At 35.6% G+C, this 72089-nt stretch overlaps 1 pseudogene; it reads right to left on the reverse strand.

Annotated features, from left to right (window-relative positions):
- Positions 1-35893: 35893 nt before the first annotated feature.
- Positions 35894-35992, reverse strand: LOC132280548 (small nucleolar RNA R71; annotated as a pseudogene).
- Between the last annotated feature and the right edge of the window lie 36097 nt (positions 35993-72089).

Genomic DNA, 72089 nt, shown 5'->3' on the forward strand with positions numbered 1-72089 from the left:
GGGTAGAAAATGTGATTTTAGGGGAGGTTTCTTCTTCGTGTTTTTCCAGAAAATGTCGTCTTGGCACCAGAAATTTCTTACAAAGTTTAGTTTTCTGCTATGCATGTAGCAGCTTTTTAACCCTCTTAGCCTAAACTGATCTAGGGGCATTTTGGGAATTGTCTTTGAAAACTAAATTCCAGTCTTAACATGGTCACATAGAAAATGTGATTTTAGGGGGGGTTTCTTCCCAACATTTTTCCAGAAAATGTCGTGTCGGACCCGAAAATCCCGCGTCAAATCTGATTTCCTATGCGTACCTGCACTATTTGAAAAAGTCTGTTGTAATGGCATTTTGGCGATTTCACGTCAAAAATAAATTTTTATTTTAAAATGGTCAGCTTGGAAAAATTATTTTAAGGGGGGTTTCTTCTTCGAGTTTTTCCATAAAATATCGTTTAGTACCTCAAAACGGCACACAAACTTTAGCATTTTGCCTAGGTTACTATTCATTACTGTCAAAATACTATTCACGGCTTCGACAACTTCAAAACTTTGTTTTAACTTTTCTCTTCCATCTGGATTCCGAATCAAGTGATTCTTAAGTCTAACTTGATTAATTTTTCGCTGTCTTTCCAATGGTGTGCTCGGTAGCACCCAGATCTTGCTAAAAATTACTATTTTACCCTTGGGACTAAACTTGTCCAGTTTTCCTTTTTTTTTTTTTTTTAAATTGGTTCCGCTACACTTTCTTATGAGTTTCGTGACTTCCTATGAAGTCACGGATGTGTCTTGGAAATGATGTACATTTCCAAAGACGTTGCTTCCATGTAAAAGATTATTTTGCCCTTGGGGGCTAATTTGGTCTTTTTCTGATCTTTTCTTCTGCGTCGGTTCTCATAGAGTTCCATGGCCTTATGAAAGGTCACTTTGGTGTCCTAGGGGTGTTGTATATCCCTAAAGACTTATTTTCTATTTTCGCTTCCGCATTTCGGATCCGTTATCAGGTCAAACTACAGTTCATTACAGGACGCACTGGCTTGAAAAACTAGGGCCGTCACATAAGCTCTTTCTCACTAAAGAGGAATCAACATTTCAAATAGGCATTGAGAGAAAAGTACCTCAAGTATGCAATTTTTCAACCATTTCCAAGCAATCTCCCAAAATTTCAACATCAAGCAAGTAAGTATGGTCCTCCATACATCAAGACAATGATCATGCAAATTAAAACAATTCTAGAATCCTTTTTAAGTGAACCGACATCAAATATGTTGTTGTCTAAGCCAACTAAAGAAATTATCACATCTGGTCTCAAGTTAGCACACAAATCTAGTACCGATCATCAAGATAAAGAATAGACCTTTTGTTAAAGCTTTATTCAACTAGCTGCACTTATTCTTCACTTGATTTTTTATTTTTATTTTTATTTATTTTTATCTATATTTTTTTTTTAATCCTAAGGATCAAAGATGGAAGTATAGTGCAATGTGTTGATGTATTAAGCTTTCTAGCGATCCATAAGGTTGAGCGTTAGGTCAATGACTCCCAAACCGGACGACTTTAGGGCATTAGGTGTTTAAACACCCCTAAGGACTTATAAGCTCAAATTAACCAGGCTATAAATCAACATAACCTCCATCTAATCATTTCCCACTTCTCATTTTTTAGGAGAAGTTCGCACTTTTTTTTTTTTATTTTTTTTTATTTTTTATTTATTTGCTGTTGCAATATATATATATATATATATATATATATATATATATATATATATATATATAACCTAGAGTTTGGGCCCTCCACCTATCGGCGCGAGAAATTCAGTATTTGATGAGGCTAGAATCCTAGCTATTTAAGTGAAAAGGGATTATTATCCACCTTTATCAAGAATAAAAACTTTCAATGCACTACTAGCTCATCAAATCAATAGTCGACAAAGCATGTACCCCACAAATGAATGCTAGTGTACGCCTGTGCTAGTGTAGAATCATAGAGTGAATATCAAAACAATCACAAGATCATTGAAAAGGGATATAACTAAATCAATAGTTAACAAAGCATGTACCCCACAAATGAATGCTAGTGTACGCCTGTGCTAGTGTAGAATCCTAGAGTGAATATCAAAACAATCACAAGATCAAGATGATGTGGACCACAAATGCAAGCAGATATCAATTTTTGAAAAATTTACTCCTAAATGGCATCCACAAGGCATACAAGGAGTATTGGACTCTCAAGTCAAACAATTTTTAAATTATAAGTATCATGGTACTCAAAAGATCAAAATCATCGTTAACAAGGATTTCACATCTTAATCATCTAATTAAAGCTCCTACTTAAGTAGAATGTAACAAAGTCACCTTACCCCCAAACTTAAACCCAAATTGTTCTCAATGTGCAATGAGAATAATGGAAAAGATGGAAAAAATATACCGTGGTGGCAAAGAAATGAAGCCCGGTTGTGATCCATAGGGAAAGAGTGCACCCCCAAATTTGGAATCAATAACCTACTTGAATAACCACACTAGCAAACTCACATCAAATATCAAATGGGATAAAGATAACCAAATCAAGCATTCTAAGACAATATAGCACAAAATGAAAAATAGATATGAGATCCAACCCAATAGAAAATATGAAAGTAGCATGACTACATATAAGGGCACAATGGTAATTTTTTTTTATATATTTTTCATTTAATGAAAGAAAGAAAAGAAACACAAATGCAAGAAATATGCATAATGATTGCTAAGTTTAATGTCTCTAACAAGACGGAATGTCACTTTGGAAGATTGTTTTTTTTTTTTTTTTTTTGTTTTGTTTTTTTTAAAGACTTTGAACAATCGAAGAATGATCGATCCAACCCCGATCAATCCAACCTTTAAAACCTATAGACACATTCGAATGATAGACAGAGAGATAAAATTTTTAGAGGTTAAATTTTTTTTCTAAGTATGGGATTGAGATTGATCAGAAGGTCAACCAGATCGATTAAAGAGTACTTAGATCGATCGTACATAAAGTTTGAACGATAGACAGAGACCTAAAATATGCAGAGAATCTCAAACGATGGGACAAAGACTTATTTTTCTACCTATAGAGAGGTTTGATTAATTAAATATCTCTTGTGATCCATCGAACAAGCAAGAATAACCCTTCATTTTGAGATGAGAGCACAACTAATCCAAGCAAGTTTACAATGATGGAAACAAAAAGAATGAATGAGACTCTAGGAGAAATAGGTTAACATTCTTAGTTGATGCCAAGTGCATCACTAAATCTTTTCATAGATAGGATCCACCAAGAGGGCGGCTTCCATATGTCTTTAAAAAAATTTCCTTTCAGTGTGGGGCTTTAACCTTTGCCCATTCACTTTGAATGTATTGCCATCTTTAAATCTCTTTATCTCAACCACCCCATGGGGCGCAACAGAAATGATTTGTATCGACCTTCCCATTTAGTACACAATTTTTTGGGGAAGTGCTTAAGTCTAGAATTGAAGAGCTATGCTTTTTGTCCGGGTTTAAAGGATTTCTTCATAATATGTTTATCATGAAAAGTTTTGGTCCTTTCTTTGTAAAACTTAGCATTATGATAAGCATTGTGTCTTAATTCTTCCAACTCATTCAATTAAAGGAGACGATTCTCTTCGGCTTTATCAAGGTCAAGATTGAGCTTTTTAACCGCCCACATAGCTTTATGTTCTAGCTCAACCGGAAGGTGACAAGGCTTTTCATATATAAGTCTATAAAAATACATGCCAATGAGAGTCTTATATGCCATTCGGTAAGTCCACAAAGCATCATTCAATTTTCGTGACCAATCTTTCCTGGTTTTGTTCACCGCTTTTTCAAGAATTTGTTTAATTTCTCGGTTTAAAACTTCTACTTGCCCACTCGTTTGAGGATGATAAGGGGTGGCAACTTTGTGAGTAACAGAGTACTTAAGAAATAATTACTTCAAGAATTTATTGCAAAAATGTTTTCCTCCATTACTAATCATTGTTTTTGGCATACCAAAATGAGTGAAAATGTTCGATTTAATTAATTAAACAACCATGGAGTGGTCATTTGTTTTGGTAGCACAAGTCTCCACCTACTTAGAGACATAGTCAATGGCAAGTAAAACATATTGAAAGCTATAGGACATAGGAAAAGGACCCACGAAATCAATGCCCCATAAGTCAAAGATTTCCACAATAAGAATATTTGTCAAGGGCATCATATCTCTTCGTGACATCGATCCCATCTTTTGACATCGTTCACACTCCTTACAAAAATTATAGGTATCTCTATGGATGGTGGGCCAAAATATCCCACTTTGAAGAACCTTCAAGGCAGTCTTCTTTGCACTAAAATGTCCACCACATGCAAGGGTATGGCAAAACAGAAGGACACTTGGAATTTCACTCTCCGGAATGCATCTTCTCATAATTTGATTCGGGCAATGTTAAAAAAAAAAAATGGGATCTTCCCAATAATATTTCCTGGCAAAGAAACGGTTCTTTTTTTGCCTTAACCAATTAGTTGAAAGCTTGCCAATTACAAGAAAATTCACAATGTTGGCAAACGAAGGCATTTTTCCATTAGAAATTTGGAAAAGTTGTTCATTCGGAAAAAAATCATGAATTGGTGGGCTTGGGGAAGATTATACCATTAACCTTGAAAGATGATCGGCAACCACATTTTCTGTGCCTTTCTTATCCTTGATCTCGAAATTAAATTCTTGAAGAAGCAAAATCCATCTTATCAAATGAGGTTTTGTTTCGTTCTTGGTCAAAAGATGCCTCAGAGTGGCATGATCAGAATAGACAATGACTTTTGACCCTAAGAGGTAGGACCAAAATTTATCAAGAGCATACACTATAACAAGTAGTTCTTTCTTGGTAGTAGAGCAATTCAATTAGGCTTTCGAGAAAGTCTTGCTTGTATAATATATGGCACACGGAAGTTTACCTACCCTTTATCCCAAAACTGCTCCCATTGCATAGTCAGAAACATCATATATAATTTCAAATGGTAACAACCAATGGGGGGGTTGCATGATGGGAACAAATGACAAGAAACCACGAAGTGTATGAAAAGCATCTAAGTATGCTTGATCAAAGACAAAAGGGGTTTCCTAGGCGAGAAGATTGCATAAGGCTCTAGCAATTTTGCTAAAATTTCTGATGAAACGGCGATAAAAGTCAGCATGACCTAGAAAGGAGCGGATTTTTCTCACCGTAGAAGGTGGAAGCAATTCATAAATAAACTCAACTTTCACTTTATCAATCTTAATCCCTCTATTTGAGATGACATACGCCATAATGATCCCCTCTTTGACCATGAAATGGCTATTTTCCTAACTAAGAACGAGGTTTGTTTCACGATGTCTTTTAAGCACCAAAGACAAAATTTTAAGGCATGCATCAAAAGAAGACCCAAATACCGAAAAATCATCTATGAAAACTTCCAAATACTCTTCCACCATGTTCGAGAAAATTGACATCATACACCTTTGGAATGTGGCGGGGGCATTGCACAAACCAAATGGCATCCTTTTATAGGCAAATGTGCTAAAAGGACAAGTAAAAGTGGTTCTCTCTTGGTTTAAGGGGTCAAGGTTACTTGATTATAACCCGAATAGCCATTAAGAAAGCAGTAATATTGTTGACCGGCCAATCTCTCAAGAATTTGATTAATAGAACTTGTCAACTTTGATGAGTATGTCCTCAACCATGCCCTTAGGTGTTTTGATGGATCTATCGGCTAATTGAAGTAGCACCGAGGCTGGCTTCAAATCATTCAAACCTAGCTGGATATACACGAAGCAAGGAATCAAATTAACACTCACTCCTAAGTCAAGAAGAGCTCTACGAACTTTATGGTTTCCAATCACACATGAGATGGTCGGAGCACTGGGATCTTTGAACTTAGGTGGAGTGTTATGTTGAATAATGGAACTCACTTGCTCCATAAGGAACACTTTTTTAGGGCCGTGTTCTTTATTCTTTCCCTTTTTTGTGTAAAGATCTTTCAAAACTTTTACATAAGGTGGAATTTGCCTAATTGCATCCAAGAGAGGAAGATTTATGTTAACTTGTTTAAACACCTCCATTATGTCATGGATTTTTCCTTCTTGCCTCCCAAACGGTGAAGTCTCTCTCAAAGCATATGGAAATAGAGCTTTTGGCTCATAAGATTTTGCAACTTGAGGAGATGATGAAGAAGGTTGAGAATTCTTAATGGGAATATTTTCTTCCAAGGAAGTAGGAATAGGATTGGAAATGGGACAGGTGCTAACTTTGGGTTGCACCGGTTTACTATCTTTACTTGGTTTTTCAACTTTATTATCAATTTATCTACCACTTCTCAAAGTGGTAATTGCTTGCACTTGCTCTTGGGAAGGGCACCTCGATGTAGGGTTTGCTTCCACAAAGTATTTGGCTTTTGGGTTCCTTTCGGGTTGGTTAGGTAGTTTACCAAGTTCTCTTGCATTCAATAAATTAGCTATCATCCCAACTTGGGATTCAAACTTTGATATCGATTGAGAATAAGAATGCAACAATTTAGTGTTCATTTCCAAACTACCCAAAGCCACCAAAACCTTATCCTCAAATATAGAATTGCTAGAAAATGATTGTGGATGATAAAAATAATTTTGAGAATCATAAACTTAAGGATGAGAATAGTGGTTCAATCTTTGATGATAAAAAGAAGATGAAATAAATCCTTGAGAACCTTCATTTCTTTTATGAGGAGGAACATATTGACTTTGAAAAATTTTAGCTTGAAAAGGACTTGAATTTTCATTCCACACCGGAACATAAACATTTGAATGAGGGTGAGCAAATATAGTATTGACTTGTTTAAAGTGTTCATTAAACACATGTCCATAGGAACAATTGGAAGTATAATGTAAAACACTAGAACATGTTGTTGGCCTTAAGGATCCTATCTAAAAGACAATCTAATTGTTTTGATGATTATAAACCATTGATAATGTTTAAGTACTAATGTTTTAATTGAGTGATGAATAGATAATCAATATTCAAGGTCAAACCTCAATGATGAGATACAAAGTACATTCAAAGCATTACAAGCAAGGGATACAAAGTCTATTCAAAGCATTTCAAGCAATACATTCACAGATGCCTTATTCAAGGAAGTCTTAAAGCTGTAAAAGATTAAAGGCATATTCATTTCAAATAAAGGAATTAAGTTTTCATCAAGATTATCAGATCATGGTCAAAGAATGAAAAAAAGGGGTAGATAGTTTGATGAGTGTTTAGGATTCAATGTCAAAGTCTTTATGAATACATTTAAAGCTCATCATGCACATCATTACGTTATTCATAAGTTCCTATAACCATTAGCAATAGACTATAAACTTCATTCTCATTTAATTGACATATGAAGTCATTGCTAAAGAATGAGTTAGTTTAAACTTGTTTAAGCTTTAAAAGGACTCAACATTTAAGCTAGAAATTCTAGGACCATGCACATTAATCAAAAGATTTATTTTGTTCTCTAGAAAATAAAGGTAAAGGCATTGAACTTAATATTTCATCTTTAAAGCCTTTGTTACCATGATTTGGTAAATGCCTATAGGACATAATGCACTTGATATTTATCGTCATTTTATGTCCCTACACTCTTAGAAACTAGACTTGAACTAAATTGAACCATACATCAAAGTCCTAGGTGCTAGAAAGATGGCTATCTCATAAGAAGCAATTTTCAGCCTAGAAAATATCTAGACCAGCCTATACTAAAACTGGTATAACTATTTTTTTAATTGGAATTTTTAAGTAAGGCCAGTGGCATTAGAAAGATGACTTCAAGCCCTTAATTTTAGACTCAAATTTCACCTAAATTGGATTTAAATTGAGTGAGATATGAGCATCACAAAATGCATGTTTCTGGTCTGCAAAATTTCTGACCAGGTTGCACTAAAATAGCCATAACTATTTCTGTGGTTGGAATTATTGAGAAAGGCCAGTGGCATTAAAAATCTGACTTCAAGGCAATAAATTTAGACTCAAATTTAACCTCATTTGGAGTTAAATGGACTGAGTTATGTCCATTCGAATTCATGCACAGTAATGGAGCCGACTCCATTCAAAGTAGAGCTGGCTCTTAACATTCCAGTAGCCGAAATTCCACGAAAAATTGAACTTCTAGCAAAAGAGCAGGCTCCTAAGTTGGAGAGTAGGCTCTCATAGGTTGGGAGCCGGCTCCATGCCATGGAGAGCCGGCTCTCAGAGCAAAGGGAGCTAACTCCCTTCAAGATAGAGCATGCTCTGCTCTTGTGATCTGTGTCCAACGGCTCTTTTATTTAAAATTCGAATTGTCCTCCTTTAGCATCATTATTTAGCTCCTAAAACCTCTATAAATACCAAGGGAATGTCTAAGCATAAGATACACATCATTTTGAGAGACATTACATTGCAAAGAGAGCTTTTGTTCTCATCTTCTCATATTCTCTCTCATTTCATTCTTCTATTAATTTAAAGAGATTAAACTAAGAATTCAAAGGGCTTTTGCTCTACTTCTAATCCTCAACGAGCTTTTACTCTATTCTACACTTGAGAGAGCTTATTGGGTTCATAAGAACTTTTGTTCTTCATTTAAATCGTCTTCTCTCTTTCATATTTTTTATAAAGTATTAAGTTTCATTTATATTCATATCCACTCTAGTTGTGAGCCTTGATTTGTATATCAATCTTTGAGAGATATATTTGTATGCAAAAAATTTAATATTCATTTGTAAGGGTAGTGTGGCTCAAGGAAGAAGAAGCAAGCTAGCTTCAATTTGTAAGGGTTGGTGTGACCTAAAGAAAGACTAAGAGAGGTTGTCTCTTAGAAAAGTGAAGAAAGGAGTTGCTTCATGTAAATGTTTGTTCTCCACCCGTAAGGAAAAGGTATAGTGGATTGGGAAGTCTTAAGAGGGGTCTTGAGCTGAGGAGTAGGAGTTTCTGAACCTCGCTAAAATCGTCGAGTCATTGTTTGCAATTTCTCTTCCTTTATCTCTTTTACAATATGCTATAAATTGCTTACTTTCATATCTTGATCTCATATCTTGATTATTGCATAATTGTTTAAATTGTTGAATATAAATTTTAATTCTATAAATTGTAAAAATTGGCCATTGACTCTATTCACCCCCCTCTAGAGTTAATTCTTGGGTAACAATTTGTGATGACCCTGGATTTTTCAACCCAGTGTGTCCTGTGATGATCCGAAACGGATCCAACATGTGGAAACAAAACAAAACCAAGTCCTTAGAGATGTACATCATCCCTAAGGCATAAGAATGGCCCTTCGAGGAATTTCAAGACTCAACGGAAGCAAAACAAAGACAAGGATATCAAAACCCTATAAAAGAAGGACTAAAGGTAAAATGGCCATTTTACCCCAAGAGGAAGGAATTTGACTTTCAACAAGTCAAATGAGATAAAAAAAATCATCCAAAAACATTCTTCGGTAACTTCACCTGAAGTCCTAAGTCCAAAGGAACTGAAATCCCAGATGAACCCTATCCCGGCTCGAACTAAATCCGACACCCTCTCACTAAAATGCGGATATCTTGAGCTAGGAGAAAAATCCTAATCTAACATTGGCACCATTAGAAAGCTTATTTCAACTCGGTTAATTTAGACTCAAGAATAGACCAATTCGGAGTTAAAACGAAGAAGTTACAACAATTCAAAGTTGGAAGGTCAAAGTTGAACTTGCAACAGTAACTGTAAGACTTGAACCGGTTCAGCCTCCTTGAACTGGTTCAACATGGGCAGTACACCCATGCTGGACCAAGAGACACATCCGGTTCAACTTCACCAGAGTTGAACCTAAACAGTAGAAAACAGAAAATTGAGTTTGGAGCGCAATTTTCGAGATCAAGATGACATTTTTCGAAAAAACGTTATGAAGAAACTCACCCTAAAATCACAGTTTCTATGTGACAAAGCTAAGAACATAATTTATTTCCTAAAGAAAATTTCCAAAATGCCCTTAAGCAAGATTTTTCAACAAAAGTGTGAAATGAATCCATAAGAGGCTCATTTCGCCAGCAAAAGAGTTTTTTTCGAAAACGACCATGCACACAGATGTAACTTGCCTATTAGGATGTGCTACAATGATCCACGGCTTAAAAATACTGCCAATGCAAAATACGACACCCCCAACGGCCAAAATGACAAAAATGAAGATTGGAATGAAAATTTGGAACTCAAAATTATGAAATGGTTTCAAAACACCGTTTGTCCCTTGGCCACACTTCATGCATGATTAAAGAGACCCTATGAAGGAATGAAAATGGAATTCCCACACCTGATGCACCCATGGTGAAACAATAACTTATCATTTTTCAATATTCCCATATATTTCATGAAGTCACAAATTACATAGGATACAAAATACATGTCATTCGCCTCCGGCCTCATCTCATACATGTCGATTACATTGAAAAGAGTGTACTCGTGTACACATTACATATTTAGAATAAAAAATACACATTTTAAACATAAGGCTACAAGTGGCATTTCTAGCCAACCTTTACGAGAATGGAACCTTCAAGTCCACAAATCATCAGAGCATAACGAGAAACTCAACCTTGATTCCTGTACCTGAAAAATGTCCCCACTACGTGGGTGAGTAACATAAAGCTACACGTAGGAAATGAGTATGCATCGACTTAGCATTTTACAATTTTATCACCTTAAGGTGAAACATGTTAAAGGGCTCATGCCACCTAACGTCTATGTCAAAGGTGAGACTCAAGGAGCATCCTAAGCTACCCTAGATCATTTCTAGCATAAATCACATCATTCATGCAATTCAAACAACATAGAAGCATGCTATATACAAGGCAACAAGATATAGATTCTCAAAGTCATTGACTTGAAATCTAAAATGCGAAAACAACTAAAGTGGGTCATGCCACCTAACGTCTATGTTCCAAATGAATCTATAGGATCATTCCTAAGCCATATTTGAATAACAAAACATGAATCACAATATCTATGCAATTTGACCAACATAGAAACATCTATACAAGGCAACTAGATATAGATTCTCAAAGTTTTCATCTTGAAATCTAAAATGCGAAATCAACAAAATATAGCAATTTCGTATAATTCGAATTTCTAATACCACACATCAAGACATAGATTCTCTAAGTTATCAACTTGAAATCTAAAAGTACGAAATCAACTAAATATAATAATCTAGTATAATTAAAATTTCTAATACCACACATCAAGACATAGATTCTCAAAGTTATCAACTTGAAATCTAAAAGTGGGAAATCAACAAAATATAGCAATTTAGTATAATTAGAATTTCTAATACCACACATCAAGACATAGATTCTCAAAGTTATCAACTTGAAATCTAAAAGTGCAAAATCAACAAAAGCGGATATACTTGGACATCATTCGGATCAGACCGATACATGATTTCTTTTGGGCTACTAACCCCTGGGCAGTCTACCCAACGCGCGTACTTTTGACTTAGAGGACTCTTGTCCTCGTACTAAAGCTGAATCCTAGCCATCAAGTAATGTCCCAAGCGGTTCCAAAATAATAAGTTAACAACTTATACATGCATTAAATAGTACACGAAACTACCTTCATGCACAAGTAGGTTGGAACCATACAATACATGCTTTAAATCCATAACTATAATAGGATGACAAATGTCGAATCTTCAGAGCACGATTCGTTGCGCGTTATAACATCACATGTCAAATCTTCAGTGTGCGATTCGTTATATGCTATAACAATATAATTCAATATTGAAAGCATAACTCATAAATTCATTACAAGTCTAAAATCATGTTTCAAACATACTACCAATGTTAAACACATAATTTAATCAATAATTCAATAGAAATGGAAATTAATTAAGTAAAATAATTAATTTCTCTATGTTTCAAATCTCGATTAAATGATTCCTAATTAACACATGTTATACAACATAGCACGGTTATTACATATACTACATTAAAAACTTAATTAAGTTATTAAAACAATATGATGGAATTTAATTAAATCAAGATAATTAAATTCCTAGATTGTAAAACAACATCAAATAGTCCCAATTTAACATATGCTAGTGTACAAGTCCTAGTCATCACAATTATCAAATCCAAAACTTGATTAAGCTAATGGAACCTTTAAAATATATTTTAATTAATCCTTTTAATTTAAATCTTTAGATTTTCATACTCATCCTAATGCTCTCAAATTAAAGTATGTTAAACAACATGCCAAGAATTAATTTAAAAGCATGCTACAAGTTAATTTCATGCAAGGCACGTCTATGAGAATTAAACTTTTACCAAAGATAATTATTAAATAAAAACTGAAATTCTTATTCAAATAATTCCAATTTAATATATGTTAACTAACATATCGAAACATGATTTACTAGCATGCCACAATTTAATTCTAAGTTATCTATCCACATAAGAATTAAATCTTAATCATGGAAATTAATTAAATTAAATTCTAGGACTTAAACCAAAACATGCATACAAGTTGTAAAACATGGAAAACACTCAATACAACACATACATAATCCTAAAACATCCCCTACCTCCATTTGAGATGAAATCTCAAATCCCCACCAAAATGAAATAGCTCCGAATCTGACGAAACTTTGGGGTTTTTTCGGGGACAACACGATAATCATAACCCCCAAGGAAGCCCCATTAAAATCAGAACTTGACTTCAAACCTAAACTCAAGAAATGGCCAAAATGAGATCCCAATTGGTGGAACCGAAGGCCTCATCAAGGCGAACATAAAACACTAAGGCACTATGATTTTTGTTCATGGGAGAGAGAGAGAGAGGGAGAAAATCTGATTCTTCTTTCTAAGACCCCCTATTCATAGAAAACTCAATAATTGCCCCGAACGGGCCCCGTTGGGTCCAGACAAGTGGAATATGAGCATACGCGCTCAAACGGAAAAACTCCGTGAACAAAAAAGAATGAAAATGAGAAAAAATGAACAACGAAAGAAACGACGTCGAAAACCGAGTCCTGAGCTGAGAGACATGCCCCGAACAAGTTCGGCGGCAACCAGTGCTGGAAACCCTGAAACTGGAGAAAAACAACCAGAAGGAAATTCTAACAGTACCCGACTTGACGACAAGTGAAAATAAATCCCGTATGAGGACCCAGGCTCAAAACGAGGCATTTAGTAATAACTTTTATTAATTACATAATGACCCCTCCAAAAAGTGGAATTGCACAACTGCCCCAAAATGAAAATATCTTCCAAAAATATTTTCTTAAAAACTCCTGAAATAAAATATCTTCAAAAGATATTTATGAAAAACATCCCAAGAAAAGAAAATGTTTCTAAACAACTATACATCCATGCCCCTATGGACACCGGAAGCAACCTGAATACCTCACTACAAAAGTAAAGATACGTATTTTGGGGAAACCATAAAGAATGAAGGTACGTGAAGTCAAAAAGCAACTCCGAGCACAAAAAGTGAGGTTGTCCCAACAAAGTGACAAATGGGAAAAAGACAAAATAGGGAAAAGGACGAAAGTGAATAGTGTCTGAAAAATGAAAATGTGGAAATGACGCGGTCCTCAAAGGAAGTTGTTAATCCAAAGGAAAGAGTATTTGAAATCATTCCAGAGCACTCGAAATGACACCAAGTGACGAGAAACTGAACTCAGAAAAGAAAAGATCAACGGAAAAAAAATATCCGTGAAAATCTGAGAAAAAGGAAAGGAAGAAAAATGACAGGGTCATTACAACCTACCCTTCTTAAAGGGATTTCGTCCCCGAAATCAAGAACAGACAAAAGAGAACCGATAAGATCGAAGCAAGATCAAACAAAAGGACACACCATTAGGCGCTAAAGGACAACTTCAAAAGCCTGAAGATCATCCGAAGGAACGCAAAACCCAAAAACTGAGTGACACATCCCAAACGAATCGGCATATCAACTCAAGGTCAATCACTGAAAGAATCCCCAAGACAATGACAAGTTAAATCATGACAGATGGTTAAGAATGATATGGCAGTAAGAACAATGACCAAAACCCGCCCACACTTACTCGTCAGTAAGGTAGCATGACAGTACAAGGCACTAGTTCATAACATATCCTTATCGAATCAACCCAAAAAGGAACTTTTCGATACAAATGACATCAATGTCAAAAATGAACATTACCAAAAGCACTACGGAAACCAAGCATCCATGAGAGTTAGGGTAGCTAATCCTAATACTCTAACAACAATGTCATTAGCACTATTACGCTTAAGGCCTTAAATCCCTAATGCTAAAGTAATAACGATCCCCACATCTGAAAACACAACAACAACGACACTAGTCCCAAATCCACAGCCTGATAGGTCTGTGCCCTCAAGCCAATGGATTGGACCCCCAAAACTGAAAACTTAAGCACAGATCTGTAGTACGCCTATCGTAAGGCTACATACAGAAGACAAAATGCTGGGTCAAAATCTATATACTGGACAACAAGAATCTCAAAACACAAGTCTACCACATAGCTCACTCATGACAATCCCGTCAACCAGGGTCATAAAAACCTCAACATAAGAGCAGGAAAGATGGAACAGTATAAACCAAATACTCACATAGTACATGCTCACAAAATTAAATGAAATAAATCGAATAATACCTTAGTACAAAACACATAGTACACATAAGGTAAACCAAATAAACCCCCTATCACATAGTCATTTACCCTAAACATGTTTCTAAGGCATGCCCGAAAACAATGGGGCTCGTAAACATGTAAAAGTGATCATACAAATGGCAAGTTCGCAAAATTAAGGAAAATGAATGGAATGCCTCTCAAAAGACACCATGCAAAAAACGTACAACCACACCTGGATGAGTTTAATCTCTCACCATGAGGAAAGGAATCATCCCCAAACCAAGATACCAACGAGCTCTATAGGAACTCTATAGGATTCTACCAGAACCCAAACACAATGCCCCCAAGTCTCCAATAACGAGGGAGAGTAATTAATTACACCAGCACAATTAAGTACATGAAACCACTCACATTCCAACCGTAGCTTGTAAGAGCTATCCAACGCAATACAAGAAGGATCCTAGGTCAACACACCTATCCAAATCCCGAAACCATCTCCTTAAGAAGGTAAGATACAAGAACCTCGCCCTGAAGCTCACAAAGCAACTTCTCAACTCCCAAAGGAAGGATTCGAGCATTCTTGACTCTTCGTCCCATGACGTTAGAAACAAAGACTTCAACAACATCAATGACGTCAAGACCACTACGAAGTCCTAAGAGATAACATCGACACCTTTAACACCACCATGACTACATCACAAAATGACAAAAGAAAATGAGATGAAACTTTGCCTTCACAGCCTATGTCTCATCTCACCAGACGGAGACTACAACATTACACTCACCTGACCCTTAATGAGAAGACTCTCCTTGAGTCAAGATTGTGATGCTATATGGGTGAAAAGGAAACGAAATCAATAATAACACGAGTTATTATGATTGAATGCAACTCACACTATGAATGCATCAAGTAAGTAGCACGTCAATGTCTGTAACATACAGTTATGCTAAAGTAACCAAAGAAAACTATCTAAATAGTTAAGCACTTAAGCAAATAAGCATACATGTCAAACAAAGATGATTTTAAACACATAAGCATATAAGCACATAGAGCATGGCAACATAACCATGATGTGTACCCAAAACCCGTCGTCTAAGGTATTCAAACCTAGGAGCTCTAATACTACCTGTGACGACCCTTGATTTTTCAACCCAGTGTGTCCTGTGATGACCCGAAACGGATCCAAAATGCGGAAGCAAAACAAAACCAAGTCCTTAGAGATGTACATCATCCCTAAGACACAAGAATGACCCTTCAAGGAATTTCAAGACTCAGCGGAAGCAAAACGAAGACAAGGATATCAAAACCCTAATAGGAAGGAATTTGACTTTCAACAAGTCAAATGAGATCAAAAACATCCTTTGGTAACTTCACCTAAAGTCCCAAGTCCAAAGGAACTGAAATCCCAGATGAACCATATCCCGGTTCGAACTAAATCCAACACCTTCTCACTAAAATGGATATCTTGAGCTAGGAGAAGCATCCGAATCTAAAATTGGTACCATTGGAAAGCTTATTTCAACATGGTCAATTTAGAGTCAAGAACAGACCAATTTAGAGTTGAAATGAAGAAGTTACAACAATTCAAATTTGGAAGGTCAAAGTCGAACCTACAACAGTAACTGTAAGACTTTAACCGATTCAGCCTCCTTGAACTAGTTCAACATGGGTAGTATGCCCATGCTAGACCAAAAGACACATCTTAAACCAGTTCAACCTTCTTGAACTGGTTCAACTTGACCAGAGTTGAACTTAAACAGCAGAAACAGTAGAATAACAGAAAATTGAGTTTGAAGTGCAGTTTTCGAGATCAAGATGACATTTCTCAAAAAAATATCGTTAAGAAACTCCCCCTAAAATCACATTTTCTATGTGATGGAGTCAAGAACGGAATTTCTTTCCTAAAGGAAATCCCCAAAATGCCCTTAAGCAAGATTTTTCAACAAAAATGTGAAATGAATCCATAGAGGCTCATTTCGCCAATGAAAGAGTTTTTTTTCCAAAAATGAACATGCACGTAGACGTAACTTGCCTATTAAGATGCGCTTCATTGATCTACGGCTTAAAAATACCGCCAATGCAAAATATGACCCCCCCAACGGCCAAAATGACAAAAATGAAGCTTGGAATGCTAACTTGGAACTCAAAATTATGAAATAGTTTCAAAACACCATTTGGCCCTTAGCTATACTTCATACATGATTAAAGAGACCCTATGAAAGAATGAAAATGGAATTCCCACACCCGATGCACCCATAGTGAAACAATAACTTATTATTTTTCAATATTCTCATATATTTCATGAAGTCATAAATTACATAGGATACAACATACATGTCATTCGCCTCTGGCCTCATCTCATACATGTCGATTATATTGAAAAGAGTATACTCGTGTACACATTATATATTTAGAATAAAAAATACACATTTTATACATAAGGCTATAAGTGGCATTTCTAGCCAACCTTCACCAAAATGGAACCTTCAAGTTCACAAATCATCCGAGTATAACGAGAAACTCAACCCTGATTTCTGTACCTGAAAAATGTTCCCACTACGTGGGTGAGTAACATAAAGCTACTCGTAGGAAAAGAGCATGCATCGACCTAGCATTTTATCACCTTAAGGTGAAACATGTTAAAGGGCTCATGCCACCTAATGTCTATGTCAAGGGTGAGACTCAGGGAGCATCCTAAGCTACCCTAAATCATTTCTAGCGTAAATCACATCATTCATGCAATTCAAACAATATAGAAGCATGCTATATACAAGGCAACAAGATATAGATTCTCAAAGTCATCGATTTGAAATCTAAAATGCGAAAACAACCAAAGTGGGTCATGCCACCTAACGTCTATATTCCAAATGAATCTATAGGATCATTCCTAAGCCAAATTTGAACAACAAAACATGAATCACAATATCTATGCAATTTGACCAACATAGAAACATGCTATACAAGGCAACTAGATATAGATTCTCAAAGTTATCAGCTTGAAATCTAAAATACGAAATCAACAAAATATAGCAATTTAGTATAATTAGAATTTCTAATACCACATATCAAGACATAGATTCTCTAAGTTATCAATTTGAAATCTAAAAGTTTGAAATCAACTAAATATAGCAATCTAGTATACTTAGAATTTCTAATACCACACATCAAGACATAAATTCTCAAAGTTATCAACTTGAAATCTAAAAATGCAAAATCAACAAAATATAGCAATTTAGTATAATTAGAATTTCTAATACCACACATCAAGACATAGATTCTCCAAGTTATCAACTTGAAATCTAAAAGTACAAAATCAACAAAAGCGGATATACTTGGACATCATTCGGATCAGACCGACACAAGACTTCTTTTAGGCTACTAAGCCCTGGGTAGTCTACCCAATACGCGTACTTTTGACTCAGAGGACTCTTGTCCCCGTACTAGAGCTGAACCCTAACCATCAAGCAATGTCCCAAGCGGTTCCAAAATAATAAGTTAACAAGTTATATACGTATTAAATAGTACACGAAACTACCTTCATGCATAAGTAGGTTGGAACCACACAATACATGCTCTAAATCCACAACTACTATAGGATGACAAATGTCGAATCTTTAGAGCGCGATTTGTTACGTGCTATAACAACGTCACATGTCGAACCTTCAGTGTGCGATTCGTTACACGCTATAACAATATAATTCAATATTGAAAGTATAACTCATAAATCCATTACAAGTCTAAAATCATGTTTCAAACATACTACCAATATTAAACACATAATTTAATCAATAATACAATAGAAACGAAAATTAATTAAGTAAAACAATTAATTTCTCTATGTTTCAAATCTCAATTAAATAATCCCTAATTAACACATGTTATACAACATAGCATGGTTGTTACATATACCACATAAAAAACTTAATTAGGTCATTAAAACAATATGATGGAATTTAATTAAATCATGATAATTAAATTCCTAGATTGTAAAACAACATCAAATGGTCCCAATTTAACATATACTAGTGTACAAGTCCTAGTCATCATAATTATCAAATCCAAAACTTGATTAAGCCAATGGAACCTTTAAAATAGATTTTAATTAACCCTTTTAATTAAAATCTCTAGATTTTCATACTCATCCAAATGCTCTCAAATTAAAGTATGTTAAACAACATGCTAAGACTTAATTTAAAAGCATGCTACAAGTTAATTTCATGCAAGGTACGTCCATGAGAATTAAACTTTTACCAAAGATAATTATTAAATAAAAAATGCAATTCTTATTCAAATAATTCTAATTTAATATATGTTAACAAATATATCAAAACATGATTTCCTAGCATGCCACAATTTAATTCTAAGTTATCTATCTACATAAGAATTAAATCTTAATCATCAAAATTAATTAAATTAAATTCTAGGACTTAAACCAAAACATGCATACAAGTAGTAAAATCATGGAAAACACTCAATACAACACATACATAATCCTAAAACATCCCCTACCTCCATTTGAGATGAAATCTCAAATCCCCACCAAGATGAAATCGCTCCAAATCCGACGAAACTTCGGGGTTTTGTCAGGGACAACACGATAATCATAACCCCCAAGGAAGCCCCATCAAAATCACAACTTGACTTCAAACCCGAACTCAAGAAATGGCCAAAATGAGATCCCAATCGTGGAATCGAAGGCCTCATCAAGGCGAATATAAAACACTAAGGCACTGTGACTTTTCATTGAAGGGAAGAAGCTCAAAAGAGGAGAGAGAAGATGGTAGCCATGGGAGGAGCTAGGGCCGGCCATGGGAGAGAGTGAGAGAGGGAGAAAATCTGATTTTTCTTTCTAAGGCCCTATTTATAGAAAACTCAAAAAGTGCCCCGAATGTGCCTCGTCGGGTCCGGAAAGGTGGAATTTGAGCAGACGCGTTCAAACTGCGAAACTCCATGAACAAAAAAGAATTGATGAGAAAAACTGAACAACAAAAGAAACGGTGTCGAAAATCGAGTCCCGAGCAAAGAGATATGTCCCGAACAAGTTCGGCAGCAACTGGTGCCAGAAACCCTGAAACTGGAGAAAAACAACTAGAAGGAAATTCTAAGAGTACATGACTCGACGAAAAGTGAAAATGAATCCCATACGAGGAACCAGGCTCAAAATGAGGCATTTAGCAATAACTTTCATTAATTGCATAATGGCCCCTCTAAAAAGTGGAAACTACACAACTGCCCCAGAATGAAAATATCTTCCAAAAATATTTTCTTAAAAACCCCTAAAATAAAATATCTTCAAAAGATATTTATGAAAAACACCCCAAGAAAAGAAAATGTGTCTGAAGAACTATGCATCCATGCCCCTATGGACACCGGGAGCAACCAGAGTACCTTACTGCAAAAAGTAAAGATATGTATTTCATGGAAACCACCAAGAATGAAGGTACGTGAAGTTAAAAACCAACTCCGAGCATAAAAAGTGAGGTTGTGCCAACAAGGTGACAAACGGGGAAAAGACAAAATAGGGAAAAGGACGAAAGTGAATAGTGTCCGAAAAATAAAAATGTGGAAATGACGATATCCTCAAAGAAAGTTGTCAATCCAAAGGAAAGAGTCTTGAAAATCATTCCAGAGCACTCGAAACGACACCAAGTGACGAGAAACCGAACTCAGAAAAGAAAAGATCAACGGAAAAAAAATATCCGTGAAAATCTGAGAAAAATGAAAGGAAGGAAAATAACGGGGTTATTACACAATTAGTATCAGAGCCTAACTGTATTTAAAAGACTTAATCGTCTTAGATTACGATCATGGCCAATAATGGTAGTATCACATACTTAGAAGGACAATGCAATGACAAACCTCCTTATTTTGATGGAAATGATTATATCTATTGGAAAATTAGAATGAGGGCTTTCTTAAAAAGTATTGATATTAATCTATGGAAAGTTGTAGAAAATGGTGGTCATATCTTAACCAAAGTTATTGAAGGGAATGAAATTCCTAAATCAAAAAGTAAATGGGATGAAAATGATCATAGATTAATTTAATGTAATGCTTTAGCCATATGTTATCTTTATTATGCATTGAGCAAAAATGAGTTCAATAAAATTATCTTTTCTAAAACAGCTAAAGAAATTTGGGACTTGCTTGAATTATCCTATGTTGAATCAAGTCATGATAAGGAGTCAAATATAAATGAATCCTCTAGTATAAATGAGATGCATTATGGTTTTACTAACATTACTAATCATTTGAATGTTATTGGTAGAACTAACTCATCCACTTATAGTGAAGAAAGTGACGCAATGCAAAAGAAGAGTATAGCTCTCCATGTTTCTAACAAAGAAGCAAGTAATCTTTGTCTCATAGCCGATGAAGATGAAGTAAATTCTAATCATGAATATTATGATTTAGAAACTTCCTATAATGAATTAGTTGATGAGCATAATGATTTACATGATACGTTTTAAGAGTTACAAGGTGTGTTAGAAAACATGCTTGTGAAATGTGTTTCCTTTAAAAAGGAAAACAATGATCTATTTCAAAGACATGAAAAATTTCAAGTAGAAAACGACTCTTTGAAAAAGGAAAATCATTATCTTGTGCAAAAATTAGAAAAGTTTCAAATTGAAAATGAGTCATTGAAAAATGAAATGAAATGTGTATTCTCTAAAGAGTCTTCATCAATTAATCTTATTTCCAAAAATGAGTTTTTAAAGAAAATCATTGATGATTAAAATGACATTTTAGCAAAGTTTATTAAAGAAAAAGAAAACTTGAGCATTATGCTTGGTAATCAAAGAAATGTCTTTTTAAAAAATGAGATAGGGTATGATCCTCATATTAAAGATGCATATTTATGGAAAAAAAATAAATTCATTGAATGAACACTTTATCAAAAGTGAAGTTCAACCCTTTAAATGCAATTATTGTAAGAAGCTAGGACACAAAATTCATGATTATCCATTTAGAAAGAAGTTGAGGTCAAAGAAGATTTGGGTTCCAAAAGGAACTTATGTTCCATTGCCTAACTTATATAAACCCAAGAAAATTTGGGTACCAAAAGGAGAATATGCAACCCTTTCTTCTAGAGTTACTTGATGGCTTCAATCAAGGATTAGGAAGGAAGCTGATGAGTGCTCAAATGTGACGCATTTTAGTACCTAAGCTAGAGTTTTTTAGTCCATTCATCTATCTTACTTTTATGTCTTAAGCACTTATTTCTGTTATTTCCTATTTCAGGTGAATAAAGTTCAAATAGGCTAACAAGAGCCATGTAGACCACTTTTGGAGCTAAAGAGCAAAGTTGAAAAAAAGTCAAGAAAAATGCAATAGGGGAACTTCGATCGAACAAAAGGGAATCCTGATCGATCGAAGAAATCTTCAATCGATCAAAATAAGGCGGTGCCAGCTCAGCCAATCGGATCAAGCCTGGAAGATATTTTGATGCCACGTTAGCTTTGATCGATCGAAGCTAAGTGTTTGATCGATCAAAATGCCTGCTGGCAGTGTGTTGTCTAATTCCTGAGCGCGCCGATTTCTACCTAACTTGCATAGCTGCGAATTTCTTCTAATCAGAGGTTGTAATTCTGACTTGGTCCTTACTCAAAGGAGTGTGTAATTGATTTATTGAACCATATTGTATACTTGAAAAAGACAGAGAAAAATGTAGAGATAGATATAATATTATTTTTCCTCTCTAGAACTAGGGTTTTTGGGAAGAAAACAAAGATGAAGATGATGATGCCAACCTCCAAGCTAGACCTTGAGGGTTATATGACCACTACAATGAGTGGCTACATCCTTCACTTGGGGCTAGAGATGGCCCCTAGGCTTGCTTCTCAAACTTAGCTTTTATGTATTTTTGGGGATTTTAGTTGTAATAAATGTTTTGATTTTGAATAAATATATATCTTGTGGTTTTTACTTGATGTGTATGGATTAATGCTTTCAATTGATCATTTAGTTCTATCCATATGTCTGTGTATGCTAGAATGAATGTTTATGTGTTTTTCTCTAGATTTAAAGTAATTGATGCATGTCTATGTGTGTTGATGATGTTAATCTAGTGATGGTCAAGACATAGTGCTTAATTGAACACTCTTGTGATTTAGTTGATGGTTTACACTTGTTTCTTGATGGATTATGCCACGCCCTTAGTTTAATTAGCTTAATTTCATATCTCTAGCCTAGTTATAGTGTAATTGCTTTAATTTCTTAGATAAGTGGACAATCCATTCTTGTTCCTTGATGTTCCATACTAGTGAATGCAAAGAGTGTATATCTCTAGATATTTATGTGTGCATTAATTGTGGTTTAATTGAATGGATATTGGTCTCATTTGATAGGCTGTGCTATTCATTAAAATTGGCTAGACAATCTATACTAATTTACCTTTCATGCTTAGTTTCAATTAATGTCACACACACACAAGTTACAACTTAATTTTCCCCATTAATGTACAATTACTAGTGTTTGGTGAAGTGAAGCTTAGTGGTGAACTCTAGACCCCAAGTCCTCTCTCACATTTATTTTCCCTCTAATTTCTAGATTGTTAATTGCATGCTTTAATTGAACTTTAGTGTAATCAAATCCAATCTCTCTTTCGATCATTTGACCTACTACTCTATAATTGATTCTAAAGCGCGACCCCCTTTCCCTTGGGACGATCTGTGATGACCATGTGGGCGGGTGTGCCGTGGGCGGGTGCGAGAGACACTGACAGGCTACCACACTGGTGGCGAGCTACGGGTGTACAGTCCCACATCGCCTAGGTAGAGGAAAGGTGAAGTGCTTATATGTAAGTATGTCATCTCCAATTGGAATGAGGCCTTTTGGGGTGAAGCCCAAGAGCAAAACCATGTGGGCTCAGGTCCAAAACGGACAATATCATACCATGTGGTGGAGTGGGTCGTTACAGTTGGTATCAGAGCACTCCAGGTTCAAGTGTCCCTAGGGTGTCTTTCGTTATGTGAATTCCGCATTGTGTCTCTTGATACTTAGAGCCCATAATAGGATTCGTTGTATTCTATCTACAATTCGTTAGAACGAGTTAATGTTAATTAAATTCTGTAATTACAGAATGGTTGACACTGGGAAATAAAGGAGGTTTAAGGTGAAAGCGACGAAGGAGGTCTGAGGAAGTAAGAGAGTAATTATTCGATTCATATTCAAGTTGTATTTGATTTCTCTATTAAGGAAGAATCTAGAATTTAGAATTAGAGATCAAAGATTCTAATAGAAGAGATTGTGTAGTATCCAAAAAAAAAAAGAAAAGAAGATGCTGAGTCTCAAAGATGAGTGGTCATGTGAAAAAAGATATTATTTGCTAGAAGTATAACGAATAATATTAAAAGGATGAGAGCTTTTTGACTTACATATAGTTAGCTTTATATATATCTCAAAAAGAGATGTGTGTGGAGCATTCTTCAAGAGTTTGGGGATTTGATGAAGTTCTTATTAGAATGAACCATTGGATTAGATATATATTTTTTCGTACCCATAAGAGCATTGGTATTATAGCGTGATTGACTTTATAAAGTCATGTAGGATATTTTACCATAAGGGTAGAAGAAGGATAAGGGTCAAGCTCTTGGTATTCGGGTAGGTAAACAGAAGCCGCTCTTTGTTTATGTTTAAGGGTTATGATTCAAGATTGAAAGATTTCTTGCGAATCTAAGAAAGAAAATTATGTGAATCAATTTTATAAGATTGATTTCAGAAGAAATTTTTTTAGTGAATGCTATACCTTAGAATGGGGTACACTTGAGAGTACCAAGGTGGTGTTGGAAATCTATTTCCATTTGGGGTCATCATTGATAAGTTGACAAAATGGTTTATTTGTTATAGCATTTACATGCGTCAAAAGGAGTCCTAAATAATATAGACAATTGAGAATAGTAGTTAATATTTCCAGAGTTTGTTTATACCAATAGTATGGCACAATTTAAGGATTTGTATGGTGATTATGTAATTGGAGGGATAGTATTGATTGTTGGGACCTACATATATTAAAGGATACAATCAAAGGGATTGCTTTTGTTGGAGATTTTGTGTGCACTACCTGAGTAGGCTTCTCGCATATTAGAGTTTGGAAGTTTAAAAATGAGTCTTTACCCAAATTATCTTCTATAAAAGGAGTAATATTAATTAGAAAGGAAAGGAGGTTATCACCTCACTATGTAAATATTTATGATTTATTTCTAGGCAATAGCCTATAGTTGGTAAGGATATAAATATGTATTTTGCACCATGTGTAGAAAAAAGAGTTTTCATTTATTTTGCTGCAAGAAAATACAACAATGGGGATGATTACCAATGCATATAAATTGGTGAAATTAGGTTGCAAAAAAATGCAACAAGCATGGATTAGCTTAGCATATTCTTAATAAATTATCAGATATGTCTACTAATTATGGGTAAGTGTGGATGGGTTATTTTCCACACAGAAAAAGGAAAAAATGAAAAGTGGAATAAATAATCGAAGTTTTCATTTTATGGATTCGTGAATTCCGATGATGGAATTTCTTTTGTTAGAGAGGAAGAATGTAATACACCTATATTCTAAAGAATTATTTAATTAAATTAATTGCCTTTAAATGAATTTAATGGATTTAGTTATAATTAAATTAATTTCCTTTAAATGAATTTAATAGATTTATTTATTTTAAATTAATTATTTGTTTACTTGTTTATTTGATTTATTGGTATGATGATGTGCTTGATTGTTGATTGATTTGTTAGCGTGTTAATTTTTATTTGTATGATATGACTTGGTTATTAATTCTTGTTTGATAATGCGCATCATGTATTTAGTTGTTTTAATATTAAGTGTTTATTTATTTAACTATTTGTTTAAGTTTAATGGACCGGGCTTGGATTATTTGGATCAAAGGATTTGGGTCTTGGGTTGGAAAATGAAGCTTTAAAGGATTTGGGATGGTTTAAAGGCCCATGAATTTATGCATGAGTGTGATATATATATATATTATGCATATTTAATGGATTATATATATATAATTATATAGAGAATTATATATTTATAGTAAGTATATATGTATAGGACTTTATGCATATATATGTTAAATATAGTTAAAAATAATTTATAAATATATATTACATAATATATAAATTTGTATTTATATGTTTAATGTATATTAATATAGTTGGAGTCTTACATGGAGGAGGATTTGAATTGGCAATATATATTATTTATTTATTTATTTATCTTTATATGTGTCATGTAACTAGAGTCCTACATGGAGGAGGATTTGAATCGGCAATATATATATTTATTTTTATTGTGTGAGGAATATATATATATATATATATATATATATATATAATATAATATAATATAATATATGTGTATATATTTCATTTACGGTTATTATTATTTTTATTTAGGTAATCATACTAGGAATATGATTAGGGTATTAATGTGTATAAATATACACATAAGGTTATATTGTTAAAATGTTTTTCACGTTAGAAAAAAATAAGAGAAGCAGAGAGAAAGAAGAAGTGGAGGTTGACAACGAGAAGGCCGGATCAGATAAAGAGGATGTCGTATTTAGAAGAGACAACCAAGGTTGAAACGTCGATTTCGTTTCGAAACCTTCAAGCAAGTTCTTTTCTAACTCTCCTCTTAGAACCCATAAGTTTATCACCTTGGGTATCAAAATCTATAAATTAAATTGGCATGTTAATCACCTAGACATAGGATAAATGCATGTGAAGAAATTGATTAGAAGAAAAGGTAGAATCCTTCTTCAACTAAGAAACTTTCTCCAATTCCCATTTTAGTATTATGTTTGTATCTCTTTTCTCAAGTGCCAAAACAGCTCAAATTCTTCCTTGTTAAATGGAAATTCGATTATCTAAAATTTTGTATTTCACGAAAATTTCGTGAAACGGATGTTTACCTTGTCAAAACTGGGTTGGAAGACACTACGAATTTTGTATATATATACATCTTATCCCATAATTGTTTTAACCAATTTGTATAATTTGTGTTGGTCGGGTGTTGACCAAATAATTTTTAATATTTATATTTAACGTGTAACGTGTTATTTGGACATTGCTAAATTGTGTAACTTACGTGTTATATACGTCTACGTGTTATACTGCCATACATAAATAAATAAATATAACCTAATCAACTAATAAGTTGTTCATTGATATTTATCATGTTTATATATATAATGGTGGTGTTGATTAAATCATAATAGGTTATTTATTTAAATTAATTATATGCTTATAACTTGCATGGAGTGCCTATGTATGATTTATTTCATAGTTAATTGTAAAGTTTGGTACATGGTTAAATTAGAGGCATGGATGAGTTGCTAAAGGCATAAATAAATTGTCTTATTAATTGTATGAATAAAATACATACATGGGAAGTATGGATGAATTACTAATTAATAGTATGGATAAAAAACATACTATTAGAGGCATGGATGAGTTGCCAAAATATAAACGGATTGTCATTTAATAGGCATGGTTGATTTGTCAAAGTATAAATGTATTACTTGTAGAGGCATGGTTGAGTTGCTATCGTATAAATAAACATACTTCTAGAGGCATGATTGATTTGCCAAAATATAAATAAATATTTATGGAGTCATGGATGATTTGTTAAATTATAAATAAATTGCTAGGTAAGTTAGATGATTAAATATACATCTATGGATATTGTGTTTATAGGTTGGAGGTGATAAATATTTTTATATTATAATAAACTAATATTTAAAGGATAATATATTATTTTATATTATTGATAAAATAATATTAGTGAAGGCATGGATGAGTTGCCAAAATATAAATCTTTGTTAGGCGATATTTATAAATAAAATCATACCTTGGTGGATATTGGGGTTTGGATTGAAGGAAATTATTTCTTGGATTATTATTTATTATTTAAATGGTTAAATAACTTTTTAAATATGGAATTTAGGTTTAAAAGAGTTTTCTCTTAAAAGTGGAATGTACTTGATGGTTAGTTTAAATATGGAAGTAGTCTTATCATTGGTTATGGTATTGGATTTCAAGGAATATATTAATGAACATATTCTTTATATATTTATATATATAATACATATGCATCATCTTATATTAAAGGTTAAGACTTTAATTAGGGTGATTTTGGTTAGAGATGTTTTATTTATTGGTTTTCAGAGGCTTAGTAGAAGGAACTTGCTTATGGGTCTAACCCACGATTTATTTTTCAGGTTATTAGAAGTTCCAGTCTCGAGGTTGAGGATCTACAATTGGAAGGCTGTCATTTATCTACACATATTTTGACATATAAGTCTACAAAATGACATTTCATGCTAACATTTGCATGAAATGGAAACTTGAAAGCTACACGACATCCAAGGAATGCTAGGCTTCATGAACCAAGTCTTCGTACCTGAAATATGCCCTAGTATCGTAGGGGTGAGTAACATAAAGCTACTTGTAGGAGATGAGCATGCATCGACCTAACATTTTACAAATTTATCACCTTAAGGTGAAACATGTTAAAGGGGTTCATGCCACCTAACGTCTATGTCCAAGTGAGACTCGGGGAGCATCCTAAGCTACCTTAGAGTCTAAGCAACAAGAATCATGATATATATACGTGTATGAAACGAATCATGGTTGGGATAATCCAAAAAAAAAAAACACGACAAGAAGAATACTTGAGCATAGATTAACATGAATTACATTTTCAATACAATTGAGCTAGGTTTAGAGTAATCCATACAACATGAAAAAAGCATATTTGAATACAAGTTAACAAGAATCACATTATCCATGCAATTCAACAACAAAAGAGCATATTATACAATGCAACAAGGTTTAAGTTCTCAAAACCATCAACTTAGAATCTAAAGCACAAAATAACAGTAGTGGTTCATGCCACCTAACGTCTATGTTATAAATGAATCAATAGGATCAATCCTAAGCTTTATTAGAACGTTAAAACATGATTTTCAATATCGATGCAATTTAACCAACATTGGAACTTCCAATACAACGCATAAAGCATAATTTCGCAAAGTTAACATCCTATAACTTAAAATGGAACGACAAATAAGAAACAACAAGTTACAACATCATCTAGTTATCAACTTGAAAATAAAATGCGAAATCAAACAAAGTGTATACTCGGACGTCACGCCGGATCAGACCGACAACATAGTTACTTTAGGGTTACTAGCCCATGGGTAACCTCCCTATGTGTGCACTAGACTATATATAGAGGAACTATCCCCTGTACTAGAACCACGTCCTAGCTATAGTCAAACAACGACATCCTCAAGTTTCCAAAATGAACAAGTTGTGCAACAATGCATATATTAACAGGAATATGCAAGATAATCAACTATCTACTAAGCACAACCAAATTTGGAAACCTATACAATACATGCTCTAAATCCACAACTAATATGATATGATGAATGTCGAATCTTCAGTGTGCGATTCGTTACACGCTATGCATGAAAGATGTTAAACACGAAGTGTGCAAATCATTACACAAAGTAACAATATATTCAATAAGGAAAACATATTCTCATGAATACAAACATAGCAACTATGTTATCCAATGTTCAAAACATAACCAAATGAATATACAACAAATCTAATTCCATGATTTGAATATAGAAACCACTTCTAAAACACAACTAGATCATGGAGCAAATTGATAGAATTTAAATAGATAAACACAATTAAATTCTCTAGATTCCAATTTAATTTCAATTAACCTCAATTTAATACATGTTAAAGGGCATGGCAAGGTCATCACCTATATCCATTCTAAAACTCAATTAGGTTGTTAGAACAACAAAGTAGAACTTTAATTAAATCATGCTAATTTAAATCCCAAGGTTCTAAAACAACTTCAGATAGTCCCAATTTAATATATACTAGTAAACAAGTCATGGCCAATACAAATATCAAGTTAAAACTTTAATTAAGCTATTGGGACCACAAAATCGATTCTAATTAATTCTTTTAATTAAAATCTCTAGATTTTCAAACTTAACCAAATGCTCTCAATTTAACATATCTTAGAGAATATGCCAAGGACTAATGTAATATCACATTACAAGTTTATTTCATTCAATTTAAGACCATGTGACTTAACATTTCACTAAAGTTAAATATAAATTAAAAGTTGCAATTCTCATGCAATTAACCCCAATTTAATATATGTGAACAATCACACCAAAGCTTAATTGTCTAGCATGCCACAATACAATTCCAAGTTGTATATCACCATGAGGATTAAATCTTAAACATGGAATTTGATTAAATAAAAGATTTCAAAACCTAACCGAATATTCTAAATCAAATATATGTGAAGCTATATGGCATGTAAATCAAGAATATCAAGTCGGAATTTAAATAGAGTGAATAGTGTACTTGGGGCAAATTAATTAATAATTGCTAATTTTCAAAACACCTCCAATCACTTTCAAATTCAACTATGTTGGAGAGCATGCTAAGGCCTAATTTAATATGCTAACACATATTGATTTTAAGCTAGTTAAGGCCATGTGAATTAATCTTTCACCTAAGATAAATATTAAATAAAATCTTTAATACTTATTCAAATGTTCCAATTTTAATACACGATAATAAGCATATCAAGGGGCAATATAAAATCATGCTACATGTTTAAACCAAGTCATGAACAACCGGAAAAATTAGATCCCGTACAAGAAAAATAAATAATAAAATCTCTAGATTTTATATTTAATCATGCAAAAAACTAGTAGAAGCATCACAAGCATGCTATATAACAAGAATTTAAACCTAAAACATCCCCTACCTCAATTTGAGATGAAAATCCTAAAGGCCCACCAAAATAAAAGTGCTTCGAATTCGACGATACCGCGAGGTTTTGTCGGGGACAACACCGTGAACAAGAATCCGCAAGAAGCCCCATGAAAATCATAACTTGACCTCAAAACCAAACTCAAGAAATGGTCAAAACTGAATTCTAATAAGGGGGAAAGGTAGAGCACGGCGAGGGGAACAACAAACGTTAAGGCCGAAGACTTTTCATCAAGGAAAAGTGAACCAAAAGAGGAGAGAGAAGATGGCAGCACCCCTTGGGCTGCCATGGGAGCTCTAGGTCGTGCATGAAGAGGGGAGAAGATGAAAAATAAAATATTTCACCCCCCTTTTATAGAAATATCAAAAAGTGCCCCGAAAGGGCCCCGCCGGGTCTGAAAAAGTAAAATTTGAGCAGACACCCTCAAATGGAAAAACTTTGTGAACGAAAAAGATTTAAAATGATAAAATATGAACAACAGAAGAAACAGTGTCAAAAACTGAGTCCCGAGGAGAAAGTTATGCCTCAAACAAGTTCGGCGGCAACCGGGTCTAGAAACTCTGAAACTGGAGAAAAATGACCAGAACAGAATTCTATGAATTTACAAGTCAACAAAAAGTGAAAATGAATCCCGTACGAGGATCCAGGCTCCAAACAAGACATTTTGCAATAACCTTCGTTAATTGCACAATGGCCCCTACAAAAAGGGTTAACTGCGAAACTGCCCCAGAATGAAAATATCTTCCAAAAGATATTTTCTTAGATGCCCTTGAAATAAAATATCTTCAAAAGATATTTATGAAAAACACCCCAAGAAATGAAATTAATTCCAAAGATTTATGTATCCATACCCCTATGGGCATCGGGAGCAACCAGAGTACTTTCTTACAAAAGTAAAGATACATATTTCATGGAAACCACTCACGATAAGGATACGTGAAGTCAAAAACCAACTCTGAGCTTGAAAAGTGAGGTTGTGCCAAAAACTGACAAATGGAGATAAGACGAAATAGGGAAAAGGACGAAATAACGCATAGTATCAAAAAACAAAAAATGTGAAAATGACTCGGTCCTCAAAGAAAGTTGTCAATTCACATGAAAGAGTCTCAAAAACCAATTTCGAGCACTCAAGATGATACTAAGCGACACGAAACAGAGCTCAGAAAGGAAAATTAAACGAAAAAAATTCATTCGTAAAATTTCAGGAAAAAGGAAAGGAAGGCAAATGACCTAGTCATTACAAGTGAATTAATAGTTTATGATTTAGGGGTCCTTGACTTATGGATTCCCGAGTTGTATTTGAGTATTTTAAATTCATGAAATTTATTTTTGTAAAGGAGGTTTTATTTTATTAATAGAATTTCATTCAGTGATTTATTCATTCTTTTTATTCTTCTTGTATTCTGTGTTTATTTAAATACTAAATTGTTTTGATATTCCCGTGTCTTCGGGTGTGGGCCTGGCCAACCTACACATGGAAATTTGGGGTTATCACAGTTGGTATCAGAGCCTGACCCAGCTGGAAGTGTGCCGACGGGGACGTCGGGACTCCAAAGGGAGTGGATTGTGATGACACTGTGGGTGGGTGTGACATGGGTGGGTGCGAAAGACACTGATAGGCTACCACACTGGTGGTGAGCTATGGGTGCACAGTCCTATATCGCCTGGGTAGAGGAAAGGCGAAGTGCTTATACGTAAGTGTGTCATCTCTAATTGGTATGAGGCTTTTTAGGGTGAAGCCCAAGAGCAAAACCGTGCGGGCTCAAACCTAAAGCGAAAAATATCATACCATGTGATGGAGTGGGTCATTACACGATCCCTACTCACTCTTGTTATATTTGAATTAGAAGTGGTAGTGGCATTTTACAAATGTAAACTTGGCCATAGCTTATCATAATACACACTTTCTTGCAACATGGTATGAGCGACACACCAAGTTTTGGTGCCATTGCCGGGGATTAGGCAATGCTGTACTTTGGAAACAATTAGGAATTAGTACTCTTTTGATTTTGTTTTTATTTTATTTTATTTTGGTTACTTATTATGTTTGTTCTTGATTGGCTAGGTGAATTGAGCCAAGAGAAGTGAGGCAAAAAGAATCCAAGCAAAAGGAAAAAGCCAAGTGAAGCTAAGTAAGAGCATAAAAAGCTCAAAAATAAAAAAAATTGTAAAGCAAGCTAGGCAAGAAAAAAATTTAAAAAAAAATAAACTGAAGTTGCTTAAGGACCCTTTGTGAGTTTTTCTAACTCTCTCTAGTTAAATCGTGAGCCCGCGTGGAGGCAAATCTTTACTTTCCTAGATAAATCGTGAGCCCGTGTGGAGGCTGATGAGTGCTGAAAAGTGCGTATTTAAACCCCTTAAGCTTAGGCATTCTAGTACCTTTATCTATCTTACTTTACTGTTTTAAATTGATTTCGTATTATTTCCATTTTCAGGCACTTATCCTAAAAATAAGCTAACTCAGCCAAATAAGAGCTTAATTGAAGTAATTGTGGGATTAAACAAAGAAAGGAGTAAAGTGGAGAACGAAAGAAGCAAATGAAGCCAAAGGTGGGAAGCAGTAAAGTTCAATCGATCCAACTTCAAGGTTCGATCGATCGAACACTGATCGATCTCAGTACTTCAAGATAGATCCAAACCTTGACCCAAAGCAAAAAGTCCAAAGTTCGATCGATCCAACACCATTCTTTGATCGATCGAACATTTTTGTCCTTATTCAAATGATTGATCTTATCCATAACTGTATCACCCACTAACCACTTTTGTCTTTTTCCCAAAAATATCTCAGATTTATCTTTTCCCAAAAATCTCAAACAGTTGGATCGATCCAGCCTAAGTTCGATGAATCTCAGCCAAGTTCGATCGATCCAAGTCCAAGGTTCGATCGATCGAACTTCCTTCAGTGTGAAAAAGTTAAAAAGCCAGTTTGTTCAATCCGTCCTCTATCCAATCATTAGAGAATATTCTCTGCATGACCCCAGCTCATTTTGTGTGTCACTTAACCTACCTATAAAAGGAATATGATGCATTTTTTGAGACATACACAATTCTATACACAATTCTAGGGATTATTCTCTTGGAGAGTAAGCTTAGAGGAGGAAGAGGCTAGAGACACCATTGGAGTTCTTCATCAACAAGGAGTAGATTTCTTCCATAGAGTTAGCCCTTGAGGGTTGGAGAAGCATCACCATAAGTGGCTAGACATCCTCTTGGGGCTAGAGTTAGCCCCAAGCATGCTTTCTATATCTTAATCTTGTGTATTATTGAGGGATTAGTGTTGTAATTAATGTTTTAACACTTTGATATATATAGATCTTGATTTTTCAATGATTTATGTGATTAAATGCTTTCAATTGATCATTTCATTCTATCCATATGTCTATGTATGTTAGAATAGATGTTCATGTGCTTGTCTTTAGATTTTGTGTTATTGATGCATGTTTGTCTGTATTGATGCTATAGATTTAGAGATTGTCAAAACATAGTGCTTGATGGAATGCTCCTATGATTTTCTTGATGGTTCATACTTATTCCTTTATGGATTGTGCCTCTCTCCTAGTTTATTTTTATGCTAGTAGTGTAGATGTAGTATAGTTGTAGTGTAGTTTTAAATTGGAGGATAATCCATGCTTGTTGTTTGATGATCCAAGCTTTTGAATGCAAATAACATATGTCTCTAACCTTGTGTTATATTTGGGTTGTGAGTTTAATGAAAGGATTAATGACTTGTTTTGATCTATTATGCCTTTCACATGTTGTTTAGACAATATATGCTTCATTGCTTAGATATATTGTGCCTTTCACTTGATGTTTAGACAATAAATGCTTAACTAGTCATCTTTTCTTGTTGAATCAACCAAACACACACACACACACCAATATTGCAACACACTATTTGCCCTCATTAGTCACTTATCAATGGTATAAAAATGCATTGCTTGTTGGTAATCTCTAAACCCCAAGACTTTTCTCTTTTTATTTACTCTTAATTGCATTCTTTTGTTATCACTTAGTTTAATTTAGTTACCCTCTAGTTTAATCAACCAACCAACCAATAGTTTGATCACTTGACCTACTAGCCCTAATAGCGATTCCACGACCTTGTTCGACCCTCACAATCCCTTGGGATGATCCCTACTCGCCCTAGCTATGTTTATAATGAAAGGTAGTAGTGGCTTTTATAAATGTAAAACTTTTGGCCCTCGCTTTAAATGCACTCTCCAAACTTGATGGTAGTGCGGCGAAACCATTCAATTTTTGGCGCCGTTGCCGGGGATTGATTTGATTTGGTAACGTCAGATTTGTGGAATCAATTAGGATTAGTACTCTTTCGATCATGTCTTTACTTTACTTTTATTTTTATTTTTGGTTACTTATTGTGTTGTTCTTACTTGACTTGGTGCATTGTTGGAGAGGAAGCAAGCAAATGAGCATTCAAGCAAAGAAAAGAAAGTAAAAAGCTAAAAGTTTAAAAAAAATTTGCTGAGCTGAGCTTTAAATTTGGAGTTAAAGTGCTAAAGGACCTTTGTGAGACTTTCTTTACTCAATCCCTTAATTAAATCGTCGGCCCGCGTGGAGGCTTGTTCTTAATTGTTCTTTACATCATTATTGTTAAAGCATAGGAGTACGAATTAAGTGTTTGTGGAAGAAGTCTAATTGCATTGTTGTGAAGTTGAAGTGTTTATTCATTCATTGTGTTTATGTGTTTTCACATTGTGCATGCATGGACGTCGTTTATTGAGACCCACTCTTGTCCCTCTTGATTTGCATCTTGAATCCATCGTTAGAAATCCTAGGGTAAGAGGAAATTCAAATAGAGCCAATCTATCAATGGATGACCATAATGATGATCATGTTGAGGACCTTGGTCACATAGACCAACAAGGTATTCTTCATCCTAATGTGCACAATGAGAACATACAAGTACCATTAGGCATGCCTAGGCCATACATTCACCAACTACCACAACAACAAGGCCAAGTTCCATATGGAATGCCAAGGCTAATGTATGCTCCACAACCTCCTATCATCAATCAAGGAATTTAAAACCAAGGTGTTCATGTTGCACCTCAAGTAGCTAATCCACCTCTTGCTTTAAGAGACCATTATGTGCCTAATGAGTATAATGCACCTACATGCATCCAATTGCCTCCATTTAGAGCACATCATTATGAAATTAAGCCACAAACCATTCAAATGCTTCCTAACTATCATGGACTTCCAAGTGAAGAACCTTACAAGCATTTGGATAAGTTTCTTGAAGTATGTTCCACCGTAAAATATACAGACATGCCGGAAGAGGTCTTAAGACTCAAACTTTTTCTATTCACCTTAAAAAACAAAGGCAAAGTATTGGTTTAACAATCTTAGGCCTTTTTTAATCACTTCTTGGGTAGAAATGCAACAAGAGTTTATGAAGAAGTACTATCCGATTTCTAAGACCAATGTCATAAGAACCTCAATTAGAAAATTTTCACATGGGGATGGAGAAACGTTTTATGAGGCATTAGAACGCTTCGATGAATTGCTTAGGATGTGTCCACATCATGACATGCCCAAATGACAATTAGTTCAATATTTCTTTGAGAGCTTATCAGATAATTATAAGGGCATGGTTGATGCTTCCATGGGTGGCTCATACATTGATAGGCATGAGGATGACGTGTGGAGTCTTTATGAGAGTATGAGTGAAAATTCTTTGCATAGAACATTATCATCTAAGAATGGTAGAAATTCACAAGGTAGGAAGAGTGTTGGCTTACATCAAGTCGACCATTCAAATGAAATAGCCGCCGAAATGAAGTCTTTATCTCAAAGGTTTGATCAATTTTTTATTAACTAAAACTTGGTAAACCAAGTATCTTCCTTCCCTAACCATTCTCATTGTGTATCACATGAAACATGTATAACTTGTTCTAGTGTTCTTCATTCTACTTCTCATTATCCTCACAGACAAGTGCAAAATGAACCTAATGAACAAGTCAATGCAGCTTTTGTGAACCAAGGGAATAATCCTTATGGTACTCACTATAAACCAAGTTGGAGGAATCATCCGAATTTCTCTTAGAAAAACCAAGGAGAGGGCTCAAACCCTTCCCAAGGCGGTTTTAAAGGGAAGTGCATTCCACCTCCACTTCAAAACTAAGGATCCCAAGGTTATAGACCTTATCAATCACAAGGGAATCAATTTGCTAATTCTCACTTTCCCAACCAATCTTATTCCCAAGGAAATACTAGAAGTACCGCCTTTGAAGAAAAAGTTTTAAATGCTTTAGGCACTTTAGAGGCTAATACTCAATTGCTTCATTCTCACTCTCAATCTATTGTGAAGCTAGAAACCCAAGTAGGGCAAATAGCAAGCACTCTCAATGCAAGAGAGAAGGGAAAGATGCCTATTAATGCCCCACCTAAGCAACAATGTGTTGTGGAAACCCATTCCTCATCGGAAGGCCACACCATTGAACATGTTAATGCTGTAACTACCTTACGGAGTGGTAGGATTGTGAAAAATCAAGTAGAAATGTCCAATGAAGAGAGTGAACCGGTGCAACCTCAAGTTGTCACCCGTCCCGTTTCACATCCCATTCCTCATTCATTGCATATGCATGATCTTGTGAATGAGAAAGTCTTGAAAAATGTGTTTAAAAAAGAAGTTTTGAAAAATGATGTTGAAAATGTTTTACTGAAAAATGATTTGGAACACAATGATTTGAAAACTTCTTATGTTGGAGAGAGTTCAAAAGAAAATTCTGAAAAAGTGTTTGAACAAAAAGTTCCATTTCCGGATGCCTTAAAAGGATCCATTTCAAAAGATAAGCAAAAGGCAAAAACCAATGAAATTATGGAAATGTTTAGGCAAGTAAAAGTTAATCTTCCGCTATTGAATGTAATCAAGCAAATTCCGGCTTATGCCAAATTCTTGAAAGACTTGTGCACCCAAAAGCGGAAGAACAAGAGCCAAGCACCAAGAAAAATAGTTTGAACCGAGCAAGTAAGCTCAATTTTGCAACATAACACTTTGCCAAAGTTTAAGGACCCCAGTTCACCCACTACATCATGCATTATTGGTGATTATATCATTAATCGGGCGCTTCTTGACTTAAGAGCAAGTGTTAACCTTCTTCTATACTCGGTTTATGTCAAATTGGGCCTTGGTGAACTGAAAACGACGTCGGTAGTTTTACAACTTGCCAACCGATCCATTAAGAAGCCTAGGGGTATAATTGAGGATGTATTGATAAAGATTGACAAATTCTTCTTTCCCGTTGATTTCGTTGTCATTGGAACTGAACCGGTCCCCAATCCTAAGAGCTAAATGCCTGTTATCCTTGGCCGTCCTTTTTTAGCAACAGCTAATGCCAACATCAATTGTAGGACGGGGATAATGAAGATCTCATTTGGCCACATGAAGGTGAAGTTGAATATCTTTAATCTCACACCCAATTCATTTGACAAATATGAAGGAGAGGTTAATGTTGTAGATAAATGTCATGATCTTCAATGTCAAGGAAGTGAGCTTTTGTGTAAGACCAAAACTTCCAAGGAATCATCTTCAACCTTGCATTCTCAAAGTGTTGTTTCAAATTCTTGCTTTGAAAGGGCATGGAAGCCCAAAGGTTGTGATTGTATAGACAAAGGATGAAAAGTTTCTTTTGAGCTTAATTTAACAAGTTCTTCAAAGAACCATTTGTTGGGTGAAGTTCAAAGCATCTATCACCCCAACAAGAAGGGGATGCATTATAAGATATTTGATCTAGGCTAAAAGAGCCCAATGTCTTGCTAGAGATGTTAAAGACTAGCAAAAACATTTCGTAGGGTGTCAAAACCCTATTCCTCCCTCATTTCTATCTTTCATTTCATTTCTTGCGAAGTCTAGATACTTATTTTTGGTTCTCATATGCATTGAAAGGAACTTTGGTGAGGATTGCATGAGATTTCATGTCATTATTGAGCATTCTTCATTGTTCGATCGATCAAACTCCATTCTGCATCCAACACTTTTAAAAATTTTTGACCTGCATCCATCTGCATCCAAATCACCTCTCTGTCCCATCGTTCGAACTAATTCTTAGATCGATTAGGAAACCTTCGATCAATCCAACTTGAAGGTTTGATCGATCTCATGCATCAACACTTGGAAAATTTTTGAGCCTGCATAAACCTGCATATTTTTGCTCACTGTCTAATTGATGGAAAACATTTCAAGATCGATCTGAAGTTCTTTGATCGATCCAACTTCCAAGTTTGATCGATCTTCAAGTTCCACCATTTAGCCAATTTTCTGAGCTAAAAACCTGCATATTTTTGCCCTATGTCTAATCGATCGAACTCTTGTTCCGATTTAGTTCTCCATTTCATTGTTTGACTTTATTTTGACTTTTCAAATTTTAAAAAATCCAAAAATATTTTCATTTTCATTTTATTTTATTTTCATTTCATTTCATTTTATTTTATTTTTCAAAAGTTTTCAAAAAAAAAAAAAATAAATAAATACAAAAATATTTTAGTTTATTTAGTTTTAATTATTATTGATTATTCATTTTTAAAAAAATGAAAATAAAAGTCCAAAAATATTTTATTCTATTTTATTTTATTTTACAGTTTTTTATTTTAATTCTAATTTTTTATTTTAGTTTTGCATTTTTCAAAAAATTTCAAAAATTTCAAAAGTTTTTTTAAAAAAATTACTTTAAGGAGAGTTCATCAAAGTTCAATCGATCTGAAATCTCAGTTCGATCGATCGAACTCTGTCGGGAATGTTTTTAAAATAGACCTGAAGGGTCTCAAGATCGATCATTTAGATCGATCCAACCCTCCAAACCCTCGCTTCCCCTTTCGTCGCCGCCACATCTACTTATCTCCTCCATCTCCGGCGAGATCTCCAGCAAGATCCAAGCTTCACTTTCTCCCTCATCTCGGATTTCACTTTCGTCGTACCTTTTCCACTTCTATCATCACTTTAAGGTAAAATCCGAGATCTAATCTATGATTTAAGCTTTGATATGATGATTACATGCTTTATATGTTACATTCATGCTTTATACATGATTCAATCTCCATTTTTGAAGCTTCAAAGCACTGAGTATACATGTTTATATATATGTGTATATGCTTCGTATGTATATATATGTGTTTGATCTATCTTTGGGAGGATGGGCCATGATTGGGTGATGATTTTTGTTGATGTGTTATGTTGATGGGCCCACGAACACGTTCGTGTGGGCCTTGTGCTTCCAAAGTCACAGATCTGTGACTATTTACATTCATCATACAGTTCGATCAATCGAACTTATATCTCAGATCGATCTTAAGAGATCGATCGAACTCATATCTCAGATCGATCGAAGTTGTGAGATCGATCTCACTTATTTTCGATTGATCCAACTATTGTAATCGATCTCACTTCTTTTTCTGATCGATCGAACTTTACAGATCTCACACACACATTTTATTGTTTATATCTTGTGTTCATGCTATCTTATATATGCTCAATGCCTGTGATATTCCACATTGGATGCATTTCATACTCACACTACTTAGCATGCTTCATATCCTACCACTTGCATAGATTCATGTCATATCTGTTTTGTCTATTTTACTTGACATACATATTTCTATATTGTGTTTCAAAATTTCTTATTCTGGCACTAACTCCTATTGCAAGTTTTTCTTTTTCTTTTTGCAGGCCATGGTTAAGAGGAAGACCATTGCCAACAGGCAATACGGGACCCACCGATATACAGGAGGAGCCACTACAGCCTACTCCACCTCAGTCATCTGCTTATGAGGCTGAGGATGATCATATTCCATCCACCTCTACGGCTTATCCTGCATTTACACCATCACCATCTCCACCACATACTAGAGCTGAGCATTCACCAGTACCATCTCCACCACGCCAGCAGCTCAGGCAGCAGCTGAGGCAGCAGCAGCAGATCTCGCAGCGGATGACGCACCAGTTGATCCAGCTGCCGAGTATATAGATATTGATTTAGAGTGCCCCGTAGATGACACAGAGCAACACTCTCTAGCTGGTCGCCCATTCACGAGTAGGAGCAGATTCAGGAGTTTTCTTCTAATTCTTCTATACCTGAGGCTCCAGATCTGACCCTCGGCTTTGGAGTACGCCTGCAGACTCTTGAGGATGCTATTATTGCTATACGAGCCCATCTTACAGCCCACAGAGCTGATTTTGCTGCCTTCTACACGGATGTCGCGACTATGTTCCAAGATCTATCCAAAGATATCCACGCAGCCCGACCTACCCGTCCTTCCTTATCGTCCTGAGTTCCCAACCTTCTATCTTTTGATCCCTCTCTGATCTCTAACTTTGTCACTGTACAGTAATATTATTTTTGCAGTCGGTCTGTCGGCTTTGATATTTTTGTTGTACCTGCACTTTATCTGTTTTATTTATACATGTTTTTATTGTGGATGTCATATGATTATATTCTCATATCTGTATGTTTGATTCCATCATGTGCATCACAGTGACTTCAGTGAAAGAGTGCTACCCAATTTTCAGGACCACCCTTATACCTCTCTCATTTCTTTATCTGTTTATCCCATTTACACTTGCATCTCCACTGTGCACTAATTATCCCATTTTGTTATCTGATGAGTTTATCCAAGTGCCAATTTTCAGGACCACAGTTCATCCCAAGTTTGGGGGGACCATGCCAACCACTTTGGATACTTTAGTCCTGATCATTCTTGCTTAGTTGCACTGGTATACTCTTTCCATTGTTCTCTTGCACATTGAGGACATTGTGCCATTTAAGTTTGGGGGGAGTGATGCTTTACAGTGTTAGTTTTAAATTCAAAATTTTGAGCATGACTTGTATATTTGAGGGATATTTCTATGATTGGTCCATATCTAGCGATGATTTTGATCTTTTGAGGACTATATTGCTTAAAATTTAAAAATTGCTTGACCTAAGAGTCCAATACTCCTTATATGCCTTATGGAAGCCATTTAGGAGTAAATTGCTTGCTTTCATTCTTGATAAAGGTGGATAACAACCCCTTTTCACTAAGTAGCCGAGATTCTAGCCTCATCAAGCACTGAACTTCTCACGCCAAAAGGTGGAGGGCCCGAACTTTAGGTTAATAATTGATTGTAAAAAAAAAAAAAATTGCAAAAGTAATAAAAAAGTGAGGACTTCTCCCAAATGGTGAGAAGTGGGAAATGATTAGATGGAGGTTGTCTTGATTTGTAGCCTAGTTGATTTGAGCTTGTAAGTCCGTAGGGTTATTTGAATGCCTAATGCCCTAAAGCCGTCTGGTTTGGGAATCATTGACCTAACGCTCCTCATGGATTGCTAGAAAGCTTAATAGATCAACATATTGCACCATGCTTCCATCTTTGATCCTTAGGATTAGTAAAAAAATAAAATAAAATAAAAATAAAATTGAGTGAAAAGAATAAACGCACCTAAAATAATAAAGCTTTAATAAAAGGTCCACTTTTTGTCTTGATGATTGGTACTAGATTTGTGTGTTAATTTGAGAGTAAGGATGTGATTAATTCTTTAGTTAGCTTAGATAGCAACACATTTGATGCCGGTCCACTCAAAAGAATTCTAGAGTTGTTTTGATTTGCATGATCATTTTCTTGATCTGTGGAGGACCATACTTGCTTGCTTGATGTTAAAATTTTGGGAGATTGCTTGGAAATGTTTGAAAAATTGCATACTTGAGGTAGTTTTCTTCCAATGCTTGTTTGCAATATTGGTACCTCTTTTGAAATAATGAGCTTAATGTTTGTGGGTACCATTTCTGGAAACCCTCACGAGACTTCACTAGTCCACTAGGGGTAACCGAGGGGTTTAAAAGGCTTGTTGCATGTGCTAAGTGCAATCGTGTTCCCTACGAAAGTGTCGTTATCCATTTATTGTTTTCTAGTTCATACTTGTACAGTTGTTCATTTCATTCCTTTACTTTCTAGTTCATTACTAGGGACTAGCAATATTTAAGTTTAGGGGTGTGATGAACACTGAAAAGTGCGTATTTAAACCCCTTAAGCTTAGGCATTCTAGTACCTTTATCTATCTTACTTTACCATTTTAGATTGATTTCGTATTATTTCCATTTTCAGGCACTTATCCCGAAAATAAGCTAACTCAGCCAAATAAGAGCTTAATTGAAGCAATTCTGGGATTAAACAAAGAAAGGTGCAAAGTGGAGAAAGAAAGAAGCAAATGAAGCCAAAGGTGGGAAGCAGCAAAGTTCGATCGATCCAACTTCAAGGTTCGATCGATCGAACACTGATCGATCTCAGTACTTCAAGATAGATCCAAACCTTGACCCAAAGCAAAAATTCCAAAGTTCGATCGATCCAACACCACTCTTCGATCGATCGAACACTTTTATCCTTATTCAAATGATTGATCTTATCCACAGTTGTACCACCCACTAACCACTTTTCTCCTTTTCCCAAAAAGATCTCCCAAAATATCTCAGATTTGTCTTTTACCAAAAAGCTCAAATAGTTGGATCGATCCAGCCTAAGTTCGATGGATCTCAGCCAAGTTTGATCGATCCAAGTCCAAGGTTCGATCGATCGAACTTCCTCGAGTGTGAAAAAGTTAAAAAGCTAGCTTGTTCAATCCTTCCTCTATCCAATCATTAGAGAATAATATTTGCACGGCCCCAGCTCTTTTTGTGTGTCACTTGACCTACCTATAAAAGGAATATGATGCACCTTTTGAGACATATACAATTCTATAGACAATTCTAGGGATTATTCTCTTGGAGAGCAAGCTTAGAGGAGGAAGAGGCTAGAGACACCATTGGAGTTCTTCATCAACAAGGAGCAGATTTCTTCCATGGAGTTAGCCCTTGAGGATTGGAAGAGCATCACCATGAGTGGCCAGACATCCTCTTGGGGCTAGAGTTAGCCCCAAGCATGTTTTCTATATCTTAATCTTATGTATTATTGAGGGATTAATGTTGTAATTAATGTTTTGACACTTTGATATATATCTTGATTGTTCAATGATTTATGTGGTTAAATGCTTTCAATTGATCATTTCATTCTATCCATATGTCTATGTATGTTAGAATAGATGTTCATGTGCTCGTCTCTAGATTTTGTGTTATTGATGCATGTTTGTGTGTATTGATGCTATAGATTTAGAGATTGTCAAAACATAGTGCTTAATGGAATGCTCTTGTGATTTTCTTGATGGTTCATACTTATTCCTTGATGGATTGTGCCTCTCCCCTAATTTATTTTCATGCTAGTAGTGTAGATGTAGTGTAGTTATAGTGTAGTGTTAAATGGGAGGACAATCCATACTTGTTGTTTGATGATCCAAGCTTTTGAATGCAAGTAGCATATGTCTCTAACCTTGTGTTGTATTTGGATTGTGAGTTTAATGAAAGGATTAATGACTTGTTTTGATCTATTGTGCCTTTCACATGTTGTTTAGATAATATATGCTTCATTGCTTAGATATATTGTGACTTTCACGTGATATTTAGACAATACATGCTTAACTAGTCATCCTTGCTTGTTGAACAACCAAACACACACACACACACACACACACACCAATATTGCAACACACCATTTGCCCTCATTAGTCACTTGTCAATGGTATAGAAATGCATTGCTTGGTGGTGATCTCTAAACCCCAAGACTCTTCTCTCTCTTATTTACTCTTAATTGCATTCTTTTGTTATCACTTAGTTTAATTTAGTTGCCCTCTAGTTTAATCAATCAACCAACCAATAGTTTGATCACTTGACCTACTAGCCCTAATAGTGATTCCACGACCTTGTTTGACCCTCATAATCCCTTGGGACAATCCCTACTCGCCCTAGCTATATTTATAGTGAAAGGTAGTAGTGGCTTTTATAAATATAAAACTTTTGGCCCTCGTCTTAAATGCACACTCTCCAAACTTGATGGTAGCGTGGCAGACCTATTAGAGGCAATTTTTATTTTTCTTGCATCTTGTTGAAAGCATGGGAGTATGGGAACATCGTATGTGGAGATTTGTTGATTGATTTATTGCGGGGGCGAAGTGACTGTTACTTGCTTATTACTTGTTGTTTGTTTTGTTAGTACATGCATGGTCGTAGATCATTAAATCCTACTCTTGTCCCACTTGATTTGAATCTTGAATCCATTATTCGTAGGGAAAGAGGTAAATTAAACGACTCCATTTCATCAATGGAAGTCCAAAATGAGGACCATGTGGAGGACCTTAGTCATATAGACCAACAAGGCATCCTCCACCCTAATGTGCATCATGACAACATTCAAGTATTATTAGGCATGCCAAGACCTTTCATTCCACGACAACAATAAAGCCAAATTCCATTAGGAATGCCACAGCCAATTTTTGCTCCTCAACCTCCCATTATTCAAGGCAATCAAGGTGCTTATGTAGCACCACCGGTTGTGAATCCTCCTCTTGCTTTGCGTGACCATTATGTGCCAAATGAATATAAAGCACCTACATGCATTCAATTTCCCCCATTTAGAGCACTTCACTATGAAATTAAACCGCAAACTATTTAAATGCTTCCTAACAATCATGGACTTCCAAGTGAAGAACCTTACAAACATTTGGATCAGTTTTTTGAAGTGTGTTCCACTGTGAAATACACGGACATGCTGAAAGATGTTTTACAATTAAAACTCTTCCCTTTTACCCTTAAAGATAAGGCAAAATATTGGTTCGACAATCTTAAGCCTTTTTCGATAACTTCTTAGGCAGAAATGCAACAAAAGTTCTTGAAAAAGTACTATCTGGTTTTAAAGACCAATGCAATGAGAACTTCAATTAGAGAATTTTCTCAAAGGGATGGGGAATTATTTCATGAGGCATGGGAAAGATTTAATGATTTGCTTAGGAAGTGTCTAGATCATGACATGCCTAAGTGGCAATTAGTTCAATATTTCTGTGAAAGTTTGCCGGATAATCACAAGGGTATGATTGATGCATCTATAGGTGGATATTATCTTAATAAGCATGAAAATGATGTTTGGCGTCTTTATGAAAGCATGAGTGAGAATTCAATGCATCGATCCTTGTCTTCTAAAAATAGTAGAAATCTAGGTGGAAGGAAGAATGTTGGCTTGTATAAAGTTGACAATTCCAATAACAAAGTCGCCGAAGTCAAGTCTTTATCTCAAAGGTTTGATCAATTTTTTATCAACCAAAATTCGCTGAATCAAGTGTCTTCCTCCCCTAGTCATACTCATCATGTTTCAAATGAATCTTATATGACTTATTCTAGTATCTTACATTCTACTTCCAATTGTTCCCATGGACATGTGCAAAGTGGCACCAAGAACAAGTGAATGCCACTTTTGTTCACTAAGGGAATAATCCCTATGGCACACATTACAATCCCGGATGGAGGAACCATCTAAACTTCTCTTAGAAAAGCCAAGGGGAAGACTTAAACCCTCCCTAAGGTGGTTTTTAAGGAAAGTATGTTCTGCTCCTAATGCAAAGCCAAGGTTCCTAAGGTTATAAATCATCTTTTCAATCATCACATGGAAACCAATTTTCTAACTCTTATTTTCCTAATTAATCTTCATTTTCTTAAGGAAATTCTAGGAGTCTCGCTTTTGAGGAAAAAGTGTTGACCGCTTTAGGTACTTTAGAAGCCAATACCCAATTGCTTCATTCTCACTCTCAATCTATTACTAAGCTAGAATCCCAAGTTGGGCAAATAGCAAGTACCTTAAATGCTAAGGAAAAAGGGAAAATGCCTTCGAATCCACCAAAGCAACAATTTGTTGTGGAGGCCAATTCCTCATTGGAAAGTCCCACAATTGAACATGTTAATGCGGTGACAACCATGAGAAGTGAAAAAATTGTTGGTAATTAAGCTGGTGTCTAAAATGAAGAAAGTGAACTGGTACAACCAAAAGTTAACACCTGTCCCGTTTCACATTCTATTCCTCCTTCATTGCATGTGTATGATCATTTTGTAGAAAAAGTTATAAAAAATAATTTGAAAAATTCTTGTGTTGAAAGTGATTCTAAAAAGGATTTTGCAAAAGATTTGAGCTAAAAGCTCCATTTCCGGATGCCTTAAAAGGATCTAATTTTCTTGAAAAGCAAAAGACAAGTGATGAGTGCTGAATATATGCATATTCAAACCCTTAAGTACGTATATGTTAGGGCCTAAAGTGATACTTCTATCCATTATTAGACTAATTTATGCTTAATGTGTGTTTCAGGTACTTTCATAGATAAATAATTAAAACCGGGACTTTATGCTGATATCGAAGCTTACCTAGTCGTTGCCGGTCATTCAGAGCAAGTCGAGAGTTGAATTGGTGAAGTTGGAAGCAATTGAAGCCTCAGAGCTTGAGCCAAAGTCTTGAGGCTCGCGCATTTCAACAAAGAAAAGAAGAAAAGTCAACAAGGCCAAATGCTCGAGCATCAGTACCTTGATTGTTGAGCCTTACTGTAAAGATGCTCAAGCCATATTGTAAAGGTGCTTGAGCCTTAACCAAAGGTGCTCGAGCATGAGGCATCGAAAATTAATGAGTTGATTTTGAATTGAAGGCTATGCTCCCAGGTCTCTGCATCACTTCCATGATCGAGCACTATTAACAAAGGATCGAGCATCATCTCTTGATGCTCGAGCATTGAGCCGCAGATGCTCAAGCATGGAGCCTAGTGATTGAGCCCAAGAAGCTTAGATAGAGCAATGTTAAAAGAAAAAGACCATTCAAAAAATAGTTGAAGAAAATTGGCTAAGTGTCAATGTGATAATCGAGCACCATTCACTGAAGCTCGAACATCCATCTAGTATTGCTCGAGCATTTGTTCCTAAAGCTCGAGCATGAGCCTTAAAGCTCGAGCATCCATTCCTGAAGCTTGAGCATTGCATGACATGCCAGACTAAAAGCTGCAGATTCCTTTCTTTACCAGCCGTATCTCATCCCAGTTGGGCCAGAAGACCTAAAAGCCCACCAAATACATATTTTCTTCTATAAAAGAAGGCGTAAGCCTTGATAGAAGAGGTCCAAAATTCCAATCTCTTTTACGGTGCTATTCAGAAGGCTGAAGGTGTGATGGCTTTTAGGGTTCCTACAACCTTGGAAGTGCAGATCCTGAAAAGAGAGGTGTCGTCCGTGACGACAGAGATGAACTCAACACATATACTATCCAACCTTGTCATGAGTAGCTAATCCCTTTCTTAGGGCATTGATGTAACCCAATGTTATATTATGGTTTGATTGTTTTGACTCTGGGTTTATTTCAATATATTATATTTTCTTGATTATATAACTATGAGCACTTAAGAAAACTCAAGTTGTTTTTCATGCTGTAATAGAATATAAATTGTTATTACCTTGTCTTAGATATAATAATTTATATTCTATTTTCAACCTACCTTATTGTACGGTATCTGGCGGAGCCCTACCGGACACAAGGATAGAGGTCATATAATGGTGTTCCAATGAATTCTACAAATGAATGTTTTCATAATCTATGCTTAGGAAAGGTGGTTCATTCACACAGTAGTTAAAGTAGGTAGAGTAGGTAAGTGAATAGTCCACGCTAATCGCAGATAGGTTATAGTTAGCTAAATTTATAAAACATCTTTTTTTAAACTCCGAACTGAATGAATGTTATTGAGTTCAGTTCATTTGAAAATAGAATTGGTTAAAGTCCCAGAGTTGATTTAATTGACCATAGTATAACGATTGTGGTGAAGTCAAAGCCCTAAGACTTTCTTTCTCTGATCGTTTAATTTAGTTTAATTTGTTATAGTTGATTATTTTATAGTTTAAGTTTGTTAAATCGTGACAACCAACAAACTTCCCAATTGAGTTACTTATAAACCATAGAAAAAGGTTAAAAACTAAAGTACAAATCTCTTCTCCCTTTAGGTTCGACATCCTCTTTGCATAGAGTTTTATCCTACACGATATCGTACGATTGCGAGAGAAACATCAATTTTTGGCGCCATTGCTGGGGAGATTGTTTTTATTTAGTTTTTAATTAGTTATTTTCGTTTACCGATTTTTTGAATTTCTGATATCTCATCTTACTTCTTTTTCTTTTCAAGTACAAATTAGCGGTGAGGATAAAGACGCTTAAGGGAGAAAAGCTTTGATTTATTAAACCTTTTTTGAGTTCTTATTGTTTTTCTATTACTTAGAATATTTTCTTTTTGTTACTGATAGGATTAGTGGAACCAGTGCATGTTAACTCACCAAACTAGGTCAAAACCTTTAGTGCATGATCCTGAAATAGAGAGAACTTTAAGTCAATTGAGAAAGCTTAAAAAATATTTGAATAATATTAATAGTTCCTCTAATAACATGGCTGAGCAACATAATGCACCGGGTAATAATGGTAATGGTAATGGAGCACCTGTTCCTCCATAACAACCACAATTGAGGGATTATTTCATTCCTACCACGTATACTTCCCCCTTCGTGCTTTATTTTTTCGGATGCTGATGTAACCTATTTTGAGATCAAGCCTGCTATAATCCAAATGCTTCCTACCTTTCATGGGTATGTGATAGAGGATCCTTATAACCACTTGGATATGTTTTTGGAATTGTGTTCAACTACCAAGTTAACCACTCTATCCATTGATTCATTCAGAATACGTCTTTTCCAGTTCTCTCTCAAAGATAAAGCAAAAACCTGGTTGCAATCCCTTCCAACAAATTCCATATCTACATGGGACATGTTGTAACAATAGTTCTTGAAGAAATACTATACTGTGGGTAAAACCACACAAATGAGGAGAGAAATCATGGTATTTTCCCAAATCCCGGGAAAACAGCTTCATGATACATGGGAGAGATATAATGATCTTTTGAGAAAGTGTTCATACCATGATATTACTCAATGACACTTAATATAGATCTTCTATGATAGTCTTACAGACTCGTATAGAAACATGGTTGATGCTTCTAGCAATTGAGCTTTTCTGCGTAAGAGTTTGGCTGATGCTTGGGAACTGTTTGAGGCCCTAAGTGAAAACTCAGTGCAACATGCTTCTTCCTCTAGGTCTAGGTCTTCACTTGGAATGCATAAGGTTAAATAACTTTATGAGGTAGATAAATCTAGTGAGTTAGCCGCTCAAATAGAAGCCTTGAACAGTAGGTTAGATCAAATCCCATCATCTGGCTTTGCTCCTATTGTTTATCCGCAAACTGCCTTACTAAAGGAAGTTTGTTCCATCTGTGTTAATTCTAACCATTTTGCTGATGCTTACCCTATGCTAGGACAATCATCTGAGATCCCACACGAGCAAGTGAATGCTGCATTCTCTAGGCCAGCTTATAATCCTTATTCTTCTACATATAATCCTGGCTGGAGAGATCATCCCAATTTATCATGACGTAATCCAAATCAAGGAAATACTTTTTCCTAATCTCAGGGGTAGTATCAAAATCATCCAATCCTATGCCATAAAATAATTCTTTCAACCAATCTGGAGTTTACCGTCCACCTCAATTTATGAATCAATCTACTCAAGCTCCTAATCTTCCACCTCTTCCTAGAAATTCTACTTTTGAGGAACAAGTACTCAATGCTCTTGGTGAAATTAAACCCAACACCCAACTTCTTAATTCTCATTCTCAAGCGATAGCATGCTAGAGGCACAAGTTAGGCAAATAGTGATTACTTTATCTCGAAGAGATAATGGAAAGCTGCTTAGTCAGCCAATAGCTAACCCAAAAGGGCAGACTTACATGATTGATGGAACCAATTCTTTAGGTATTCATCATGAGCAGGTTCAGGCTATCACTACATTAAGGAGTGGGTGGTTGATAACCAAGTTGAGAAAGGACAGGAGGAAAAAGAAAGGCTTAGGATTCCCATTATTCCTATCATTTATAATTCACATCCCAAGGATGTTTCCTCAAGTGTTATTCCACAATCCACAAAAGGAGTAAAAGATGGAGTCGCTTCTTTATCTGCTCTTGACCCTGAGACAGCTTATGAGCCAAAAGTGCCTTATCTTGAACGTCTCAAGGAACCCTCCCACTTTGGTAAATAAGGGGAGAAAATTCAAGATATGATGGAGATTTTTAAACAAGTAAAAATCAATCTTCCTCTGCTTGATGCTATAAAGCTAATTCCAGCCTATTCCAAATTTCTAAAGGACTTGTGCACTCTAAAGAGAAAATCCAAAACCCAAGTTCCTAAGAAAGTTTGTCTCACCGAGCATGTTAGTGCTATTCTTAAGTACAACACTCCTCTAAAGGTTAAAGATCCTGGAGCTCTAACAATTTCTTGCACCATTGGAAACAATGTGATAAAGTGATCACTTTTTGACCTTGGAGCAAGTGTTAATCTTATTCCTTACTGGGTATATGAGAAGTTAGGTTTAGGAGAGTTGAAACCAATGTCGGTTGTTCTACAACTTGCTAACCGTTCTGTTAGACAACCACGAGTTATTGTTGAACATGTACTCATAAAAGTGGACAAGTTCTATTTTCCAGTCGATTTTCTAGTTCTTTATACAAAACCGGTCCACGATTCCAAAAAGTATATTCCAGTCATTCTTGGGCGGCCTTTTCTAGCCACAAAAAATACTCGCATTAGCTATAGGACTGGAGCCATAGATCTATCTTTTGGAAACATGAAAGTTAAGCTAAACTTCTTCAATGCTATTCATCATCCCCACGATGATAGTGAATGCTTCTTCCTTGATGTATTGATGAGTTGGTTGAGGAATTACTCCTAACTATTTTATCCAAGGATCCTTTAGAAGCTTGTCTGGATCACTTCAATTATGAAGATTTTGATATTGATTCTTCAATAGCTGAAGTGAACTCTTTACTAGATTCCACTCCTATTACAGATTTTCCTCTATGGAAATCTAGGTTATAGCCACTTCCACCACTTTTTAGTACTCCGCCTATTCCTTCTTTAGAGTCTCCACCTAATCTTGAGTTTAAGCCACTACCGGAAAAGCTTAAGTATGCTTTCTTGAGTTTAAACGACACCCTCCCGCTGATCATTGCTTCTAATCTTATAGGTTCCCAAGAAAGTAGTCTCTTAAAAGTTCTTGAGCAAAATAAAGAGGCTATTGAGTAGAGTGTGGCTGATTTGAAAGGAATTAGTCCCAGAATTTGCATGCATCAGATTCATTTGGAAGAGGATTCTCGAACATCTCAGGAACTCCAACGAAGATTGAATCCTAAAAAGATAGGTATTACAGTAGTTGAGAATTCTAAGGGTGAATTAGTTCCATAGCACACCACCACTGGATGGCGTGTGTGTATTGATTACCGAAAACTCAACTCTGCTGCTAGAAAAGATCATTTTTCACTTCCATTCATTGATTAGATTCTAAAGTGATTGGCTAGCCAGAGCTATTATTGCTTTTTAGATGGTTATTCCGGCTATAATCAGGTGGCCATTGATCCTAAGGATCAAGAGAAAACTACCTTCACTTGTCCATTCGGTACGCTTGTATATAGACGGATGCCTTTCAGATTATATAATGCTCCAGCAACATTCTAGAGGTGTATAATGTCTATCTTTTCGGACATGGTTGAGAAGTTTCTCGAGGTTTTTATGGATGACTTCTCTGTTTTGGGTTCACATTCGAAAACTGTCTTCAAAATCTTTCCTTAGTGCTTCAGTGTTGTAGGGAAATGAATCTTATTCTTAGTTGGGAGAGGAGCCATTTTATGGTTCAAGAGGGTATTGTTTTAGGACATATCATTTCAAAGAGAGGTATGGAAGTTGATAGAGCTAACGTAGATTTGATCTCCAAATTGCCTCCTCCTACCTCCGTGAGGGGAGTGCGATTATTTCTTGAGCACGTCGGGTTCTATCGACGCTTCATTAAAGATTTCAGTAAAATTTCCTATCCTGTATGTAATCTACTTTCAAAGGATGCTCCTTTTATCTTTGATGAATCGTGCATCTTGTTAAATGTTATTTTTGTGTGATTATTGCAGCCAAAAATTGTTGGGAGCAGGAAAGGAAGTAGCAGAGCTGCCATAAAAACTATAATCGAGTGGAATATTCGAGTATTTTTTTGGATCATGTCCATTATTTCTGTTTGGAGTGGACTGGCACTTGTGTTTTTACATACAAGTCTTCCAGTACTGACCATCTTGCTCTGACAAATGTTTGAATGGACTGCACTTGGGCCTTGGTTGCTTTTCATGGTGTCAATTCTATTCCATAATGCACTCTTTGTCACGAATATTTTTTCATTTTGTCTCTCCTAAGAAATAGTTAATTCAAGATCTATGTATAGAGAGATGGGATAACTTTATGTACATTTTTAATATTGGTTTTGTAACGACCCAGCTCCTCATGGATCCGGATCATTAAACGGGTCCTAACCCGGCCCAAAAACATCCAAGGGTAAAACGGTAATTTCATGTTAAAATTTAAACGTCGAGGTCCAAAAAGGGCAAGATGGTAATTTACCATAACTTAATAAATTGAGACTCAAGGGTACAATGGTCATTAACATGTATCACATAGTAAATAAAATAAGGTTCGGGGCAATATAGTCCTTTCGGGGGTAAAAGAAAATAATTATCCTATTTTATTGGGTCATAATGTAATTACTTGCAACATCAATTGGGTGCCAAGTGTAATTTAAGAACTTAAATTGACAATTACATAAAAAGACAGAACCGGTCGATGTATACACCTTATACATCAACTGGTTTGGGTTATGAATAGTGGGAAAACCCACTGCCATGATACCGGTCGACGTATGGGGAGCCATATGTCGACTGGTTTGGGATCAGGATACCGGTCGACGTATGGGATGCCATACGTCGACTGGTTTGGGACGTCAACAACTCAAACATACACTGTGAAGATACCGGTCGACTGGTTTGGGACGTCAACAACTCAAACATACACTGTGAAGATACCGGTCGACTGGTTTGGGAAACTGTACGTCGACCGGTTCTAGAGGATATTCACTCCCACTTTCCACTGTGTAACCCCTACACACCAACTTTTGGTCATTCAACCACCCACGTCACTATACTTACGTGCAAAATTAATACATTTCAATAATAAATTCAAATTTAACAACCACGTTATTAACGTAATTTACCACACGTCACTAAAATACACTAGAAGATTTAGTGTAATTAAAAGTTAATTACATTTTAACATCAAATAAAACTACAACAACCATCATCAAAATGAATCACCACACGTTACTTAAATACACAAAAGGCTTATGATTGAATAAAACTTAATTACATTATTAAATGGCCAACATTGCAAACTTATTTACATTCTCCAAAAACTATGATTATACATGAAATGGCCGAATACAAAATAGCAAAAATCATCTTCTAACAACTTTCAGTTTTGAGGTGGATTGGCATCCGCCGGTTCTTTTCCAAGACCTGAAAAAATATAATATAGTAAGGTGAGCTATATGCTCAGTAGGTGACACTTAAGACATGCGTTTTGGGTTCTTGTGAATCCAATCAAAGCAAAGGCCAATGAGAAATAGGGAGCATGCAACATAGGGGATTAATACAACATTCCAACCAAATTCGAATACAAAGAATGTAATGCCGTGGAATGCGAATGCATGCTAATGTCACTCCCCATTATCATTCTCAAAATCATCACTTTCAACTGTTAATACAGCCCGCCCTTTGGTGACCTCGCCGCGACACAAGAGGAGGACTGGCTAGTGTCCCTAACCCTTGGTAACCCTGCGCCGTCATTATGGGGCCCAGCTAGCTCAACCACGCTAGGGCGACTCCCTAGTCCCCTCTAGGATATATTAACCTCCGACCCGTTGGTAACCCCACAGCGACCGGGTTTGCGTAAAACCATTTTATCCAAAATACTTCCCCGAAATTCCCAATTTCATTTCGAAACAAATTTCTTCCGTTTCATGCAACCCAATGGTACATGTATGCACATATATTCCATACTTTCAATATTATGGCATTTAAAGAATTACAACACCCAATCAAACATATATCATGTTCAACATTTCTAGATAGGTCATCAACATAATAAACACAACAAAGCATCATCTAAACATACTTTTCACATAAAACAAGTCATATTCAAGATCGTGAAATTCTCTAGACATCACTTACACAACATTAAAGCAATTAATTCTCAACTTAAGCATGTTTATTACACAAAGAAGATAAGATTCACAAAAGAGCAAGAACATCATGAATTAAGGGTCCCTACCTCAAGTTTGCACCAAAACCCTAAAGATGGGTCTCAATTTTGAAACCCCAACCAGTGTATCAACACACAACGCCCGATCCAAGAAACTAACCTCTAACCCCGATGCAAGTGCAAATGATGATGAAATAAAAGAGTGAGATGCACCAGAGTCAAACAAAATACGGGCCCAAGAACCAAACACTGGAAATATACCTCAGAGAACTGACGGTCTAGGAGATGGATCAGTCGGTGTAAGTGCAAAGACACATCCCTGTTGTGCCTGTGCTTGAGAACCACCAATCTGAACACTAGACTGCTGTGCCGACACAGTAGGAGTATCCCTCCTAGTTGGTCGAGAACCTTGAGAAGACATAGCAGGTTGTGGTGGTGGCGATGGTCTAAAACCTGACTGAACTGTAGCTGACTGTGACGATCTCTGCCATGACCCTCTGCCACTACCGGTGCCTCCTCCCTGACTCTGACAATCTCGAATCAAGTGACCCTGTTGGCCATACCCATAACAAGCCCTTGGAGCTAGAGAAACTACAGACGATCTCATAGGGCAACTGGACATGTAATGCCCTGGCTGCTGACACTGAAAACATACGACTCCACTCTTGTCAGACCCAGCTGGCATAGGAGTGGTAGGAGCAGATCGTGCAGACTGTTGCCCCTGAAACTGAAACGGACCACCTTTATTCCTCTTCGAAGAAGATCCCTCTGAGGATGGCCCCACATCTCTCTTTTGCTTCAATTGTTCACTTTTTGCACCCTTCTCCCTATTGTCAGCCTCCAATATCAAAGCCCTTTCTACTGCTTTAGAGTAAACCTTAATGAACTGTGCGGTGATCGACGGCCTCATCCGATCATTAAGACCGGAAATAAACTTCCGAGTCCTGTTAGCTTCATCTCTCACCATTTCTGGAGCAAAATGGGAGAGTGAGGTGAACTTATTCTCATATTCCGCCACTGACATGCTCCCTTGAATAAGGTTATGAAACTGGTCTTGAAACTCCCATCTTTTGGAAAGCAGAAAGTACTTCTCATAAAACAATTCCTTAAACTTATCCCAACTCATCTCCTCTACCTTGTACCGGCTCGTAACCGACTTCCACCATAGTTTGGCATCCTTAGCAAACTTATAAGTTGCTAGGATGATCTTCAGGTGATCCTCCGTCACATCCATTGAGGTCAACTGAGTTTCAACTTAATCTATGTAGTCGTCTGCTACCATTGGATCCGCACCGCCCTCAAACATAACCGGCATCAACTGAGAAAATCCCTTAATGATCTTGAGACGCTTCTGTACAGGCGTCTCATCAACTTGAATTGTAGGTTGTGGTGCCGATTGCGACTGAGCAGCAATCGTTACCCTCATGGCACTTTGCAACAAACGATTCAACTCCAGTGCTACAGAACCTTCACCTACTTCTACGGGTGCTTCAACATTATCCCTCCTCGGGGGGACAACTCTTGGGGGAATCAAGTCCCTAAGAAGTGTGTCCTCATCATTTAGCTCCTCCGGATTAGAGCTAAAGCTTTAGCCAACGTCACCCCTTGTTGGCCTAGGGCCAATTTCCCTTAACTCTTCACGTCGTGACATCGTGCTATAAAACAAGAGAACGGTTCAAAAACATGACGCCAAAGTCTACCGTGGACGACTCAACATAAAATGATGACGTACCAACACTTAGCATGCACAACTATATAAGAAACACTTTAACGTAACATTTAAGCACATAAGTAATTAAGCATGCATGTTCAAGAAATAAAACACGTAGAAAGTAGTCACGTAAACAATGCAAACAACTTCTCATGCAATTCTATGTACGCCTCTACCCGTCGTCCCAAAAGGTTTTCGAAGCCAGCTCTGATACCATTCTATAACGACCCAGCTCCTCATGGATCCAGATCATTAAACGGGTCCTAACCCGGCCCAAAAACATCCAAGGGTAAAACGGTAATTTCACGTTAAAATTTAAACGTCGAGGTCCAAAAAGGGCAAGATGGTAATTTACCATAACTTAATAAATTGAGACTCAAGGGTACAATGGTCATTAACTTGTATCACATAGTAAATAAAATAAGGTTCAGGGCAATATAGTCCTATCGGGGGAAAAAGAAAATAATTATCCTATTTTATTGGGTCATAATGTAATTACTTGCAACATCAATTGGGTGCCAAGTGTAATTTAAGAACTTAAATTGGCAATTACATAAAAAGACAGAACTGGTCGACGTATACACCTTATACGTCGACTGGTTTGGGTTATGAATAATGGGAAAACCCACTGCCATGATACCGGTCGACGTATGGGGAGCCATACGTCGACTGGTTTGGGATCAGGATACCGGTCGACGTATGGGATACCATACATCGATTGGTTTGGGACGTCAACAACTCAAACATACACTGTGAAGATACCGGTTCTTCACTCCCACTTTCCACTGTATAACCCCTACACACCAACTTTTGGTCGTTCAACCACCCATATCACTACACTTACGTGCAAAATTAATACATTTCAACAATAAATTCAAGTACAACAACCACGTTATTAACGAAATTTACCACACGTCACTAAAATACACTATAGGATTTAGTGTAATTAAAAGTTAATTACATTTTTAACATCAAATAAACTACAACAACCATCAACAACATGAGTCACCACACGTTACTTAAATACACAAAAGGCTTATAATTGAATAAAACTTAATTACATTATCTAATGGCCAACATTTCAAACTTATTTACATTCTCCAAAAACTATGATTATACATGAAATTACCGAATACAAAATAGGAAAAATCATCTTCTAACAACTTTCAGTTTTGAGGTGGATTGGCATCCGCCGGTTCTTTTCCAAGACCAGAAAAAATATATATATAATAGGGTGAGGTATATGCTCAGTAGGTGGCACTTAAGACATGCGTCTTGGGTCCCCATGAATCCAATCAAAGCATAGGCCAATGGGAAATAAGGAGCATGCAACATAGGGGATTAATACAACATTCCAACCAAATTCAAATACAAAGAATGTAACGTAATGCATGCCAATGTCACTCCCCATTATCATTCTCAAAATCATCACTTTCAACTGTTAATACAGCCCGCCCTTTGGTGACCCTGCCGCAACACGAGAAGAGGACTGGCTAGTGTCCCTGACCCTTGGTAACCCCGCGGCGTCATTATGGGGCCCAGCTAGCTCAACCACGCTAGGGCGACTCCCTAGTCCCCTTTAGGCTATATTAACCTCCGGCCCGTTGGTAACCCCGCAGCGACGGGGTTTGCGTAAAACCATTTTATCCAAAACACTTCCCCGAAATTCCCAATTTCATTTCGAAACAAATTTCTCCCGTTTCATGCAACCCAATGGTACATGTATGCACATATATTCCATACTTTCAATATTATGTCATTTAAAGAATTACAACACCCAATCAAGCATATATCATGTTCAACATTTCTAGATAGGTCATCAACATAATAAACACAACAAAGCATCATCTAGACATACTTTTCACATAGAACAAGTCATATTCAAGATCGCGAAATTCTCTAGACATCACTTACACAACATTAAAGCAATTAATTCTCAATTTAAGCATGTTTATTACACAAAGAAAATAAGATTCACAAAAGAGCAAGAACATCATGAATGAAGGGTCCCTACCTCAAGTTTGCACCAAAACCCTAAAGATGGGTCTCACTTTCGAACTCCAAAGGAAGGCTCAAAGCTGAAATTGTTGGTATGAGTGCATAGAGCTCGTCATGCTCTCCGTTTTGCCTCAAACGGCTCTCAAATTCACCAAGGATTGAGAGAGTTAACAAGATTCAAAGCTTGAAGCCAAAACAAAAGAAAAATGAAGGGAAATGGAAGAGAGAGGGAAGCTTATAGGAGTGAGAAAGATTGAGAGAGAATATGGTCTCTAGACCATTAAGCCTTAGTGGTGGGTCCCACCACTTCCAATTTTATTTTCCATTTTCTTGTTACTCCAATTTTACACCACATAGACACATAAGTGTACCACATGCAAATACTACTTAATCCACATAATTTAAAATGTACACAATGCAAATGGACCTAACCACAATCCCATCATGTAACGTGAAGAGACGAAAATGCCCTTGCGGCGACAAAATTCTGGAAAAAAGAAAAAGGCAGAAAATCAGAAACGTTACAGGTTTGGATTGTTCCATTATACACAGTTTGTATATTGTGGTTAAATGAATTTCAATTGATAGATGGTTCATTATATACAAGTTCAATATAATAAATGCTTTCAATTTTAATTGAAATATTTTATACAAGTTCTATAGTTTCAAATAGAATGATTTTTAATGAAACCATATTGATCATTATTTATAGGTTTCATATAGGGATGGAATCAATTTTAATAGAATTACATGATTTTATATTGTCACTCATTGTTATAAACAGGATCTATATTTGTACTGATTTGTAATGTCCAATTCCAATGGGATTTAAGATTTCTGGAATGAGCAAATTTTTTAGTTGCTCTTAACTTCCATTTTTCGTTGAATTTTCACGTATTGTTAATGTCCAATTCAATTTCAACTGATGCTATTAACCACATTGATATAAACATTGACAATGATAGTATTAAACCACATTATTCAACATTCAATTTTAAAATAATAATGACAATTATAGTCTTAAACTACATATTCAATTATACTCACATTTTTAACTTTAGATCAAAATTTTTAATTTTATTCAAGTGTTTTAGGGATAAAAAAAAAAAAAAAAAAAAAAAAAAAAAAAAAAAGACGTGAAAATAAATGTACTATTATATATAAATAATACTGTATTAATATATTTTAAATTTTCAAGAACAAATCAAAAACAATCTTTGTCAAATATGTTTTTTGTTTTTGTTTCAGCAATTTTTACAACAGTCGGATTCTGTCAAACATGTTTTGTTTTCAAATTTCTTGAAATGGAAGACATTGCCAAACATGTTTCTAATTTCAACCCAGAACACTCTACAATAAACTTGTTTTGTTTCCAGAAAAAACAAGTCTTTTTCTTCTTTTTTTTTCCGAGATGTGAAACTAATATATAAATTAAAAAGAGAACTAATATAACACAATGCTTACCAAACAGGGCCTATGTCTTTTTCTTTTTCTTGTTTTTTCGAGATATGAAACTAATATAAAAATTAAACAGAGAACTGTACAGATAAGGCCTTTGGCCCAAACAAACCCAAGTAAAGTTGGGGAACAAGAAAAGCCCAAACAAATGAAACAACAATTTGGCGGCCCAAGGCCGAGGTTCAAGACAACAAAAGACCAACAATAATGGTTCTGGCAATCCAAGCTCCTCGGCTTCGAATCTTCAGTCCGGCTGTCGCGGCGGAGGACGACAGCAAGAGGGAGGGAGATCCCAGTCCTTGAGGATGTTATGAGCAGCAATGGAAGTCCTGAAAATCCACAATTCCTATAGGTTATGTTTATGGTTTCCATTGTTGTCGTGCTCATCAATTATTGAAGACGAAATGTTATTTACATACTCGTTAAATGGAATATCTCTCCATTGTGAAATCAATTTTTACTCTCTTACATCTTTATAGGTCGTCGGCAATGTGCAAAGGAAATATGCCAATTCACAAAAGAAAAAAAATACCTGATGAGAGAGGCTAGGGTTTCCAAACGTAGAAATTGAACTAAAAGTTTAAATTTAACTTAAAAATTATAAAAGCAGAATATTTGAAGAATTGTGATGTATCAAGAATTCTTCAAATATCAAGCACATGATCAGTTGACTTTAAAAAACTATGACTGACAAAAGTAGAAACAACACAAGAACTAGTGATAATACCATAGATTAGTACATGGGATTTTAGCTTATTGATCAATTTGGCATTAAAATATATGTACTTTTGGAGACAAAAGTAGATGCATCACAAGAACTAGCTCTTCAATTATCATGTTATTCAAGTACTTTGGGCTTATAAAATATTTGGGCATTACCTAGGTGGCTTGGTTGTGGTGCTTCAATTTTTGGTTTTGCATCACCTATTTATATTTTGTTCTCACATGCACACATGTTCTCATCGTTTTTTCATTTTGTATTTTTTGGTAAATACACTCCGTCTTTCTTAAGGTCACATTGATCCAATAAAAGGCAAAAATGCTTCTCTAGAAATTTCCTTCTCGATTTACAAATATACATCAAAAATATATATTTACACACACACACACACACATATATATATATATATATATATATATATATATATATATATTAGTTTTTCTTTTTAAGACATGCATAACTAAATGAGAGAATGGGAATGACCATTCCATTCCCATTCTATTATACCAAACTAGCCCTAAGAGTAGCACTGATCTTCCTCAACTTTTGTTGTGATCCCATGGACGCTATGAAAGCGGTGCTAAATTCATTGACAAGATAGACTACTACTTTCATGTTTCCAAATTTTAAGTAAAATATGGTGTTGAGACCAGCATATCATAATTGTTTTGCAGGTAACGAGGGTGAGGGAAAAACATTCCAAATTCGTGATGCATTGGGAAAGATATTTTACAAATCAGATTTTTAGATCATTTCCTTTTCTTTTTTTCTTTTTTGAAAAATCATATGAAAATATATTTTAGAACTTGAATGAAAATATTTCCATGAATTTTAAAGGCTGTACAATGGTGGGGTTTTCCAAATTCATGATGCATTGGGAAAGATATTTTACAAATCAGATTTTTAGATCATTTCCTTTTCTTTTTTTCTTTTTTAAAAAATCATATGAAAAGATATTTTAGAACTTGAATAAAACTATTTCCATGAATTTTAAAGGTTGTAGAATGGTGGGGAGTTGTATGCTTATTACTTGATTGGTTGATATGAATAAATCATGGCAATATGTTGTATTAGTGTGCTATATATCCTTAAATGTGTGCAACTGAAGATAAGTTTAGTAAGAAACAAATACCTTTAGATTTGTGATGATAGGGTACTACTATTGAGACCCCCAAAGAGAATAGCAATAAGGAAATAGCATTGGTAGAGAGGAAAAAGACATATGTTGCTTTTGTGATGATAGGGTACTATGAGACCCAATCAGAATAACAATGAGGAAATAGCATTGGTAGAGAAAGACATATGTTAGCTTTTGGAGCAAAGAATCAGAAAAGATTTGGAATTGAAAAAAATTTAGTTCAATGTATAAATTAATTTCAATTCCAAATTTAAGGCACCGATACAGTGCTCCCAAACATAGGAACAAGTAATACATTATAGGAAATGGAAATTTGTTGTCACAAATAAGAGCATTTTATGACACTAAAGAAAATTGTCACAAATGGATTATTTTGATTGTGACGGAATAGAAAGTTGTCACTAAAACTATATATATATATATATTTTTTTTTTTTGTGACGGTAATTTTTTAATCCTTCACCATATAGAATCCGCGATGCAATTTAAGGTGATGGTCATGTGATGACCTATTTTCATAAGTAGAACTTTTTAGTGACGTGATATTGAGTATTAATGACTCTTTTTCTGTCACAAATGCTCTAATTTGTTGTAGCGTACCATTAGAGTGGAAAAATTCTGTAATCACAGTATAGAGTGTTAGGATATGTGTGCCCTAGCATAGCAAATTCTAATTTTGGATTATAAAACTCATGGTTTCTTATTTGGATATTATTATTAAAGCATTATACAATTGGTGAATGGAATGTATTATTTTTCGATTCATTATGGAATTGATTGTGTCCACTTGATTACAAAATATATTTATATATGTATGTAATGGCAATTAATAATATGTTATAAATTAGTAATCATAAATGGTTTAAAGTCGGTAATTATGGATGGACATTTAATTAGTTAAGACTTAAACCGAGTCCACGATAGATTGAGATATATTGCGAGAGCTGTCGTATACAATTGCTCTCTATCACAGTCATGGTTTTTGACTCTCAAGCATGAGAAAAGTATAGACTCTTTTATTAATTAATAATTACTTTGATTTGTTCGGCGGATACCTCGGGATCCTTAGATCGACGCTTTGGGTAGTTATGTAATTAATAATTATAGGTCTATATTCTTAATATTTGCATCAGTGCTATTTGTATTTATTTTGTTTTGATTATGGTTGATCACAAATTAAATTCGAAGGCCTTCGTATGTTTTAGACAAATGTTTTCTATATATATTTATTTAATAAATTATTATTATTTTTTTGTCAAATAAATATTTTATTGTGATTGAGCCAGAAATAATCAAAGGTAACAAAATAATTATATTAATTATGTTGTCGGATTGATGGCTTTAATTATCTGATAAATAATTAAGCATAGAGGGGTCAAAGTGCAACATTGACTTAGAGATTATTTACTATTTAATTAAAGTGCAATTAATTTCTTTTAGTGGAGTAGAAATTAATTTATGAATTAATTGAGTTGGGTCCATGGTTTAATGGACCAAACCAATTATTAATTTATAAGAGCCAAGAAAATAGTAAGCCCAAAAGGATTCTCACCAATAGCCCAAGTTGATATTGGAGTAATGTTAGAATTGAGAAAGTTGAATTAGAGATGGAGAATGATTTATTATTCCTTATTCTTATTTTTATTTTGCCTATATATACATGAGTTCATGTATATTTTAGGGGTGACTTTTAGAACAAGAAAAAGGAATAGACTTTCTCTCTCTAGATTTTAGGGTTTTGTTTTCTCTTCTAAAGGAGGCTACCACCAGCCTAGATTCCAAGGTCATTCATCAAGGCATATTGGTGATTCCTAAAGAGAAGATAATAATCAAAAAGAAGGAGAAAGGATCTTGCTAAAGGGATCTACAATAAGTGAGAACATTCACTTTAGAGAAAAGTTCAAAAGGTTTATTCAGACCTTTGATGTAAGTATTCAATCTGTTTATTGAATTATACATCATCCTTTTTTTATCTTTGCATAAAACTTGTTTCTATGTGATGAATCAAGATCTATGATTGCAAATCCCTTAAAAAGTTTTAAAAACTTGCACGTTTCCCAACAGTGGTATCAGAGCACATGGTTTGTTCGTTACTAGAGTACATGTGTTTATAAAAATCATATTCATGGATCCAAATTATATATATATATATATATATATATATATAATTATTGATATATGTTGATGTATGATTTATTATATTGATATATATTAATACATGATGATGTATGTATAATTGTGAATGGATGATGATGTGTGTTTGGGCCATGGATGAAGCTTATAGGTATATAGAATGTAATTTTATTTTTGGATAAATGTAATTAAGGCTTTGTTTTAGCTGTTTGAAAATTCAATGATGTAATTTAATTTTTTTCATTGTATTTCAAATTGTAAGTATTTATTAAAGCCATGTAATATTCATCAAAAGATGCTATGAAGCTTCAAGAGGGTTCGAAAGGGTTAAATTATGCTTCAGTAATTTTCTGAAATTTTTTTGAAATTTTTGAAATTTTTCTGGAATTTTTTTGAGGCTTAATTTAATTTTCTGGAATTTTTCTGATTTTTTTGAATTTTTTTGGCGTTTTTCCGGTGGCCGAAGCTTCGCCGGCGGCGAGAAGGGGCGTCGGAGGTGGCCCGGATCAGGTGCGGCACAAATTGGTGAGCCTGGCGCGTGTTCCACACGCGTCAGGAGAAGGCACACGCTGGCGCGTGCATTGCACGCTCCAGCCAATGAGGTTTTGCCCTCCACGCGCGTGAAGGCGCGTGGAAGCGCGTCCCACGCGCCCCAAGCGCGTGCCGGCACGTGGGGGCGCGTGGGAACGCCTGCCGAGTCTTGCAGCCTGCCCTAGGCGCATGCCAGGGCGTGTGGGGTCCTCCGGGCTCGTTCCAAGCGGCGTTTTGCTTCTCCTGACTCGTACAAGCTTCCTATGGGTGTTTACAGACAGTTGAAGGACGCCCGTACAGCAAGAATAGTTTTTAAATGTTAAAAGCTGAATCCATTGGCCATTTATATTGCTTCTGTCTATTATTTGATGCATGGAATAATTTAATGCTTATTATAATTGTTCATGCATTGGATCCATGATTTTTAACTAAATGGCTTGATTTATATTAATTAAATTATGAAGATAAATTGGATTAGATTGCTAATTAATTTGAGGGCATTTATTGGGAAACAGAAAAATTATTTTTGTAAATTAATTTTTTTTTGCCTTACATTAAATATTAGTGAATCATTTAAAATCCATATATTTTCTAAATTTAATTGGATTAAAATTAAGGCGTTTTGCATGCATTAAATAATGAATTGAAAACCCTAGTTTTATATTATTAAAAATTGAGTGGGAGCGGGGATTTTTTTTTTTATATACATTACCACATGGCCTTCGTAATTATAACCATTATGATTTGATCTTTAAAAATAAAGCTCCACGCATGATTTAAAGAGTCTAGATTACAAGAATGGTTGTCTCACGAAAATATGTTTATTAAATAACCATTATAGTTAGGTCTTTAAAAATAAGGCCCTACGCATGATTTAAAGAGTCTAAGCTATTAATGGCAATATATTTAATATTTGTTTTTTCGTTGGAGTATTAATTATGTTATATACTCAATCTAAAATCAATAGTATTAGCTCCCCAACAGAGTGGTCTATACTAGGTGATTTTAGAAAGGCTAAATCTAATCGGGAATTATTTCATATATAGTTAAGGCATTGTCTAAAGAGATATGGAAATAATGAGTTGTTCTCGTCAATAAGCAATAATGAATTCCGCCAACAGGATAAGTTATTGGCATATTGATTGTCCAATTTTTCATGCAATGTGGTTAAGGGACCCACAATTAAATAATTATTTTATACTTGCATGATTATTATTATTCACTTTATTTATTGTATGAATGCTTTTATTTTCAGATTTATCATAACTAGTCCATTCAGTCCACTTGCAAACATACTAAAAGAAAATCGATTAACTGGACCTAATTATATCGATTGGAAAAGGCAACTAAATATTGTACTCACATATGAGGGGTTGAATTATGTGCCTACTACTCCCAGACCTTCTCCACCTTTACCTGAGGATCCTCCTGAGGAGCATGAAGTTTTTAAGAAATGGAATAAAGCAGATGAGATGACTAGGTGCTACATTCTTGCTTCACTCTCGAATGTACTCCAAAGTCAACATCTTCAATATCTCACTTCTGCAGACATCATGCTTAACCTTAAGGAAATGTTTGGGCAAATTGGTAAGAGTGCACACCAAAATGCTATGACAAATTTGATGACCATTAAGATGGTCCAAGGTACTTCAGTTCGGGAACATGCTTTAAAAATGATTGGTTTTTTAAATGAACTGGAGATCCTTGGATGCAACTTGGATGGTGAACTTCAGGTTGACATGATTATCGCTTCATTGCCAGACTCATTTAACCCTTTTAGGGTTAATTATTATATGAATAAGCTTGAGTACACACTCGCTGAACTATTGAATGAGTTGGTAACATTTGAAGGGATAATCAAAAGCAAGGGTGCATCTATCAACTACACTCAGTCTGCTGGACCATCCACTTCTAGGCCCAAGAGGAGGGGCAAGAAAAAGAAGAAGGATGGTGCCAAAACTGTGGTTGTGCCAAACAAAGTAATCCAAAAGGATAAGGGAAAGAAGAAAGTGCGGGTTGAAGGCGAAGGAAACTGCTTCCATTGCAGTCAACCGGGTCACTGGAAACCTAACTGCCTAACACTTTGCACACAAGGCAAAGGAAAAGGTATATTCATTGTTGAGGCATGTAATGTGGTTGAATCTATAGATTCCTGGTGCATAGATTCTGGAGCCACTAATCATGTTTGCAATTCATTGTAGGGATTCCAGGAGTCCAGAAGCCTCAATGAAGGAGAGATTGTGATAACCTTGTGGGCGGGTGTGCCGTGGGCGGGTGCAAGAGACACTGTCAAGCTACCACACTGGCGAGCTACAGGTGCACAAGTCCCACATCGCCTGGGTAGAGGAAAGGTGAGGTGCTTATATGTAAGTGCATTATCTCCAATTGGTATGAGGCCTTTTGGGGTGAAACCTAAGAGCAAAACTGTGCGGGCTCAGGCCCAAAGCGGACAATATCATACCATGTGGTAGAGCGGGTCGTTACAAATGGTATCAGAGCCTGACCTAGCCGGAAGTGTGCCGACGAGGACGTCGGGCCTCCAAGGGGGTGGATTGTGATAACCTTGTGGGCGGGTGTGCCGTAGGCAGGTGCAAAAGACACTGTCAGGCTACCACACTGGTGAGCTACAGGTGCACAAGTCCCACATCGCCTGAGTAGAGGAAAGGTGAAGTGCTTATATGTAAGTGCATCATCTCCAATTGGTATGAGGCCTTTTGGGGTGAAACCCAAGAGCAAAACCGTGCGGGCTCAGGCCCAAAGCGGACAATATCATACCATGTGGTGGAGCGGGTCGTTACAGAGATATACTTGCATATGGGATCTAATGCCAAGGTAGAAGCTAAAGCAGTGGGAGTGGTTCATATGCAGTTTGATAGTGGGAGGAGTTTTATTTTAGAAGATTGTCTTTATGCGCCAAATATTAGGCGCAATTTAATTTCAGTTTCTTTGTTGGTTTGCAAAAATTATATTTTTACTTTTGGAAAAAATGTTTTAATTAAATTAAATGGTTGTATTATAACTTCTGGTGCATTGAAAGATAATCTATATGTTTTAACTCCTAGCTCATATCAAATGCAAAATTATGAATTAAATGCAACTTCATCTAGATTGAATGTTAAAAGAAAAGCAGTTTCTCCAAACTCATTGTATCATTGGCATCTACGATTGGGTCACATCAATCAAAATAGGATTCAAAGGTTGGTTAAAGAATGTTTATTACCTTGTGAGGCAGAGGAGCCTATGCCAACTTGTGAATCCTGTATTGAAGGAAAAATGACTCGAAGGGCTTACTCAGCCAAAGGATATAGAGCCAAAGAACAATTAGAGTTGGTGCACACAGACGTGTGTGGTCCCATGAACACCCAAGCGAGATGAGGGTTTGAGTACTTCATCACTTTCATTGATGATTATTCACATTTTGGATATATTTACCTAATGCGACACAAGTCAGAAGCTTATGGAAAATTCCGTGAGTTTCAAGCGGAAGTGGAGCGTAGATTAGGTAAACTTATCAAAACACTTCGATCTGATCGAGGAGGTGAATACCTCTTGGGGGAGTTCAAGGATCATATGGTCAATGAGGGTATTGTGCGCCAGTTATCCGCACCTGACTGCCCTCAACAGAATGGAGTGGCAGAAAGGAGAAACAGAACTTTACTTAACATGGTTAGATCTATGATGAGTTTTGCTACATTACCTCTATCTGTTTGGGGATTAGCTTTAGAATCAGCAATATATATTTTGAACTGTGTTCCATCCAAGTCTGTTTCAGGAACGCCATATGAGCTGTGGTTTGGACATAAACCTAGTTTAAATCACATGCATATATGGGGGTGTCCAGCTCACGTGCGAAAGAAACAGGCAGACAAGTTGGAAGCAAGATCAGATGCATGCTTATTTGTTGGCTATCCTAAGGGCACTAGAGGTGGATTATTTTATGATCCCAGGGACAATAAGGTTATTGTCAGCACTCATGCTGTTTACCTGGAGGAGGATTATATTATGAACCACAGACCTAGTAGCTAGATAGTGTTAGAGGAGATGGCTGGCACGTCAGATATACTCCCTGTGGACACACCTAATATAAATACTGAGAATGATGAGACACAAGAAGTCCCTGTTGAATTACCATCATCTAGTATATCGATTCCTGCACCGGTCCTTCGGCGTAGTGGGAGGACTATCATCCAACCCGAAAAACTCACACTTTTGGGTGAGCTCTATGAGGCCGTCCCCGATAAGCATGAGTCTAACCCAGTAAGCTATGCAGAAGCGTTGACCGATATAGATGCGAATCGTTGGAAAGATGCCATGAAATCAGAGTTGGAATCGATGTATTCCAACAAAGTCTGGGATATTGTAGAACTTCCTAGTGGGGTTCAGCCTATTGGTTGTAAGTGGATCTACAAACGAAAGAGAGGAATGGATGGGAATGTTGAGACATTCAAAGCTAGACTGGTTGCCAAAGGCTTCACTCAACGTGAAGGTATTGATTATGAGGATACATTCTCACCAGTTGCAATACTTAAATCTATTCGCATTCTTTTGGCCATTAGTGCTTATTATGACTATGAGATATGGCAGATGAATGTTAAGACGGCATTTTTAAATGGCCATCTTGAACAAGACATCTACATGAGGCAACCAGACGGTTTCGTGGTTAAAGGTCGTGAGGACTGTGTATGTAAGTTGAATTGGTCTATTTATGGACTTAAGCAAGCTTCACGCACATGGAACATTTGTTTTGATCAGGCAGTCAAATTATTTGGCTTTGAACAAAACGTGTTTGAACTTGTGTTTACAAGAAAAAATAGGGTAATGTCATCATGATTCTCGTTTTATATGTTGAGGACATCTTACTCATTGGTAATGATGTAGAAGCATTGTCATCAGTTAAAAGGTGGTTGTTCAATAAATTTGAGATAAAAGATCTTAGAGAAGCAAGTTATATTCTTGGGATCAAGCTTATGCGAGATCGGGTTAAAAAGAAAATAGGCTTGTCTCAAGAGTCTTACATTGACAAAGTTCTGATCAGGTTTGGAATGGAAAACTCTAAGAAAGGGTTTTTGCCATTTAGACATGGGTTGGCTCTTTTTAATGACCAGTCTCCCAAGACTGATAAGGAAATTAAGCAAATAAGGCGGGTACCATATGCTTCGGCAGTTGGTAGTCTCATGTATGCCATGGTCTGTACCAGACCGGACATCTGCTACTTTGTAGGGATTGTCAGTAGATATCAGTCCAATCCTGGACTTGATCATTGGTCAGCTGTGAAGTATATCTTAAAATACCTTAGAAGAACTAAGAATCTAATGCTCATTTATGGAGGTGATGATCTGGTTCCAGTCGGATATACGGATTCTGATTTTCAATCAGATCCAGATGCCAGGAGATCTACATCTGGATATGTGTTTAAGTTCAATGGAGGGGCAGTTAGTTGGAAGAGTGTCAAGCAGGGTTGTACTGCTGACTCAACCATGGAAGCAGAATACATTGCAGCCTTTGAGGCAGCAAAAGAAGCTATTTGGTTGAGAAACTTTCTAATTGAACTGGAGGTTGTGGAGCACATAGATCAGCCTATGACGCTTCATTGCGACAATAGTGCAACTATAGCACAAACCAAGGACCCAAAATTTCATAAAGGAACAAGACATATTCAGAGGAAACATCATGTGGTTCGTGATATAGTAAAGCGAGGAGATATACTTGTGGCCAAGATTGCATCAGAACATAACCTTGCTGATCCATTCACAAAGGCTTTACCGATCAAGATGTTTGATCGTCATATGGAGAACATGGGAGTTAGATGTGATTCGAATTGGCTATAAGTGCAAGTGGGAGCTGTTAGGATATGTGTGCCCTAGCATAGCAAATTCTAATTTTGGATTGTAAAACTCATGGTTTCTTATCTGGATATTATTATTAAAGCATTATACAATTGGTGAATGAAATGTATTATTTTTCGATTCATTATGGAATTGATTGTGTCCACTTGATTACAAAATATATTTATATATGTATGTAATGGAAATTAATGCTATGTTATAAATTAGTAATCATAAATGGTTTAAAGTCGGTAATTATGGATGGACATTTAATTAGTTAAGACTTAAACCAAGTCCACGATAGATTGAGATATATTGCGAGAGCTGTCGTATGCAATTGCTCTCTATCACAGTCATGGCTTTTGACTCTCAAGTATGAGAGAAGTATAGACTCTTTTATTAATTAATAATTACTTTGATTTGTTCGGCGGATACCTCGGGATCCTTAAATCGACACTTTGGGTAGTTATGTAATTAATAATTAGAGGTCTATATTCTCAATATTTGCATCAGTGCTATTTGTATTTATTTTGTTTTGATTATGGTTGATCACAAATTAAATTCGAAGGCCTTCGTATGTTTTAGACAAATGTTTTCCATATATATTTATTTAATAAATTATTATTATTTTTTGTCAAATAAATATTTTATTGTGATCGAGCCGGAAATAATCAAAGGTAACAAAATAATTATATTAATTATGTTGTCGGATTACTGGCTTTAATTATCCGATAAATAATTAAGCATAGAGGGGTCAAAGTGCAACATTGACGTAGAGGTTATTTACTATTTAATTGGAGTGCAATTAATTTCTTTTAGTGGAGTAGAAATTAATTTATGAATTAATTGAATTGGATCCATGGTTTAATGGACCGGACCAATTATTAATTTATAGGAGCCAAGAAAATAGTAAGCCCAAAAGGATTCTTACCAATAGCCCAAGTTGATATTGGAGTCATGTTAGAATTGAGAAAGTTGAATTAGAGATAGAGAATGATTTATTATTCCTTATTCTTATTTTTATTTTGCCTATATATACATGAGATCATGTATATTTTAGGGGTGACTTTTAGAACAAGAAAAAGGAATACACTTTCTCTCTCTAGATTTTAGGGTTTTGTTTTATCTTCTAAAGGAGGCTACCATCAACCTAGATTCCAAGGTCATTCATCAAGGCATATTGGTGATTCCTAAAGGGAAGATAATAATCAAAAAGAAGGAGAAAGGATCTTGCTAAAGGGATCTACAATAAGTGAGAACATTCACTTTAGAGGAAAGTTCAAAAGGTTTACTCAGACCTTTGATGTAAGTATTCAATCTGTTTATTGAATTATACATCATCTTTTATTTATCTTTGCATAAAACTTGTCTCTATGTAATGAATCAAGATCTATGATTGCAAATCCCTCAAAAAGTTTTAAAAACTTGCACGTTTCCCAAAGAGAATAGCAATAAGGAAATAGCATTGGTAGAGAGGAAAAATGACATATGTTGCTTTTGTTATGATAGGGTACTATGAGACCCAATCAGAATAACAATGAGGAAATAGCATTGGTAGAGAAAGACATATGTTAGCTTTTGGAGCAAAGAATCAGAAAAGATTTGAAATTAGAAAAAATTTAGTTCAATGTATAAATTAATTTCAATTCCAAATTTAAGGCACCCATACAGTGCTCCCAAACATGGGAACAAGTAATACATTATAGGAAATGGAAATTTGTTGTCACAAATAAGAGCATTTTATGACACTAAAGAAAATTGTCACAAATGGATTATTTTAATTGTGACGGAATAGAAAGTTGTCACTAAAACTATATATATATATATATATATATATATATATATATATATATATATATATATATATTTTGTGACGGTAATTTTTTAATCCTTCACAATATAGAATCCGCGATGCAATTTAAGGTGACGGTCATGTGATGACCTATTTTCATAAGTAGAACTTTTTAGTGACGTGATATTGAGTATTAATGACTCTTTTTCCGTCACAAATGCTCTAATTTGTTGTAGCGTACCATTAGAGT

Source organism: Cornus florida, unplaced genomic scaffold (assembly GCF_030987335.1).
Source record: "Cornus florida cultivar Cherokee Brave unplaced genomic scaffold, ASM3098733v1 CherokeeBrave_3.0.0_Hap2_Chr10, whole genome shotgun sequence".
NCBI classification, from domain to species: Eukaryota; Viridiplantae; Streptophyta; class Magnoliopsida; order Cornales; family Cornaceae; genus Cornus; species Cornus florida.